The sequence below is a fragment of the Pelecanus crispus genome, chromosome 7 (genome assembly GCF_030463565.1).
Source record: "Pelecanus crispus isolate bPelCri1 chromosome 7, bPelCri1.pri, whole genome shotgun sequence".
In the NCBI taxonomy this organism is placed as follows: Eukaryota; Metazoa; Chordata; class Aves; order Pelecaniformes; family Pelecanidae; genus Pelecanus; species Pelecanus crispus.
The window spans coordinates 4,836,292-4,908,380 of NC_134649.1; the positions used below are offsets into that span (position 1 = coordinate 4,836,292).

Below are 72,089 nucleotides of genomic sequence, written 5' to 3' on the forward strand. Positions count from 1 at the left end.
GCAAGCCCCTCGGGCCAGACCAGCACCCCACTGCTGGGCAGTCGCTGTGACACTGGAGCCCAAGAGTCTGGGCTCCGAGGAGCACGTTCAACCTCTGGCATATAACCCTGCAACACGATCTCCACCATTTCCACGTGGGACATCCCTTTCCGCCTCCTACGCTGCCTAGGCTGGGCACCAGCTTAACCCACCTGCTGTGAGCTGTTAGTTGGTGAAGTGTACTCCGCTAACGTGAACTTTATATGCAGTTTCTGGGATGCTAAGAGGCCGTCACAACCCTGCCTGCCCAGGGTAGACAGGATTTGTGGGAAGAAAGCCTTCTGAAGCTGCTGCAAGGACAAGCTACGGCCTCGTCAAGCATTAACCCCCAGGACCACTCCCCGAAACGGCAGTAACAATCCAGTTAGGAATTTGAAAGCCAGCGAGGATCTTCCCACAAACAGGCCAGCCCTTTGGCAGATGGGGGCAGGAGGGCCAGGGCGGCACACAAACGCAAGCTCTCATAACACCATAAAGAGCTTCTGTTTCCCGACACACTGCAACAGAGGGAAGGCGGAGGCAGAGAGAAAAGCAGCAGTCTCGGGCCACGTGGCAGGTCAAACCACCGCCCAGTTTGTTGGCATCCTCTAAAGTTTAAATATTCTTTGAGCCAGCAGTGAATCATCCCTGGCAGGTAAGAATGATGTTAATTTATGACATGCCAAGTGCAAGCAGATCTTTTGGTGTCCGTCCAACGGTTTTAGTCTTATTAACACACGGCGACGGCTCAGGTTGCAGCTGTGCACATTAAACTCTGGCAAGTGGCATTTTAAACAATGACAAACTTCAGAACAATCACTCCACACATGGAGCCAGGCCAGGCAAAACTGAAGGGTGGCAGAATAAAGGTCAGGAGGGTAACCTGTTTGTCTGGGAGAGGAGCAGGTGGCCCGCTTGGGTTGCTGCAGGGTCTTTAAACCGTCTGAAGGACACAGTCATGGATCATTTTAACCCATTAAGCTGCTTAAGCCTTCCCTTACACTGGTTTGAACTTCAAGAGAGTATTAAATCTTAAAGAGCTTAGTAACACATCTTCAGCTCTCCCCTGTGCTTGCGCATTCGCAGCGCGCACGCTGCGCTGTGGAAGCGCACATCCTTCCTTCGACAGCAAGACCCCTCTGGCAGCCGAACCCGATCCAGGCAGCTAAAAAGCAGCGAGCTTTCCACTAAAGCATCGCACCAGAGCGGCAAGTGACGTTGGGAAACGGACAACAAGGGGGAACACATGACTGTCACCGCCATGCTACTCCATGGGCCCGAGGACACCGTGGCTTTCAGAGCCAGAGGAGGAAGATGGGTCGGAGAGGAAACCATCTCATCAGTTCCTCCCTTGCCAACCTCACAAGGGACACGGAGCGAACAGCGGTTACCGAGACCCCGCGGCAGCCCTGGCTTGTGTCCAGGGAACTCAATCCACATCCAGCAAAGAGGGCCGCGTAAGAGAGTGACTTCTGAGTGCAGCTTCTTACCTTGGGCAGAGCAAAGTCAGGCCAAACCATTCCTGCCAGTTGTGTTTTCATCAGAAAATGTGATGGTGGAGACATAAAAGACATTCTCACGGCAGAAAACGTAAATATTCCAAGCCATGTTTCAAAGCTGTATTTCTCAATTTGAAATATATCAAAATAAAATTTTTTGAGTGTCAAAAAACAGATGTTTTGGAATAAAACAGTAGAATGAAATCTGACATGTAACAATGTTTTCCAATGCAGTGCTTCCAAACCGATTGTTTTCAGAATTTTTATATTCCACCCCCCCCATCTTATCCTTGCAAGCAGAATTTTTTTTTTTCAAACCAGGTACTTCCCAAAAGAAAGAATTTTAAACAATAAATCAGGTCTCGTTAAATGAATACAAGGATTTAGCTACACATGAGATCTGATCCCGAACATAACAGGATGTAAATTCATAAAGAAATAGTTATCTCTGATTTAAACACCAGGTGTGTGGATGTACTTATTCCCAAATGAAATTAAAGGAATTAAATTCTTTAATAACAAGGCACTTTTATTCTGGAATAGGAGCATCCACATATGCAATTAATCAAGAATAGCTAAAGCCACAGTAAGGTCTCAGGCTACTGACTGTAAATGAAAACAGTAAATTCATTCTCCCTCTTGCAGCTTCTTGCCACATAACACACTCGATCCCCCTGGATGAGTGTTCCTGTAAGTAAAGGGCGAGTCCCAGCACGCCTGTGAACACCTCATGATAATACTTCAACGAGATGGACTGGAATCAATATTTTTCATCTTTGCAGCTTGGGGCCAGAGAGCAGCGAGTTGGGCAGGGATGTCAGACAGCGTTGCCACCCAGCGCGGCGGGGAGGGGAACGGGCTCGGCACTGACCTGGAAAGAAATTTCTAGCTAGTAGGTATCAGTTCCTGCAGCATTTGAGCTTCCGTGAAGGAGGAGGGAAAAAGGAGATAATTAAATAGAGGTTTTCAGTTCTAACCTTCTCCCAAGTATCCTTACAGGAATCAGACATCAGTTTGGCTACATTTTAGCTAGAGCTCCTAGAGAAACTTGAGCCCCCATGTTTCATAATGGAGGCTTTACAGCCAGCATTAGATACCGCTAGATCTAAAAATCTGATACGAAGTACTGATTTAATATAAATGAATCCATTAATTTAAGTTAGATACCGTCTATTCATCTGCAGCCAGAACAGAATGCATATTTGTGATCTAGATCATTTTACAGAAATGTGATCAGGTGCTTTTGCCTGATGAAGAACAAACCTGTGGCACTGTGCAGGTAACACACTGCTTTAATATTAGCGAAAATGGGACCAGAGCAGGAGTTTGTGTACTGACTAGAGAGTGGAGCATCATTTTCTCGTCAGGAGTGAGGACAGAGAGGAAAGAAGGGCTGTTATTTGAAACTACACAGGAAAAGAAACAGAAGAGGTATTACACTGTGAGAGTAATGAGTGTAGCAGTAGAAGTATAAAATCAATCTTAATTCTACAAAGGTGTAAGATACAAACTAACTCCCTATCGTGGCAGTTACTCAGTTTTTATGGAAACCAAGATATATATATAACAGTAAGGTGTGAATACACAGAATAATTACTCGCGGTACTTTTAGACATGGGGTTCTCTACTGCCTGGACAACTCACTGTTTTTCACCCTACTTTAAAAAGAGCACTTACCTAGAATTCATATGGGAGATCTTGCCAGCCCTATTCCAAGCTTGGCTTTCTGAAGAAAGTTAAAGCTGTTTATCTTGGTAATTCTTCTCTTCATGTATCATCTACATTGATTTGGCTTTTTGCAAAATGAAATTAGAGAGCCAACAGAGACAAGGCAAAAGCAAAGGCAGCCAAATTCAAGTCCATGCTCAGACTGTTTCAAAACTTCAGTGCCAGCAAAGCAATCACAGTTATCACAAACTGACCCAAGAATATCCAGCTTGATTCTTCTAATTGCTTTAACAATAAAAATCAATGGTTAGAACTCTAAAGTATAAAGGAAACCTAATCAGATTGATATAATAGCTACAACAGCAGAATGATAGGAGTCAGAAGGTGAATCGACAAAAGCAGATTGGGCCATATTTGACACCACCATTAGTCAATACTTGACCCAGAAAGAACATTGGTTGTCTTTTTAAACATATTTTTTTCATGAGATCTAGGCAATGTCATCAGCATCTTCAGACCACTTCTCTATTTTATCATGAATTATTACGTGCCCTAGCCGTTCCTCATTCTTCAACAAAACGTTAGCTTTCCAGTGGACCTTACCTGCACCTGCACCAGAATGGAATTTAACAATGCGTTTTTCTTTTCTTACTAGAATAGCTTGATCTGCTGTTATAAGACAATATTCATAGTACCAATGAATAAACAAACTCAGTATTGCATTTTTCATTACAAGAAAGCTTTCTCAATTGATCTGAAGAAAAAAATTTAAGCCTCCTAACTTCATGAGGTTCACAGAAAATGACGGCAGAACACCTTCAAGGCACTGGTCCTCATACCGTGGTTGTAATCATATTTAGCAACAGAACAGGCAGCCATGACTGACAGCTTTCTTTGACAGAAAGAGACAGTCAATATTTACATTCCTCATGAACATACAAAAGAGCATCAGGGTACTTGAGAAATTAGCCCTTGATTGCCACTTGGAAGGCATCATCAGAAAGTCAAATCACTTCAGCACCTCCAACAACAGAACTGCTTTCATTCTTGAGACTCAAGATCTCTCACAGATGTGTCAAGGTCTTTTGCCTGGGAGCGGGAGATGTCTGAAAGGCATAACGGGTGCTGAAAAAGCATGCTATGAGGGCTTTATTATTTAAAATGTCAAAAGATAAAGAAAGCATTCGGTCAACTCTTGCTCTCTTTCTTGCTGAAGTAGCAGACATAAAACCGGTAGTTACAAATAACCACTCCCAGGCTCCTAAGCCAGCTACAGGGAATACTGGTAGGATTCTTCAGTGCAAAATAGAACGAGCTCTACTGTAATATTAAGTGATCACTGAAGTTGGGGGACACCGATGCAGTGGTTCAATTTGGCTCTCAATTTCCCAAAATGTCACCACATAGAAGAGCCCTAAATCTTGGCTTAGAAGTCACAAAACATGCAGTGCCTTTCCAAGTGAGATCTCAGCTCCTCTCATTTCCTGCATACAATAGCATTATTCAGCCACTGAAGTTTCCACTTAGCTTGCATTTATGCCAAGTACTTTTAATTGCAAAGGAAAAGGATGTTAAGCTCTCCCATTTGTTTCTTTCTAATTCATAAAGGACACAGCAGTAGTTGGTAAAAGTTATAGGTTAAGGGTTGTTCTCCCCCGCCATCTCACTTAAGGGACTTGCATCCTCCTCCTGCTGCCTGGCAAACAGAGGTTACCTACATTGCAAGGGTAGGAAAATTTATGTTGTCAGTCAAAAATACTAAAAAGGCAAGTCATTGTAATCATACTAACAAACAGGCATCAGGGAAGTCTGAATCGTATCTAAACCCTTCAAGGCATCCATCATAACTGATGTTCAGAGTCACCTTGACCAACACAGGTCTCATTTAAGAATGGATATGCTAGTATTCTCCCAAGACACGTACAATAATTCAGACAGCATCCAACTGAAAGAACTCATCAGCACAGATACAGAGTAGCAGCTTTGACTGAAGCAAAATGCTGCACAGCAAGGAGTGAGACAACTGGAAAAACAGATGCTTAATTTCTACTTATTTTTGGCAACCTTGTTCCTATGGTATCTGTTAGATGAGGGGAAAAAATGCTGCTGAATGCTGCTTAGTAAATAATACATGAACCAGAGCCACATCTATGGACTATCAGGGTGGCACTCAATACAGCCCTACTGAAAGTTATTTTTCTTTTGATCAATCCATAGAAGGGTCTCAAGTAATGTTTCCATATGGGTTTTGTTCCTATTATGCAAGATCTGGTGAACTGCATTGTCTGAGACAAAGGGATTAAGTGAATTGAAGTGGTGTTTTGGGCTTGGCAGTGTTTTAAGAAGTGTCTTCACCCCACCTCTTCAGCCTTGGGACAAGAGACTTACTAGCTAATTACTATGCAAATGAACTGAAATGTAAATGAAATGCTACATCCTAACATAGCTTAATAGCCCCAGGAGCAAGAATTAGTTAATTTTAATGGACTGTAATTCTATCCAAAAATATAGTTTATTAACAAGCACGTACAATAAATTGCACCGCTAACTTTAAATAAAACATCTAGCAAGCTCACCTTCACACTAAGCGACATTTGGTTAATACAGAGCAAAAAAGCGATACACATATGCTTTCAACAGACATAGAACGAACTCAGTTGCAATCCAAGTTCAAGTTGTAATCCAAAGAAGGGCACATAAAAGCAAAAGCAATGAAGACTTCACATGAACCTTGCCATTTCTTTCCACCAGACCTCTGGTCTCTTACAAAATAGGTCTGTAATACAAAAAGTAATAAAAACTCTGGATTCAATTTACTCAGCCTCTTCCATCACAAGTTGTTAACTATAACATTTTGCAACAACGCGAGTAGTATTAAGAGGGCGGTAAGAGGCAAAGATAGTTACGTCTTGGAATTACATAAGTTCAGCTGCAGATCGAGAGGCTGCCTAGCAGCAGGCATGTGTCATTGTCCCAGTTTTTGCAAGAAATACAAAGATGGTAAAACACATTCTTCTCTCTCATAAATTAACACTTGATCCATCCTCCACTGACATCAAGGCAAAAGTTCTTCTGTTATCAGAGGTACTCTGATGAGGCCACAGTGGCCTTCAAAAAAAAAAAAAAACCCTCCTCTCTAGTGAAAGGTTTGTCACTCTCGGGTCCTCAACTTGGCTGGGATGTCAGTAAGACCTGACACGCTGTTACCACACGGGTGTTACAACAGTTTCATCCTCCCTTCATGCCAGAAAAAGGGATTCAGCAGAATTCGATATATAAGAATTGAAGCCAACTTGGCAATAAACAGCTCCGCTCCGGGTAAGATCTTAACCTCACCGCAACGGAGTAAATAGGTTTGTAATGAACTTCAATAAGAGCCCAAGAGAAGCATCAGGCCAAAATAGAAAAATATGCACTTCTTGATATGAGACCCTGTTCTTCACACAGGAAAGGACATTTGTATTTCTGATCCTGCAGGTGAGTAACAGGAAGGTTCCCAAGAACAGTGCTCCAGATGTTAAGTGTCCAGAGTAAAACCGCTCAAGTAGTATTTTTAAAGAAAGTCAGTGATTCCCGTTTCCTTTGTGGCAGAACAGAAAGTTATCTCTATAAGCAGTAGGATCCCAATTTTATTAACATGGTACCTGTTACCACAACGTAAAAATTGTGCCTGTGCTCCCTAATCACATTAGGAGTTAATCTTTACTCAGAAAAATTTTATAGCAGTATCAATGGGTTAAGGCTTATTTTCTCTCATTTCTGTCCTGCACCTTTCTCTTTATAATGCCTAGAAAAAAAGACCCTGAAACTTCTCCTGCTCCCACCTTAAGTGAAGAGTTAAGATGTACTTTTATGACAAAAAACCCTTTAAAAATGGCCATTTTTTCCCAACTGCTGGAACCAGATTTTTTACAGTACAAGGAAAAATTTATCTCAATGTGAACTAACCTGATGAACAAGAGCAAGCAAACAAAAATCACCTAGAAATAAACATGTTAAAGAGAAGTCCAAGCATTGTGACACCTTGTATTGAAAAACACGTGATGCACGGTTCAATCAGCAACAAGCTCCCTCTCCCCTCTGCAACTTGCATAGCTGGCTCTCATGTTAGCTGGTTATGAAATACTCTTACAGTAGAACAACTTTAGAAAAATTTGGACAAGTGAGAATGGAGTTATTTTAATCTAGAACAATATCACCCAAAGATACAGATGAATACAAACACTGTTTGTATCAAAAAACCATCAGAGAAACACGAATTTAAGCTGCATTTTCAGTCTATATATTGGCTTTCCTCTTCCTTGTTTTATAAAAATAGGGTATGACATTTCAGCTTCAATTGCGTGTTTAAGTCATTTATTCATTGAACATTCCATTCTTGAAATATCATCTATTAAAGTGTTAGTTAAGATTCATCCTGCTTATAGAACAGACTAAATTTCTTCTGAACTGCACTTGTAGAAAATAAGACTGATATGAACTCAATAAAAAAAATTATTAGATTATGGGAAGAAGAAAGAAAATAAAAAATAAATAAAAAACCCCCAAGTGCTGCCCTTACTATCTGACTCCTAATAAAACAAATGCCAATGCCTTTTAGTTGATCAAAAGATTTAACTCCAAAATAGTATTTACAGACTGAATTGAGAAATAAACTGTGCTTTGAAGTCTATAAAAGAGGACAAATAAACTTCCAACAAAACATCTCCTTCAAAGACAGAGGAAGCCACAGTAAAAATAATATTGAAAATGCCTGATCAGAGTATTGTATCAAAAATTAGTATTTGTAACACTACCGCAGCGCTCTCATCATCCAGTTAAAAAAATGGATTCTGTACTGCACTTGCACATTTCTGATATAGGTATAATTGTACATGGGTAATTTACAACTCAACTGTGTAGTCCTAAAGGAAAAGAAAAAACCTGAAGATTCATTTTGCTGCTTCAGCGGTAAACCCCGCTGGGTGGGAAGGCCTGTTGGGGATACCAACATTGAAACAAATTAGTGAAATGACAGAGTCTGAAATCCAATAGTACAAAGTCTGCTTGGACATGGCTCTTTCCCCTACTGCAAAGCAGATTTAATAAACGGGATTTATTTTAGAAAGTTTCACAATTCTTAAACAGTAGATGATACTTGCATTCCTGAAGGATTAAGTTCTACATTTCTTAATGCTAATTCAACTCTCTAAAACCAACCCAATAAAACCAGCAAAGCTTTTACAAGTAACATGCACAACCTAAAAATTCCACCCTCAAAAACTGCCTTTTTGGTACTCTTTTAAGCTCTTAAGATACTCTACTTATTGAAGAGATGCCAGGAATCCTGCAGTGGGAACAAATGCTTCTTTGGCAAAAGGAAAACATTTTAATGCCTCCTCCCTTCAAAGTATGCACACCTCACCACAACATATGCTAATATACTACCAAATAAGTCTCTTTATCTTGCCATTTTTATAACAAACTGTTTCATTCATATCTATTTCAGCTTGTAACTACCTATGGCACAGAGCGGCACACTGTGCTAAATCAACAAGTAGCTTACACCTAAGAAATAGAAAGCAAAAAAAAAAAAAACCACCCCACATTATAGTAAAAAAAAAAATTCCAAAACAAGTCAACAGGGGCTGATTTTATATAAACTGTTTCAGTGTAAAATTAAAATTTTAAGCCATGCAGGCATGTTGGGCCTTTTTTCCATCCTTTGTCCTTTATTTAAAATGAACAAGATCTAACAAAAAAGGATTCCCACAAATATGACAGTGAGTGGAAATTTGCGCTAAATCTGCCATTAATATATGAAAATAAATGTTACAGCCCTTCTGTGAAGATATCTATGTATGCATATATACCTATGCATGGAGATACACATACCTCGCCCCAGATTTCCAGCCTTCTCCGAGGTTAACACACTCCACTGACACACTTTCACAAATCAGCCCAATGCTGAATCTAGAAAGAGATGAAGACCAACCCTTTGCAGATCTACAGTCTGCAATTGTAAAAATATAATAAATATAGATAAATATTTACTATCGTATTACTTTTTTTTCAAGTGAAACTGATACCTGAAGTCATCTTCTTTCTGAAGAACTCAAAGAAGCAAAAGGGGAAATGTTTTTAAAAATAAAAAAAAGTGATGAAAATAAGGAAAACACACCCTCAAACATGCTAGAGCAAGACCAGTTATGCAGGCATCAGTACCAGCCTTCTTTTTATGAAACCAGATCTTTGGTCTCCAGACATATCCTAGTTACTCCAATTAAATCAGCATGGTGTCCAATGACACCAGATCTGATTTTAATATGTGGATTTAAATACCTCAGTTGACTGTCAAAGACTTGCTAGACAACTGGGATAACTCTGCTGCGGAAAATATTAAGATGAGAGGGAGAAAATAAAGCTAAATTCTATAGGATCCATCAAAGGTTTCTGTAGGCTTAGATCTGTACACCTGAATCCAGCTGTAGGGGTGAAGAGGATGGGGAGGAGTAAGTGAAAACTTGTTTGTCACAACTGAACCTTTTTCCCCCATTAGAGGAATGAAAACTGCCTCAACTGATGCAATGGGTCAACCTTAAGACAGCCACATTTGAAAAATACTGGAAATCCTGAAGTCAGAGCTTGTGAATTTGTTTGGTTTGTATGCTGTCTTGGAGGAGAGAGAAGTTAATACTTTTAAAAGCTTGGTATTTACACTTCCAAAAAGTTTCTGCAGTTCATCCAAATTTGATAGGGCAGGATTTAAGTGCCTCTTAGTGTTCCCAACTGGGCACTTCTGCTGCTTTGGCACACGCGCGCGCACACACGGTATTCCAGTACCAACGGGATACGACGTCTAATGCAGCTTTAAACTGGCAGCACTCCTGAGTAGTTTTAAATGTTTATCAACTCAGTAGGTCAAAAGTCTGCAGACACTGGGTGGAGCAGCAGTATGCCACAAAACTAACAGTTGTCCTCCTAGAAAAAAAAAAAAAAGGGGGGGGGGGGGAACAGTTGTCAGTAAAGATTAAAGCTCCTGACCCCATTCAACATCAGACAATATGCTGGTTTGTAAAATACAGGATTAGCTGATCTCAACACTTCAGAAAAAGAAGGTTCAGTTGCTCTATACGAGTGCCTGATACACTGCAGGGAAACACTGCAGGGGTTCTCAAAAGCCTTCCTGGTTTCTTACGTATTCAGTTTAAAGAAGCAGCATGTGTTTTTTCTTTCTGTGGAGGGTGTGGCTGGGTGTTATAACCCGTAGGTTTAACAGCTAAAAGGAAAACAGCTGGGTGATCCTTTCCTTCAGCTTTGCTCATGTGTTTCTTAAATTACTGCTTGTAGGCATGAAATAACTGAAGTCCAGTGTCCTCCTTTGTTTCAGCCAAGTGACCAAACCAGGCCCAGATCTTCAGAACGGATGGTCGGCAGGCAGTGCTGTCGCATTGTGCCAGGTACTACAGCAGGGGTGGCAACATGAAAGTGTGATGCTAGCCTCACCGTGACCCTCCTCCTGCCCCCATCCTGGCAGGGACCTAGATATCTGCTTTAAAAATGTTAAGATCTGTTTTTTGCTAACCCAGAAATCACACTTCACCCAGTGCTCATGTCGTGTGCTTTTTCAGATACAGAAATCCAGTTCAACACTTAACTATCCTTTCCTATAAGAGGATACAGAATGTGAGACAGAAATCCAGACAGAAGTTACTGGCATGGATGTGGTGTGTGCTAATCAGCGCCGTTCAAATGTTCAGGATCCCTACCCTGTGTGTTTTCATGGTCACTGTAAGCTCTTTAGAACAGAAACCCTGTCCTTCACATCTTTCTAAACGAGCTATCACACCTCTACAATTCCACATAATCTTGCCATGTCAAGTGCACGAGCTACAGAGATAAGGATGACAGGCTACCCTGGTTAGATCTCATTTTCTGTGGATTTGCGTCCCTGTCAGCTACTTAAGACTGTATTCATTAAGGCATTTTGCAGAACACAGTACATTCTCGTCTAAGGGAAGGAATGATAACCATTCATTAAGCAAGTGAAAACCATGCAGAAATATGTATTTTCAATTAATATATTTCAGAATGTTAATATGGTGTTCTTCCAAAATAGCCCTGAAGTATATTTTTGTTGAGACGTAACTTTAATAATTCCTAAAGGTGTCTACTGATATGTCTATCATCTCTTAAGTTTTACAATAAGCAACACTTAGCAATTAATTAGAAAGTAGAGCGCTCTACTCTAGTCCAAACTCTCCCATTGCTGGATTATTTCAGATAATGTAAGGATTGTGACCAGCAAGTAAGTAGTTTTCCATCATTTTCTTAGAAAATGATATTGTTCAATGCTTGAAAGAAATTATTTATATCATGATTATAACATCTTATGCCACTCTGAATATTCAAAGACTGTAACGTGGAAGCAATTTATTTTACTGAACATGAAACCCACTGAATTTCAACATACGACTGAAGTGTACCAGAATGGCAAGTTGAAGTATGCAATCTTTACAATCAGATCTTTCTAAGAAAGATCACTTTTCCAAAATAGCATTTATGCAGCCTTCTGGCTGCTGTCCAGATTTGGCATACCTAAGTTGTTTTCATTTCACAAAGTTAAATTGCTTACAAATCAGATACCTCTTATGCCACAAACAGCAAAATAACCTGTGATACAGCTGTGGAAAATAGGTACCATCAGCCTGAATCACCAATTAGCCTCTTCCTTTTTGTTAAAGATCTTCCTATTGAAAAGCAGTTTCTTATTTCAATGGAAGGTAACTATCAAATCAATGGATTTCAGCTTACAAGAACTAAGTGGCATTCTTGTCAATTATATATACCAACATTCCTTTTTAAAGCACCTTTCTTTACTGCTCCCCACCTTTAGGAATATGCTTTGTAACTAGTGGCTTGACTTGAATTCTCTAAAAAGAACCTGAACATCACATTTGCTTGTTGACTCCAAGTGACTTTTCTTTATTAGGTTTCAAACAGTACCGTACTTTTGTCCAAGTAGAACCAGTTGAAATTTCTCAGATGGTGCTTTTCCATTGCAGAAAGTGGATTCAGTTGGTATTATGGCTCATGGTAGGCTACAGTATCAACTCAGACTAATAGGGGTTAGGGAAAGAATCACTGCAAAGCAATCAGTGCTCACCTTAAAGATATTTTAAATCTTTATCTACATGAGGGCAATATTCCCTGAACCATATCCCAGTTTTGAGTCCCTTCTATGACTGCACTGTCCAGCAGGTCAGGAAGTCTGTGTAGGCTTGTCTACTTGACTTGTGAATCCTGCAGACCCATTCACAACTGCTACAACCATAAAAACTGAAATATTTTTAAAAAGATGTATTGCTACGAAATGTACATTACAATGGAGAATGCTTCCACAGCATATCTCAAGTTAATTAACGTGGAAAGAAAACCAAGAGTATTTTACTGCAGAACATTTTAATTAAGCTCTGGCTTTAGAGCTTTTTCCAATGTTTACTTCTACAGCACTGCTATTTGGTGGTGGCATTCTCCTGAAATCAGGGTTAAGACCATCAGGGGAGGTATTGGTCTTAGGTAGTATTTCCTTCCCAAGGCACAGAAGTACCACACATGTGCTGCACTACCACAAACAAGTCAATCCCATCATATCGAAGCCCTTCACTGTCTTACAGCAGTCTGAAACAGGCAAGTGTGGTAGCCTGCATTAAACAGTCTAACAGCAGCATTCTTGCTGTCTTGTAAATAAAAGATATGTCAACTTTTACGTGCAATCATAGGACAGAGGCTTTAGATCTGAAAGGCTGCTAAGTTAACAAAGAAAAAAAATCCTTAAGAACATGATTTGTTCCATAAGGTGTTTTTCTTCCTAAATGAAACCCCAGTGTAATTTCCTGTATAATTACCCTTGATGCAATCCTGCCATTGGAGTTTCCCTCAAGGGAAAGAGTTTTGGGTAGACAATGGTAAACATAGGCTGGCTGCAGCGGTGGCAGTGTCCCAAGGGACAGTGCAGCAATTCCAAGAGGCTTTTGGGTAGTGAGATTGGAGTCAGAAAGTTCAAATCTAGAGAAGAAAAGAAAGAAAAAAAGGCTTGTAACAAAACAATTGCATGATGAAGTCAAACACAACAAGCATGATCCACGAACAATTCAGAAAATCAGCTGTCTCGCATTCTTAAGACTTTGTCAAAAGAACAGCAAGGTAACACAAATTACCGCAATTAGGGTGAAGCGTGTGGTGCTTTCCAGGTATAAGTTCAAAAAGTTAAATGTATAAGTTTAGCATCTGTGGGCAAGATTAACTGGGCCCAAATACCCAGGTGCAAATATTATAGCTCAAGCAAATAATAAAAACCAGTACTGTATCATAAAGCATTTCTAGACACAAAGATGATCTAGACAGGTATTTAGTAATTAATAACAATACAAAATTCTGAGAAGGACATCAGTAGTTTCTTACTAAAATATTTCAGCAACGACTCCAGCAGGATAGCTAAGCTCACTAAAAAGCCCAGACTCAACCATCAGCAAAAAGGGATCTGGAGTATTTACAATTACTTGAAATACAATCCAGCCCAGCATAATTCTCACAGGTCCAACCAAAGAGACCACTCTAAAAAGATCAGCACATTCATCTCTTAAGTGTGCCCCCACAGTTTACCAGATGCCATCATTTTCACCAAAAGGGACTCCAGGGTCATTTCATGGGAAAGAGCAATCATTTTCTCAGGCTTGGCCCAAGCCACGCCGTGTTTTATAATTTAAAACCAACATGCGAATCTACATCTAGAAACTGAAAGACAGCCAAGACAGGTGAATGAGTTCAGGTGCTGAGCAATTAAGACAAGATGCAGTACCTGATAAATCAGTTTTGCGATATCACACTAGTTTCAGCTTTCAAACACTGTAAGGTTTAACCCCATACACAATGTGCCACAACATCCTCAACTGAGATGACAAGTATGACGAACATTAGATTTGCATCAGAAGGAAAAGGTCACATTCTGTAGCCAAGCAAAGATTGAGGAAAAGTAGTCCAGTTGCTTCTGTCATACTTACCTGGAAGCCGCCAAGTATTTAACAGCACCCTTGAAACTGCAAATTTAGGCAGTGATAGATCAAATCTGCTACTTCAATCATATGTGCCACCTGCTTCCCCAGCACACCATTATCTTATACCTGTCTGAACTATGCATTACTCCTGCTTCACTGAAATGTGAGTGTCACCAGTGGTAACGCATATAGTCTTTAATAAGGTCACTCAGAATAAGGGATAAGTGTCTGCGTGTGTATGTATATATAAACATATAAAAAGACTACATATTACAGTGTAGCAAACTAGAAGTAGGCAAGATAGTTAAATGTTTCACCACCTTTTTCAGGTTCTGCACCTTGGCTGCAACTAGAAACAGTCCTCACAGCCTTGTATAAACCATCTACAAACCATTTCTTAAACTGATTTTGCAATGCTATCTTGCCATTCCCGAACCAAGCTTCACCAGCATCTTCAGGAAACACATTCACAGTCATATTCCAGAAATTACTGTGCAAGTCACAACTGGGTGAGAAAAGTAGTTACTGATGATTTAAAAGATCTTGCATCTGATGTTCTCAAACTCCTTTTCAAAGACTAGAATTTTGCAAATCAAAATGAAACAGCATTCGTCATTGTGTAATTTTGGTCCAGCTGATATCCTGATACTGAACAACTAAAAACCTTCCCTCTCCCTTCCATATGCAGAAATATAAAAAAATACACCCCCCCAAACCGGTCAATGTTCTCCATGTCAGTAAATACATTCTCCACAAAGCAGTGCCGTTTCCTATGAACACAGGCTTGCATGGCTATCCCACTCCTCAGCATGAAGCTTCTTCCCTACAGCGTATTTGCTGCAGACCTCCTTGTACACTTTTGCTGGCAAAGCAATAGTTTAGCAGTTCTGATTACTCCGGTGTCCATAGCACAAGTGACCCCTTATCATACACCCTCTAATTTTTCCATTCCCAAGATGCTGTGAATAGGGGGGGAGTCACAATACATCCAAATCTGATAAAATCTGAATCTGCAGGTTATCATCAGATATTGCTAACTCATGTGATTGCATGATGCATAACCAGATGAGCCAAGGGCCACTGTACAGCAAAGAGTCTGAATTGGGGCAGAACTAAAACAGCTCAGCTGTCACGCTGTACGGAAATGGCCAAGGGCTGCTAGCATTTCTTCTGCCGTATAACAAGTCTGCCAGTTTAGGAGTGTGCTGCCTGGCAAGAAGTTGCATTGTTGGCTGATGCATCTAATCTTGCCTTAGGAACTGTATTTCTCATCTCCTATTTCCATTAAAGAGTTTCTCCTGCAAAAAGCGTCCTCCTTCATGCAGTCCTCAAGAAAGAAACCATTTGTAAGCACCACTCAACCTTAGAAATAGTCTTTGCATCTCTGTTTTTTCATATTGGACATTTTTGTTCTAATACAGCATTTCAAACATAATTTGATTAAATACATCTTTTAAAAATATTAATCCTTGCACAGCTCTTTGAAGAGCTGTTTGAAATGTTCCTATCACTGCCAGAAAAGCACTTCCTCTTTCTGTAATCTGAAGAATGCAGAAATTTCATACCTTTTAAAAACCTGTAGTAGGTGTTATAGAGGGTCCTCATGGCCAGTTCTTGCAAAGGCAGCACATGATCTGTTTCTGTCCCTATAGATTTCACCTCTGCTGGCAGAAACACAGTTAACTGGCCTGATGAAAAAGAGAGCAGTTTCACCTCTGAAACTTGAATTGGAGAACCACAACTAGAAGGACAGAAGACATTTAGAAAGTGGTTAGAAAAACAATAATAAAAGTAACTTTATGGGGAAATGCAGATGACCAACCCAAAGTACGCCTGATACTGTTCTTCAGTGCAGCACCCTTCAAGGATTCCTTGCAGAGTGCAATAGGTGTTGACACACATTTTCTATAGATCCCCACCTTCTGTGATGTGCTAGTCACGGGACATCTGGAGGTCTTTACTTATCAAATAACATTCAAAAGCTGGAGAAATGAGAACACAGTCCCAAGGAGGTGAACCAAATGCACTACGCGTCCCTTCCTTTGCCAACGTGCTAATCCCTGAGTCTCCGAATGCCACTATTACTAAATATTTTACATAGGGAAGTAGTTTCATACCTAACAGTTGGCTTCCTATGTCTTGGATCAACCAGTTGAGAATGGTAATGCGTTTCTCAACTATAATATGTGAGGCAAACTACAACCACCAAAAAATGTAATTTCAGTGCCACTGGGTGATTCTGTACTATACCTTTCCCCATCCAGAGAGCTCCCTTGAGGGTGCAGAGGGGGAGATGAGTGAAGGAAAAATAAAAAGAACAGCCTAAGCTGCAGTGGGAAGATACCCTAGTAAGTCTACTAGCCTTGTCCTTCCCAAATCAGGTAAGAAAAAAGGAAGGTTGTTTGGATCCAAAGAGAAACTTAGCTTGTAGTGAAAATAATAACTCTTTACATGATCCCTGTTGCAAGCTATCATACCAAAGAGACACGCAGAGGAAAATTCTGCTAAGAGGTTGGGGAAGTCAAGAGGGGAATCGGAATTGTTTATGACAACTTAAATTTGAAGCCAAGAGCAACTTGTTCGGGCCAGTCCTAACTAATGGAACAGAAACACAAATTTGTCAGCCTTCCCAGATATTGGACCTAAAACTGAGGTAACTACACTTGACCTTATCAGATGTGAAAGTACTTCTCTGATAAAAAAGAATCTCATCTCCTCTGATTAAAGGAAAAACAGCCCAAAGAAACAAGCAAAAAAGAGGAGCAACAAACAGCAAGTCAATAAGCCTCTTGTTAAATATTTAATACTTTCCCACAAACCATTAATCGGGTTAAAACATAATTGGGAATTCAGAGATCCAGTATTCCAACAATCCACTCCCCAGCAATCCATGCCCAATGAGTTAGCTGTCACAACAAATAAATGTATACTGTTGTATTTTCAAGCTGATTAACCCCTTACCAACCTAGCTAGAAGACACACCCATAAACTCACTACAGTTTCTGCAGTTCAGAGCTGGGCCATCTGGTCTACTTTATGTAAAGGGTCAGGCTATCAATGCCTGACCACAACACTGAAAAACAAAGTAAACAAGCAAAACAGACCATCAAGAGGAATAATCTAAGATATATACACCCTTAAATCAGGATGGATTAGGGAATGAATCTCAACCTATGAGTACTACTGTGTGCAAGAACAAAGAACTGAAAAAAACCCACACAAAATCCATGGAGATTAAAAAGTGGAATAGAGGATGGTCTCACTAGCTGGAAAAAATGGAGCTGCAGAAGAACCCTGGTGAATAAGTAACTGGGGAAAAAAAGCTGTGATTGCCTATTGGCTGCCTTCAACAAGACTGACAGATACCTAGCTGGAGACTATGAAATCCAATCTGCAAAAAATAAGATCAAAATTTATTTTGAGTGCTGAGATCATCACCCCTTACATAAAAGACTTTCTCAGCCAGTCTGACTGCAGGATTCCCAGACAGAGATTCATTACTTACACAATGCAATTTACATTCTATTTTCAGAAATCTAGCTTTATATTAGTAACAGCAGCATGTCAGATTTTATTCTCCAGTGGATGACCAGACAGAGAACTAAAGCCTGGATCTTCGACTCTCGCCTGACCCATGAAAAACCTGCATTGGTTACTAATGCTTTCTTGGAAAGAACACAGAAATTCTTCACATGACCATTATTACACAATTTTAATGTCACTCAGCACACTATCAAATAAAACCTTTGGTTTCCTAATAATATATATAAGTGCTCTTAAAATTTTCCTTAAAAATAATCTATTATGTTTCAAGATGGTTTCACAACATAAAGACAAATATCTGTTTGGTAAACAAATATTATTTTGCTTACTAAAAATATATTTTTAATTCTTTATTATTAAGGAAAATAATTATTATTATCATTTCTTTATTCCACAGAAGCATTACAAGAATTAATTTCATTGGAACACTTGCAACTTTTTTGGTCTCTTCTATACTAGATTTATAATACACTCCATCAGAGATACTAGCAGCTAGCCTCACTAGCAGTGTACACGTAATGACAGCAAAAAGAACTGGTAATACCTTCACAAAAGGTCAGTGAAAAGATAAAGTTATTTTGACTGAGTATAAAATAAGGACTTAAAATGGTAGAAAAAAGTAGATAGACGGTTGTTTAAAATCACCTGAAATAGGCAGGACAGTTGGACCAAAGTTGTTGGAACATTTCCTGCATTGTCACTAGCGTTTTTGGTCACGATCAATATAATTCTATTACCTTTAGGGTCAATTTAATGTCTGTCTTACAATTTACAATCAGTTCTGAAAGAGCAAAGGCTAGAAATTTTTTCCTGAAAAACAAAATTAGTAGAAACTTGAGACTGCACACAGTTCAGCAGAATTATAATCCAACTGCAAGTATTTAAATATCACACAACCAGCTGACACGGGAATATTAGAAAAACCTTAAAATGCCAAGACTCAGCATATTGCATATTGCAGTAGAGTGCAGGCTGTAGAGAGGGAATTTATATTTAATGCAAGATTTGCTGAGAGCAAGCATACCAGAATTTTAAAATTAGATGGTAATGGGGACAATCCTCTTCTGATCAGTTTTACACCAGTAAGGCTCCATTCATCAGTGGTGCTGATCCTAATTTATGCTAGTGTCAGTGCAGAAAGAATTAAGCTAGTGTCCTAGACAGACCACTTTTTTCTCACATCCTAACCACAAACATGAGACAGCCTAGGATATTTTTAAAATGCACATGTAAAAATATACCTGTCAATCCGTAATTCCTAAAAAAAGCTACTTATTTTATTTAGTAGGTACCAAGACCTACAAGAAGCTGATACTGGGATGTAAAATGAGTGAAGGAGCTGCATGTAACACTCCAAGATATAGCCCATAACTAACAGAAATGTGAGAACTTAAGAACTAGATAGATGCTGTAACACATTAAAAAACATTTTGTTCATTCTTTAGTTCTGGAAATTCTGTGAAGCCTACATTTTTGGCCAACCTTTAAAGGCAGCTAGGCTTCAGCTTGAGGCCTTACATTATCATTAAAAATTCCTTCAGAATAACTACACTGTCTGTATGGCTTAATACTAAAATATTGAAAGTCAGCAATTAACACAGAAGATTTATTACAAAAATGAAACGGAACTGGGAGCTGCAGTAATCCCCTCAAAGTAACACCAGTTCTGAATCAATCACACACACAAAAAAAAATCACTTGTATCATACAGGCAGATATTTTGATAAATTTTACAAGGAACAGGTATGCAAGACATCTGAATTAGTTCATACCTACCCACTGCAACCAATGACTTTATTATACAGATAAGATGGGAGGCCTTTTAGATGAATATTGTTATCCACATAAACATACTGTAGCTCCCGAGAGCGACCTAAATCTGGGTTTAGAAAACAAGAAAAGAGTCAGAGGGCGAAGGGATGACATAGTGACAATTATAAGCAAAGCAATTCTCTTTAATTATAAGCAAGCTAATTGGACTCAATGTAAGCAAACATAAATTAGTACTTCTCAGTTGTAAAATTTCAGGTAATGATTTTATTATGGATGAACGGAAAAGCTGTTTAGAAAATAGCATTTAAAATTACTAAAACAAGACAAAACCTGTTTTCAGTAGCCCTGAAAATCCCATTATAAATAATTAAATTTTAACATTGACAAACTCTGAAATCAGTGCGAAGAAGCAAAGGGACAATTGATTTCAGATCAACAGTCCATACTTCAAGTTCATAATTTCAAACCTGCTTCCATTAACTGGCCTTATATCACTGTAATCATAGCTTCACTATGTTTGGTAAAGTGGTAAGGACATAAACAAGAATGCAATCTGTTCCACCCTTTCTTTTCTCCAAGAAGAGATACCTGTTTGATTACATCAGCCGTAACTAAATACAACTAGTAATCATTTAGAAACATGTCTGTGTGATGCAGTAAAAGAAAATATGCAAGCATTAAACTGCAGAATATTATACAACAACAGTTGTGGCTACAAGTAAGTGATCAATACATCTGAAGGTGTGCTGCTTACATTATTTCTGTTAAAATATTCATGGCTGGCAGTCAAAAGAAGCAAGTACAGCATGTTTAAGCAATACCTTCACGGACTAAAAATATATGAACATACCTCCAGATAGGAGCATATAGGTATAGAATAATTTTATTTTGTTTAGAAAATTAAAGTGGGAAAATGGAGCAAAATTAAAAGGGAAAATTTAGGCTTCTAGGAAGAATTCTCAGAAACAAGAATTTTGCGTATCAGCAAGATCTAGTCAGTGGTAAAACTGTCTGCTATCAAAGGAAATGAAAAACATGCTGATGTGAGACATTTAAAAAGACAAACCAAACGGTGAACTAAAAAGAATAGTCTAAAAGTGTTTTGAACTAGCAAAAAAAGCCAACATGTAGGATCATCCAGGCAGCCAATTTCATCTGTAGCTCCTGTGCTGTTTGAGCTACTTGGTTAGGAAAAGACATACGCATTTAATACAAAGCACAAACCAAGTTTGAAAGCCTCTCTGCCTCGAAGGGGATAGCTGCAACCCAGATGAGCTGCATTATGAAGAAATTAAAAAAAAACCCAAAAAACCCAACCAAACCACACCCAAACCTGTATGCCTCTCAACTTAAACTTTTATGAGTATGTTATAGAAACTAAGCAAGATAAACAAGCATTTGGCTGAATCAGCCTCATTGCAAGACGATACTAATATTGACTAATTCTGACTTCCCATCTTTATCAACTGTCAATTACCTTGGGTTGGCATAAAGATAAGAATAACCAAAGAAATTAGCATAGCTTCCGTCCCTTTTGTAATCATGGCCAAGAACAGAATAAAAATTAAAACAATTTCCATGATATTTCTATTCAGAAATTCTATTTCGAATAATGATCTTTTATCATTCCCTACTGTGACGATAGGTAATACAATCCCTTCTTTACTGTTGAATAGTTTTATTGTACACACAAGCTCTGGACACCACTTAGTGCAGAAAAAGCAAACGATTTTTTGAGTGATCCCCCCCCCCAACATTTGGCCATCTTAAAATACATTGAATGTCTTCAGCTTCACCCACTTGAATGGCAGCTGTAAGCACCAGAAACCTTAAAAGCTCACACTGAGGAGGAGCTTCAGAGGGTGTCACATTATCAAATCTCCGATATAAAGAACAAGTGATGATACCAACAGAAAACAGATTCCTCTTCCGAAATAAAAATGCTAACAGAAAAACTGAGAGTTTGGGGCTTTTTTCTTTAACCCAGGCCCTTGCCCTGCAACAGTCTGTGGAGCTTTCAGGGACCATAATCTGGCCTTTGTTCAAACCAGAGTCACTGGACGTCAGGGGACATGTTCAACCACCACGTGCTTCTTTGACCCTGTCCCAGACACATTCTAGTTCACAGAGCGATCTGCTGCATCCATCAACTGTCCTGCCCCAAGAAGCAAGTACAGATCTCTCTGCTGACTGATAGGCACTGCTGTGAGATGCTGCTGTGCATCATTATGAGTTAACACCTCAAAAAGATGATTTATTTTGGCTCAGTATTGCAGGGCTGAAAATAGTTTAGTAAAGTTCTGGGATATTTTTAGATTAAACAAAAACATTGTTATCCTACAGTGAATAAAAATATTGCAATACCGAGGCACTATAACACTATAAAATATCGTAAGGCTGGAAAAGAATCAGCCAATAAAATTTAAAGCAGATAGCATGTGCACAGCACACCTAATGCTGAGAGAGTATCGCCTCATGTTGCAGAAGCCAATTGTACTAAGAAGAGCAGAAAACTATGGGTTGCTGGGGTAGCTTGAATGTGCTACTGTTTAACTTACTAATTTAGAGAATGGAAGAAAATTTTTAAAAGAGGCTCATCTTGCTCATTTCTACACAGATGTATGCAAATGGGCTGAAAATCAGGCAAGTCAAAAAAAGCCCTAAAGCTGTTCTTTTCATATGCGTTGAGGGGGGAGTTAGGCTGCATCTCATCTCTTCCCTCTGTCTTTATCTTATGCTATGTTTAGATTCTAAGTTCTGAGTTGACTGCATTTCCTAGGTAATTAAAGCAAATTTTTGGATGTTAGACAAAATATCTCAGTAGGAAAAATTCAATTCCCAAAGCCAAATAGCCTGTAACTATAAATGTTCCTTTGATATAGTTTCTTTGCATTAAATAACCAAGCATCTTGTGGTCCCCAAAAGATTTTTTTTTCCAGTTTCAAACACTATCCATAAAGTTTAAATTTAAATAAATCATCACTTTAAAAAGCTCTTTGTATCCCATCCACATTAATTTTTATGTCTTATATCAGTCAACAAATATTGTTAAAAGTTCTCTAAAAACCACGCTTCTGAAGAACTTTGTAAAATAAGGAAGCTGTCCATCTATGAAAAGGCTAAAGCTACAAAGAAGGTTTTCATGTGGCTTTTGCAAGCACTGTACTGTGTCTAAAACATTTCCACTTTCCTCCTTCCAGGCTCCCAGATCAAAGACCTTTCTCCCAGAAATGACCAAATGCCATGAGTCCTGAACAAACCCCAATTCTAATTTTTTTCTTTTTCCTTTTTTTCTTTTTCTCTCTTTTTCTTTTTAATTTAACCTCAGGGCCTTGGCATATGCATTCCACATGGTGGAAGATGGAACAAAAGCTCTTGTGTGTCTGCACTGATGCTCTTTTAACCATACTGTGAGGGCAAGGACACAAAAGCTTCATATACTGAGGTAGAATAAGACCTTTGTTTACTGTGCACTGATAATTACTAGACCCATTTTCTAAACAAAAAGTGCACATAAACCCTCAATAAAGAGATATAACACTGAATATTTGCTGTCATAACATCCACTGTGTACTGCCAGTACACTTGAGAATTTATGGCCTATTTTATTTGTACTTTATTACATAAATCATTTTTATTTTTGCAGTGTCATCAGATTCAAATTTCTGCTTGCAATGGAATTTGTTTTCAGGCATTGGAGCATTTGCTAACAGTAAAAATTTAAAGTTAGATTTCTATCAGGGGATAATTTATATTGTAAGTAGATTGATATAAAATGATCAGTAGTTCCATCCGCCATTCAAGAACAGAATTCCTAAAGGCTCTTTATTAGGGCAGCATGAAAGGTACCCTGACAGTAACAGGGCTGTCCAGAATGGAGATTCCAGTTCAACTGCCACACACAATTTGTTTGGTTTTTTTTTTTTTTAAATATTTATTAGGAAGGCCCAAAGGCTCAGATCCACACAGTTTTGGTTTTTTGAATATAAACTGGAACAGTCAACAGCTGAAAAATAATAATTTTTTAAAAATACTGGCATAGCCAAGAATTAAGTGTATTCTGCAGAACAAATGACTAATTCACTATTGTTTACCCATCTGCTTGTTTATGTACCAGTTCTGAAAGTCAGAGAGTGGCATCAGGTATTTTTATTGTATTTTGTAGAATTGATTAATAGTGTCACACTTTTTTTTCTTAAGACGCATGTGCCCACAAACTTAAAAGAATGTACAGGACAAAAAACTACATACTACCTATCCAACAGTGCTGTGAAAGTACTGTGCTACTGCTGGAATAAATCTTCTACCCATCAATCTAGGAACAGGAAAATGAAGATTTCCATTACACTTAACAAGAGGCTCTACTGGCAGCTACAAGGGACATACTTAGATGAGGAAGAATGGATTCCTTGGCATAGTAGATGTCAATGACCATATGAAATAAATAAAGTAAATCACACTTTAAAAAGCATTAAGCAATATGTTCCAAACATATTTCTTCTACCATGGACGTGTCTAATAAAAAAGAGGAAAAAAAATTCTGTGAGATGAATAAAATGTCTGCTTTTCAACTCAACTCCCTAATTGAAAAAAACTGCTTGACAATTCTTGCTTGAGTATCACTTGTAGATATTTCTACAGTATCTTTTGTTGTTATTTAATGCCCTTAACTCAGTCATTAACTAGTAAAGTGAAGGTGGATGTAAGGATACACACAAAAAAAAACATTAGCCAACACGTGCAGCTAGCAGAAATAATGCTACAATTATGCCTTAACTTTAGTAATACTCCAAGAAAAAAATTTTCCCATACAACAGACGATAGATTTAATCTTTTTGCTTTTCAATGCACTAACTCTCTCTTCTACTTTATTTCATCACATCTTGACCACTCTGAAGCCTGATTCCTCAGAGGAAGGATTAAACATTTACATTTATACTGTGCTGCTTTTCCTCTGAACTCTAGGATTTATGATTCAGTTTCATATCCACAGATAGCAAATTATCTCCAAATGTTCACCAGTGAGTTACTATTAAGAACTACTGAACAAGGTCAATTGACAGTCTTTGATGTTTCCCGTTATTTTAAAAGTTCCTTTTGAACGTTTTGAATTTGAGTCTAAAAATAAAGAAAAAAGAAGGTGTGTCATTATATTAGAGATTTATTTCCTCCTTTTGAACTTAAAACGCTTCAGCAGATCTATGGCTCATCCAGGTCACAGCTCACTCACAGATAAGCTACTAGCGCAGAAGTAGTAAAAACTTTTACCCTTTCTCATCTTACTGAACAGCATCTTAATTTTGCAAAATTAAAAAGATTCGACTTCCTGTCTCATGAAATAGAGTTAGAAATATTTGCCAAAATAGGGGAAGTTACTTTGCTTGTTTTAGTTAGTACTGTGGAATCTGGATGATGCATCCTGGAACTCGTTTTCTCATTTATATAATGACATATGTTGGGACATAACTAAAACACTATGTCTGGAGACATTATTTGCACTTACTTTCCAGTAATATAAACTACGGTGCTAAGAAAATCAGAAAGATCATAAACTTCTTTAAAGACTAAATTGCTGGTACTGAAAAAATTAAGTTAAACCTACACAAGGTAATTAATTTAAAAATTATTTCCTCATTTTTAGCCACCTCAATTTTCAGCTTCTTTTCAATGCAATTATCTTAACTTCATCTGCACCTAATTAACACCGAACTCTGATTGTATTCTAGAAAAACTATTAATGGCCATTCAAACGACACAACAGATCTGCATCTGTGTCTGTATTTCAGCAGAGATTAGCCCGTGGCAAGGCTAAAGAGTAACGCACATGTGGAAGCAGACTTGCTGTTCACAAACAGAATATACAGTCCATGCTTACCGACAACACAACTACTTCCCACAACAAACCACCACACACTGACTACACCTCCTACTCCTGAAGACCTGCTTCAACACTTCCAAACTTCGAAAGGGTTGAGTGAAAGGCAGATAAATTCTTTCCTGTGCTACTACCGTGGAAGTTTTGATGGATGCTTAGACACAGCATGAACTAAACCTTCGCTAGATTATGCAGTACTGACATTCCTAATGATGAAAAATAATTTCTGTGGAGTTACTGGGGTTCCACAGCAAGTTTTAAATCCTAGATGAAGAATCTTAGTTAAATCATCAGATCCAGCAAACAGAAACAGATCATTACCCAAAATGGTGGAACTCAGATTACATAGTACTATATTTAAACATAACATCATTTAAACTTTTTTCCCCCCTCAGTTAGCTAAAAATAAAGCAAATTTGATAGCTGACCTATTGCTTTAAAACAGACATGAAACCTTAACCTGCATTTGTTTTAATTAACATTATTTTCCAACAATATGATCACTCTGACAACTCCATAAACAGAATTTGTAGGGACCACCAAAGAAAATAACTTGTTGCCTTCCCCCCCCCCCCCCCCCTTTCTCTCTTCTTGGGACAGAAAGGTTGTTTTCCTGTCTCTTCTCTACCCACCCCCCAGCCCAGTGAGGGTGGTGACTCACCAAGTGGCAAAAATGCAAGGCGGTTTCCAGCCATGGAGAGCTCATTGAGGCTTGGTAGCTGGCACAGGTGGCGGGGAACATACCACAGGTGGTTTCGGTCTGCAGTCAAGTACTGCAGCGACAGGCACATATGAAGCCTTTCTGGTAATGTTATCAAACGATTGGTTGAAATGTCCAGCGTTTGCAGCTCCCTCAGGTCTCCAACCTCTACAATCCAAACAGCACGCATTAAGAATTATTAATATAACTATTTTCATAAAAGACCACAAAAAACCCTCACATAAATCAAAACCAGAGGTCATCAGTTAGCTGTGCTGTTTTTCTCTTAAGAAACTGTTCTATCAATCCATGTTCAGAACTGATACTAATAATCTCTATCATTTTCATATTTTAAGTCTTTTTGATGAGGAACAGTTATCAGTTAGGCAGGATGTTTAAATACGACATCTCTCAAGATAGAGCATTCCTGAATTGTGACAATTACTACTGTCAAGCATATCAAGCATTTTCCTGGTCCTAAATCAGAATTAGGAAAAAAAACCAACCCAAAACCCAAATGAAAACACATTACATAGCTTGCTGTTATTGAGGGTGTTTTGCATGACCCCAAATTCATGCAAATTCAATTTTTTTTTTTTTTAAACATTTGAGGATGCAACGCTTGTATCCACCTTACTTAAGATTCACTTGCAATGAGACTTACAAATACATGCACAGCACTTCTTGCTTAGTGACAGTCTTTCACCAAGCATGCTTAGGAACAAGAGCTCTGTCTTCATAATACAATTCAAAAGACCTAGTTTAAATTAGAAAAGAAATTTCTTAATAACCTGTAAGTTATGTTATATTGAATGAAGATATTGCAGTGAGTTCTAACCTATAGTTGCAATAATTACAGCTTCTAGAGATTTTCTTTTTTAACATATTAAGAATTTTAAAAGTACACTTTGTGTTTTAAAAAGCATTATATAATTTTTTTTTAATGTAGGTAACACATGAAGTTCTTAGAAGTCTGCAAGATGTGATCACACAAGTAGCCTCACTTGTGCAACAGAGTGATTTTCCACGTGTCTGGCCTGTGGGACCACGATGCACTTCTCTAAGGACTGACTGACAAATACATGAAGCAGCTCTACAGGTTATCTCATTGTTTATTTAGTTATTCTTTTACAGTTACTCTAAAAATCGGATAATTCTATAAGTTATTTTCCCCAAACATGGAGAAACTGTACACAGTTTTACTTTGTTTTTAAATACTTTACAGCAAAGGAACCAACTCACGAAGTGCTTGGTGCCCCTAATTCTTACTGCAGTTCTCAGCATCTTGCAGAACCAAATGTACTTTGCTCTCAGCTGAATGAAACCAGCTCTTACATCTGATAGCTGCTAAAACAAGATTCACTAGAATTTTCTACACTGAAAACACCAGACAATCTACACAATCCACAATCTGCACAATTTACAGCTCTATCACCCAGGGTTTTTTTTTGAAGATATAAATAGGGTAACACTGTTTAAGTTAAAGCTAAACAGAACCTGTTGTGCCCTTAAGCTCTCTCTCTGCAGCAGGAGCTAGAAAATTTGCCATTCCTTGAGCTCTGAGGTAGCACTTGCGTACCACACCCAAAGAAGAAAACAAAATGCTAGGGTTAATTTCAAGCTGTCTTCTACACAATGGGAAAAAGAAATGGCAAATCTGAAGCTGACCTTGGGAAAACCTGCTATAAATGTTCCTTTCAAGACTAAAAACATGAAAAGGAAAAAAAGGGAAGATATAATTCAGTATTAGAGATTTTCACAAAAGTACTAATTAAACAAAATGTGTGTACACATTTAAACGAGTTTCTGCCCACTGCAAACAATCCCAGCATTAACTACAATAAAGAATCAAAAACATAGTATATGCATCCTTTTATAAAATATTACTGACAAAAGCAGCTGCTATACACAGATGACCACATTCTTCAAACCTCTTAGTTTTGATGTCAACAGGAATCACAAGCTTTATTTAAAAAGGGTGGTTTTTTTTTTACTACAAGATTGAAAATGAATGGCAAAGAAAAAATAATCACTACTAAATAGCAAAAGACTACTGTGCAAAAAGAACGGCAGTAGAACTCATTTTTAAAGAGTTTTATATTCATCACAAACAAAGCCATATGCTTGAAAACAGTGACAGGAAAAGAGCCACCTACATTCAGCCAAACCACTGACCACATGCAGTCAATAATAGGCCTAGCTATTTTCATGCACTAACCTTTTTCTCTGCCACTAAAAACAGTTTTCTAATTCAGTTTAGGTCCAAAATCCCATAAATGTTATGGTTGGCAAAGCTGGCAGAGTTTCAAAGGCATTGCTAGAATGATATGTTTCAAATCTAAGAGGAAATAAAAGTATTCTCACTTTATCCTTCATCCAAAAAAACACATACTTGCCCAAAACTTCATCCTCTCTACCTTAATCTTCCAATGCATACCAGATGTAAACATCCACTTTCAACATACAGTACCATATGTTACAGAAACACCCACCGACCCATGATGAAGTCAAAAAGTAAACCAAAGAACTTAAAGTGCCATCAGATTAAAGATACAACCCCAGAATCCTCACCATAGTGTTGAAAGCTCATTTTGAAGAACATGCTCAGACATTTACTAATGACACTAAATTGGTTTCAATCTCATTAAAGCAAAGGAAAACAATAAAGAGGAGTAACACGAAATACAAACAGTCCATGAATAAGTTTTTCAAGCTTTTAGTTACTAAATACTATTATCCATGCTTTAAAAATCTTGCAACATAAATACTGAAGAATGCCTTGGCTAAGAAACACAGTGGAAAGACTTACAAAATCTCTCTCTTGCTATCACCTGATCAAGCACTAAGACACGTATGAGGGGTGCACTTTGGAAATTTCAGACAGACACAGAAAAGAAAAAAGCTATTCCCAAATAAAAAGAACTGCCAAAGAAGGGACTTTTATTCAGACATTCGCCCCCCCCCTCACCCCCAAGGATAAGAAAGAGACAAGCATCGTACATCACCATTAAACCACATTGAGGAGTTCCAATTACATTTAAATGAAATTCATAAATGTATAATTAAAAATTTATATTAGCTCGAGGATTAACACTATCAAAATCAACATGGCAGAGCACTGAGCCCCGTTTTGATATCAGAAGCCAGAAAAAAATCCTCAGTAGCTTTGCTAAACCTCTAACACAGAAAGACCCGAGTCCAAACAGGAAGTTCCTGTGCCAGTTCTTGGACCCAAGTGTTTCAGCCATGTCCATCTGCATAGATTACTGCCTTCACATATAGCTGGGCAATTCTGTGGCTTGACCATATGGTACAAACGTGTTCATGGCGTAGTACACACGAAGTGGCTGACAGACTGTAAATCCACACACTACCTTACTTCACAGAAACTTAAACGCAGGCTTATACCCAGAGTCCTGCCTACAGCCTTCTGAAGGATGTTTCAGTGACACAGGCGCACCCATAAATACTTCAGACTGTATTCTAAAACTGACAGCAATTGAGTAATTAATTAATCTTTTTCATCCTTGACAATATGAAGATTCAGAAGTGATTACCATGGCTCCAAAAAGCAGCCTTTGCATTCCTGGTAGTAACTTTCCCAACCACTTGGAGAAAGGGACAAGTGAACTGTCATCGTATGCGTTTGGGTTTTCAAAAGCAAAACTGCCAAATAGGTTTGTCTCTCAACACAAAGAGAAAACAAACATCAGCATACCTTTTTTTTTTTTTTTAAAAAAAAAAAAGAAAGTGAAACCTTGAAAGAATTTCAGGAAATTTCCAAAATTATTGACCTTCTAACAAAACTGACTGCATTTGTATAAACATACCTAGCATCAGGAAGAAAAGAAAAAAAAAATCTATTTCTGATTCAGGTGGTTTAAATGCCAGTTTTTAAAATTAATTCCCATGGTTTTACATGAAGGAAGAAAACCCATCTGGAAGTAAGCAGCCTCTACAACATATAATAATTGCCAAAGGCAATTCAAACTTCCTTAACCTTCTGGGGGTACAGGCCCCACCAGCTGCATAACTCAAAAATAACTACAGTTTTCTTTACATTTCAAGAGCAATCCCACCTTTCCCTGTTGGGCCATAACCCAAAGTTTCATCCAGAGATATATGAAACACATACACAATTGGATTTGAGTGTATGGAAGGCATAGATTTACTTTAAATCAAACACTATCTGAGTCTTTCCATCCAAGCAAAGGAAAAAAGGGGACAGGAAAGGGCTACAGACCTACCTGCATGAGAATGCACCTCAAAGCAGGATATTAAGAGAAAGCAGAAAACCTACAAGGAATGGAAAAAGGGACTGATCAGCAAAGAGAGCTGGCACTTAGAGGTCAGGCCACAGAAGTTAAATGCAAACTGCCAGGAGGCCAGGAAAATGGGAACTCACAGACAAACAAAAAGTTTCCCAACAAGAAATAAAGAGCAAGAAATTAAGAACTGGTGTCAACAAGGGGTAGAAATTAGGAGGAAAGACCAAATATTAAATTAGCTTTTTGCATCATTTTTTCCTATAAGAATAATGCTGTGTATGAGGACAGAGACAGACTACCTCATGGGAACAAGGACAAAGCACTGAAAATTACCACATCCATTACTAAAATGAAATGAGGCTGCTTAAAAAATTTCCATCCCAGAATACTGAAAAAATGGGTTATATATCAAAATTGCAAGCTCTGGCACAAGGATTCTCAATGAATAAGACATTTTCTGGGATAGCAGCCTAGGGCTGGAGAAGAAATGTAGAACCTGTGTTGAAAAAAGCCCTGTTAAAGTGAACTCAGCACCCTTCAGTATCTTATAACAACTGTTCTAAGGGGAAAGAGCAACCAAGAGTAACCTATGACTGGAACATAAATAGAAAGCAGAATGAAAACGCAAGCCAGATCTTTCCAAGTGTAGATCATGTTATACTGGCACTGGCTTATCTTTCTTTGATGAAATTTCTTGGTTAATGGTAACACATGAGTATCACATCTCATGGCAAATTATTGGGATGGAGAAGACATTACTAGTGGCAGTGTTCCTCAAGGGTCTACTTTCTTTAGAATTTCCATTTTCTACCTTGGTAAAAAAAACTGCTAGGTTTTGGTTTGCTGTTGACACAAGCATTTAAAGTACCGCTAATATGATAGAGAACCAAATTATCATACAGGAAGAAGAGCAAGAACTTTTAGACTTAAGTGACTGAAATGGAATGAAAAATAACAGAAAATAAGCATGATAAGAAGGTGCTGCGAGTCAGGTGTCTGCTTGAAACAATGAAGGAAGAGAACGACTGGCTATACTGGTTCACCACCTAAGGATAACGATAATAAGCCACCAGTGAAAATAACTAATGCAACTTCTGCATATAGCCAGCACCGTATTAGGAGCAAGAAAGTACATTAATATATCGTTATTGCTTATAATACAAAGGTGATCTTGCTATTGTCATACAAACATTGACATCTACCACCTTGCTACCAAAGGGTTCTAACACAGAGGCGATCCTCCCTCTTGCTTGCCATCCACTCCGCAATGCTAGCAGCATGTCTCTGTTCCAAGGCTGCAGCACTCTGTACTAAAAATCTTATGCTATATGCCATGGAGTAATGTTTTGCAGCTTGTGGTACCGAGGGGGACATATTCTTACGAATCCTTGCAGAATCAAGCGCTGTGATGACTGGCTGCGATTGTGAAGCACTGGACTTCATGCACCCAGTGATCCCTCTCTGTCCTGGGGTCTAAAAAGAAAGTTGATTGCTTCAGGAAAAGAATAGAAGGTGCTAAAAGTGGCTACCATACTTCACCCTCAAAATAATGTTTTAATCAACTTCCATGAACCCGAGTACAAGATGCATTTTCCTATTAGACCTATAAAACCATGCAACAGTGAGTAAAAGGTGTTTGAAGCCTTTAATACCTACAAAGCTTATTACCTGTTCCATTAGAAAAAAATGCACGTCTCTATACATGCCTGTGAATTTGAATTGTGATACTATATCAGTTTAAAACTGTAATGGACAGGAAATATAAGTTTAAATCACTAAGAGCTTGATGGAAAAGATCTCCTTTAGATCTGCTCTGGGATGTCTCAGGAGGACTTAAATAGATTTTAAGATGGTTAAAACAAATTAAATAGCCTATTATATATTACATTACATTTACTGTCCTACCATGCAGCTCACATTTCATAGACTATAAAAATTAAATTTTCTAGCACAAATTGGCACTTATGATAGACCTGTGCCATCTTCAAACAAGGAAGTTTGACCATAACTGAAAATTGGCATCATTAGATTTAAGGACAAAGAAAGGGGGAGGCAAATTGAATCACATTTACATTTTGACACTACTGTATGCAGATCTGTTACTGTATTGTTAGTGAGAGAGCTTGAAAAATGTTCTGTTTTTCAAGCCTAACAGACCTGAAGATTATTTTTTCCTTGTATTTTTCCCCATGTAGGCTAACATTTGCTCAATGTTTTAAAGAGCAGGGAAGAAAAAAGAAAAAAACAAAAAGAAATAGAAGAGGGACTGGAAGAGACATTGTGATACCAGAGCAACTATTTTACAGTAGCCTGTTTTTAAATAAGGTGCTGAATATGAGTTCGAACCCATAAAAATTCTATGAAAAAAAGCCTCTATCCCAGCTGATCAAACTCGAATCTGTTACTTTTAAAGCAGTACTTATGGTTGCATTTCACACGCATATCCTGGCTGGAAAGAACAGGGAAAAAGATTTTCTGGGGCAGGGTTGTCTTTGTGAATGAACATAGTCATGTAAGTAATACCTCAAAGACGTTCAAATTCTCAGTTTCACCTACTTCAGCCATAAACTATATTGACTCTTGTCCAAAGCATTTAAGCACCAGAAAAAACCCCAAACCAAGTGAAAAATACATACTTCTACTGAACATACCTAAATAGAATCTTTTTTTCTCAACTTTGCTAAATGTCACACACAAATTTAGTTCCAAACCTTATTTATTTTGTACCATCATTCACAAGCAGAGGTGAGAGAAGTGGCTTTCCAAAGTCCAGTCTTGCTAAACAGTAATTTTAGTTCAGCTAAAAGTGGTTGAAAACAGACATCAGGCATGAGGGTCTCATTAAGTCAAACTCCTCTAAAGGTCAGTGGTTCCCCATCTTTTACCATAATTAAGCTTCAATTAACAAACTGGCAGCCTTCTGTATTTCATGAGTGCAGCACACTGTGCTTTCCTCAGCATCAGCACCGAAGCACAAGATGGAGAGCACAGATCCAGAGCGGTTATTAGGTTGTGCTCTGTATTTCCCCTCAATGCAGGTTTGGAATTCCACTTTCTTCCATAATTTGATGGTCTCAGTGAGAACAGTTAGAACAAATCACATGATAAAAATACCGGAAATTAACATACATGAGAAAAGTGGAAAAGGTGGGTGAAAGGGCAATAGGGATAGGGAAGGAAAAAACTGTTTATGCACAAAGGTAACACAAGGCCATGAAATGATCAGGTTGGTGTTTTTTTGGCTTGGGTTGGGTTTTTTGGCTTTTTTTTTTTTTTAAGACGACAACCTATCCTTTCATTTTGCTCTAGTGTACTCTGCCTAGTACTTTGCTGCCCCACAGCAAGGTACTATTGCTACACAAATAAGTAATAGATGTGAAATAATACATTACTATTATTCTGTAGTTTTATTAAATGATATCCCAAATGTTGGATAGAGGAGCCAAAGTGAAGTGTGAAGAGACAGGATGGTACTTTGTCAAGTATACTGCATGAAAAATTCTGTTAGCACCTTACAGAGAAGTCTCTTATTTAGGAAGTGATGTATTTTTGCTGTTGTCTTCCCTTTGAGGAGCAGCTGTTTTCCTTTTTTCTGGGTGTTCCTGGGTGCTATGAACATAAACAAATGTGCATGAATAAAGCATGAGACCTGTTATGTTTCTCTTGTTTTGTTTATGTCTTACCATCTTTACTGCTGCACATAATCTACAATTTACTGTGCACTAATATCACTACATGGAAGCAGGGGGGAAAAAGCCTTCCAGAAAAACTTTGTGCATAAAATAAAGAGCTAATAATTTGAACTCAAGATGCCAGCCAGCTACAGATGGCTACTTAGGTAGCCTGCTTTGATTAAGTACAACAAACCAGCAACTGCCTAAAATTAAGGCAAACAAAATGAGCATCCTAAGGAGAGATTAAGGATAGCTCAGGAAGCCACAGAGACAGGGCCAGTCCTGGCTATAAATTCTAGGACAACTTTTCCCTTTCTTCTTTTTCAAAGGGAAAACTTCAGATCAACACAACAGACTGGTGTCTCTCACAAACATAGTTTCATAGCTCCCAACCCGCTACCACACCAGTGTCTAAATAATCCAAGCAGAGACCTATCTGTTGTGACTGTTGCTACCAACTGTTTCCAACCAACTGGAAACAGACACATCTTCCTTCCTTTTCTTGAGGTTAGTGGGGTTCTTTTTTCCTTCCTCTCCAAGATGTAACTAAATGCATAATAAAAGCAATAGGTCCAGGTTAGATTTTCATCTTTCAGTGGAAAATATTACGCTGTATCAAGCCAAGTTATGCTCACTTATCTTACTATCGGGAGATACCAAAGAATCCCCTTCCCTGAGGGTGAACTCTGGCTGTGTAACAAAAAAAGTGCAACTACAAATTTGAGTGGGATGAGGGAAAGGAAAAGAATCAAAGGAAGATCTTTAGCTTGGCACTATGTTCACGGCCATATTTGTTTTTCAAAGGAATGCAAAGGGATGGCATTGTCTTAACTGAAGTCCTATGAAAACAAGAGTTCTTCCAGGCCACTGGAAGTGACTACATATTGCAACAGTAATTAGGGGAGGGATTAGCTAAACGTTCACAGGAAATATTCCCACTATAACAGAGGTGCATCTTTCTCAAATGTAAACTCTGGATTCAGATGCCCTTTCCTAGCAGCAGTAACAGGAGCTTTTCTTGCTCCTCCTCACTTGCCCAGCGGGTGTCTGTGTGGCCACCCAGCAGAATGGCTAATTCACCAATTGAAGGGTAGGCAGGAGCTACTATACCAATGTGACTACTACTGAGAAAATGGTATGAACCAACTACTAACAGTTTCTAACTAAGATTATCACCAAAAAAGATGACATCTGCCTTCATACAACACGAACAATGTCCTGATTTTCAAAACACTGAGAGCAACTGCAAGCCTTATCTTAATCAGTGGAAGATAGTGCTGTTTAGTGCTTCAAATCAGCACAAATTAGACAAGTAAGGCTTGCAATTATACTCTAACCCCCCCCCCTCCCCCAGTCATTCCGAATTGCATTCCTTTAGCTACACAAATAAGTAGTCTTAGTCCATAAAGCTCTCAAACATTAAATAATTACCAACTGGAGTATACTTGCAGTTGCTCTGTATCAAAGCCTTCCATAAAGAATGACAATTTCATGCAGATTTGGACAATGCTAAGTTAAACATGGGTCGTTATTTTAAATACCACTGCAATAAAACTAAGGTAACTGAAATACAGGTATCAAACTCTGCACGTGTGACATGAACCACAGGAAAGTTAATCTCACATAATGCCTCCAGTTCTACACATTCTCTTTAAAGGCTTTTTCCATTTAGATTTAGTGTCAGTAAATGATGCATTTTATTTTGCCTCAATTTATTTAATAGACTAGCTGAGTAAAAACAAAGATGTCAATAACAAGTAATATTTTAACTCTCTCACAACGGTATGTATAAAAGAAAATTTTATTTGGCCAGCAAGGTCAAAATGGAAATCGATAGATTCTAAAATTCTTCTGTTGCACAGCACTAACAATTTGTGTTTGTTCACTTTCAAAGACTGAATAACTTAGTTCTCCAAGCTTCCTTGAGCACTCAAATCCTACTAGTAAATTGCATTTGCTTAATGCACAAGTAAAATCAACTACCCGTTAATATAGCTAATCACTGTACATAAGTTACAGAGAGCTTAGGGAAAGGAAAAAAAAAAACACAACCCCAAGAGAACCAGAGACAAAAGTACATAACTTTATAAATAAAGACTTAAGAGTTTAAGGGGAACACAAGTTAACTTTTAACACCCAACCCTAAAAGTTACAAAAACTAAGCTTCAAGAGCTAGTTTTTTCTTGTCACAAATGTTAATTCGGTGCAACAAAAAAGAATCTCAAAAATTTCAAACTAGAAAGAGGTTTTTCATGAAAAATTAGTAGCAAATTATTTTAGTTTAGTTAACAGGTAATTTTCTTTTGAAAACTAAATAGCTGAATAGGCTCTATGAACTAACAACTACTGAATTTCACGAACAAGTTTGCAGCCATGTGCTGTCGTAGCAGATACACGCTGTTTAACTTTTACCAACCTCGTTATGGTGGTCAAGGATACAATGAACTGCAGTTTTCAGCATTTATTTATTCAATGTTGGCAAAGGCAGTAAGCATAGACATAACCCTCCTGAAAAGCTGATTTTGCTTGTATGGCTTACTTCGTCTTTGCTTAGGACCCTCCTGAATTAAGTCAGTGCAGCAAAATAAAGTTAGAGCCCTTTGGCAGTACAGCATACTGAAATCAGCAAGGCCTTTCTAATGTAAACCTGGAACTTGCAAAGCAGTTACTACCATTTCCTTTTTCACACGTTTACAAACCGATGAAAAATTTCAGAGAAAAAAAGACCCACAGTTTAATATCTGTTCAAAGTGAGGTTCTTTGAATCCCTGACTAAATGCCATTGAACAGATTGTCTGTATTAAAGAAGTTTTCATGCTACAGAAACACAAACACCATTTGTATATGAAACACAACTTTCTCAGCGTACATCCAACTCTCCATCTCAGAGGTTTAGTCTCAGCCTTGTCAATACACATCTGTCTTCACCCATGTGAACAGCTGTTGGCAAATGTTTATGAGAGAGGCCCTGAGCATCTTAAAACCCCCTTTAAGTTCAGTTTTGCTTTTGGGTAATAGTTCTAAAAAGACTGACTTTTACAAGTATTTTAAAGAGCATCTGTTCTGAAGTTTCAGAAGCAAACTTCATAAATATCACATGTGCTTTGAACCATGCAATCAGTAAAGTCAGATCTTTACTATCAGAATCATCAGCAGAAGAATTCAGTGCTGACAGATGAGTTACAAACCAACTTTTTCTCAAATTCCTTTACTTATGAAGCTAGGCTGATACTAGGCACTATAATTACTCAAGTTCAGTTTAATTTCTCATAATATGTTAACTCTCAATAATAAGTGATGATTTTTATAAGAACAGACAGTCAAAGGGAAGAGGCTTACTACAGTTCCCATATTCTTCCTCTCCTAAAGACAGGCTAATACACGCATTGCGCAAGAAGGAGAATCCGCCTCATGACAGCCCCAAGCTATGTTGCTCAGAACGTGACTGTTGCCAGCCATAACATGGAAAAAACCCTTGTATCCAAAGCCAAAGAAGAGGCTTTGCTGTACTCTCAGTAGAGGATTCAGCATGTTGAGGGAAGAAGTTCCAAAAAGAGGGGAGTGACACCCTGAAAAAAGTTATAGTAACTTACGTGAATTTTATTTCAATGTAGTTTTTTCTTTTGTAAGAATAAAATTGAAAAATCCTAAAGATTCCTTTTTTGTTTAGTTTTTTTAAAAAAGTACAAAAACAAACCACCCCCCCATATCTTAATGTAGATCTGAGCATTCTATTGTAATAAACACAACAGTGATTACATTCGTTTTCAACAGTACTGAAGACAGTTGTACAGCAAATCAGCCAGACAAGCAATGAAGCATCACACCTTCTCAGTTATGAAGATCAACAGAGATGCCACCAAGAATTTGGAGGGTGGGAAGGGATTTGCCAGAGCTATGAATGGAGTAGTGATCTGTAGAGCTTTAGAGCCCACACAGATAATACATAAGATTAAAGCAACTAGGAATGTTAGTTTTTATACTCTTTATGGCTTTTCGGATACATTTGTATAACTAACACCTTCAAATACTCAGAGCAAGACTACAACACAGCATTACATACGTACGAAATTAAATTCCTGGTAGTCTGCTTTTCTACACCTTAGATTCAACTCCACAGGAATAAGACTGACCAAAAGCAACCAAAGACCCTCCACTTCTCCTTCCTCTCCTCTGCAATACAGTCAATAAACTCACATAAAACAAACACCACAAATGGAGTAATTACTGAATTCAAACACAACTGTGGCCACTTCCAGAGTTATTTTTTTCTGTGGTATGTAACTGTGTCACAATGAGTCCTCTCCATAAATCTCAAACCCAAGTTTTCAACCAATAAAAACATAAAGCCCAAATAATTCTATTTGACCTTCATTATTTAGGTCTGTGTGCCAGGTCTAATCAGTTCTCAGAAGCACATTCCACTTTTTAAAAACAGACTGTAGAAATACATTTTTCAAACTAAAAGGAACGGAATGCATTGTTTTGATGCTACAGCCTGAAGCCCTTTATCTGAGTTTTATCAAAGTATACTCTATCACTGATCAAAGCAGCAATGACAACTTAATGTTCTTTAAAGTTATATATTGCTGCATAAACTTCCCACTTTTGTCTTGTGGCCTCTGGCTCCGCATGTCATTGGGAGTATATTCAAAGGTCAAGAGACCTTCCTTCAGAAGCCCTCTGTTCCCAAGTGGCAGCTCTAATGATTGCAGGAGTGGAAAGTAGAGTGGGGTAGATTAATTCCATCAGGGCTCCGTTCTTACATACCCTAGAAAATTCAGGTTGTCATTTCTTCAGTCAGATATTTGAAAGACTACTTTGTATATTACTGTATGAACTATCTGTATGGGGTAGTAGCACTTCCATGCTGCCCTATTACTGATTTCATTATCATCTAAAGACCTCTTCTCACTCTACTATTGAAATCAGTATTTAATTTTAAATTTCTTTCCATTTAATACTTCGCATATGCCATGTAACTGGCTGACTTTAAGCAAAGTTTGGAAGTTACCTGGACATGCGAGACAAAAAAAAAATTAATCTGTATTTTAACAATTTACTGAAAAATCTCAAATTGAGTTTACTAGAAAAATATTATGCAATTTTATGTTTAATGAGATGTGAAGCAAGTTGTACTGAAAATTTCTTATTTAATAAAAAGGTCTAAGAACATGCAACATATCTACCATGCTTCTATAGTTGTATTTAAGATCACCAACATATCCATAAAGTTTTAAACTTCAGATGAATGCCTGTCATGATTACTTAAAGCAGTCTCAACATCTTCAAAATTCTGTCCACCCCCCACAGACAAGAGGAAAACCCCTGGAGAAACAAGGCTCACAGTGACTTGAGAAATCAAAGACTGCCAAACAGAAGCACGAGCCAGGATTCAAGAGGCAGTACCAAATCTCTTAACAATAGAGAAACCAGTTAAATCTGCTCCCATTCTCTCTGGAATGCACAAATCGTCCAAGTACCTCAGTATTAGATGCAGCATTCAAACTGCTTTATCTTGGCACAACTCCTTTATTTCCTACCTAAAAGCCCTTGACGGGGACGCCTACCAGGGGAAAGCCCATGGCCCAGAGCTTAGAAGACATACGTGTTCCTGCAAAGATTTTGATTTTCACAAGTGGAGTACTGCAAAGCCAGAAGCACAACAGGCTTGAGAGCACCACTCGTAATAATTACGTTGGCTCTTCTCTCCTCCATCCTGATTTCACCTACACCTCACCAGGTTTCTTACTAACGCCTTTTCAGAAGGAAAGGAACAGTGCGGGGGGGAAGTATGAGGCTGGTGGGGCCAGATTCTGCAAGTTTGATGAACGATAACTTTCACAATGATCTGACATGGAATAATAGGGAACAAATGGCAACACTGGCCCACTCTCAGAAACTAGTTTCAAAGCACTAAAAATATAGATATCTGGGATTTTGATGCTTCAGAGGAAGTAAAAAAAGAAAATAAAAAATTGGGCAACAGTAGGTTACAGGCAGCCTTACACTGACATATTCTCACCCTCTAAAATCATGTTCGTTCTACCAGGAATACAATGCAATAAAAAAGTATTTTAGTGATTAGAACTCATGTGGTGTCATTCTGAGAGATGTCTCTTTCCAGACATGTGATGCCACCATAACCTTCACTAAGATTCTGTGGTCAGTAAGAATTATCACATAAAAAGGGAACCTTTACAGGCCAATCTCTGCCCAGATCATATGAAGAATTCAAATTAAATTAACATGGTGTGAAACACTGATGTACAGCACACTACTCTCAGACAGTCTTGGATCTATTCGTGAACTCAGTAATTACATGAGCACACTGTTCAAGTTTTAAACACAGTCAAACCTCAACCAGTCAGAGATTTTTCAAATTAAAGCATCACCAAAACCAAAGTAGGGACCTAAGAAAAAGTGTGATCGATCCAAAGTCATTATCATCTTGCTAAAATATGTAAGAAAGAAGAAAAAAATTCAATCAGTAAAGTTACAATTTTGAGCAACTTTTAAATATTGTAAAACTAGTATTAGAAAACTCAAACACTTGGTCATTAGGCTTTTGCTGAATAGGATTTTAGCCTTCAATTTATTGACATGAAACCTCAATGCCAGTTTCAGTTTGTCCCTGATTGCTTTTCCAGATACGTAATGACCACAGACGTTGTTTTAAGATCTGTATTTTACAGAATTGCAGGTACTTGGAAATATGATGCACTGAGCCATATTATGATTTCTCTTTTTAACTAAAACCATGCTCATTAAAATAGCTTAATTTCCAAATACTTTTTCCAGTGATTGTGCTAAATTACAATGGCAAATTTTAAGATGGAATTTTCTAGTCCAATAAGCCTTGTACACAAAGCAATATTTGAATATGTAATTTAAATGTTACAATGAAAGACACTGATGGCTTCTTCCAACTGTTTCCTATTAGTTTTCAGATTAATGAATTACAACACATACATACTTAGCACATGCATTTTTGAGAACCTGCTGTGCAACACCATGAGGAATACCACAGGCCATTGTTGAAAGAGATAGTTTTGCTGGGTTTTTTGTTTCTTAACGTCATTTCTGCTACAGTTACGGGAAATATTTCAGTTCCAGTACGCCCAATAGAAGCCTATCTGGAAGAAGCGTTGGAACAAAAGCATACATTAGAACAACATTTTAAGCTTAAAATATAGCTCTAGAATTTTTCTCACTATATGTTTATATTATTTTTTGCTACCGGCATCCAGTGAAATTACGAACCTTCCGTGGTATACTAAAAACTGTTGTATGATACTAACAAAGAGGCTTTTAAAAGCCCTTCAACAAGGGGGGTAAGTGGGAAAAAAATAACTGTAAGAAGAGGCAAGCAGACAAATAGAAAATAGTGAGCAGCTCTGTATGTACAGATGACTCACTCCGACACAGTATACAGGTGAGGGTATAAAGGAAAAACTTCAGTTAATGAAAATTTCTAGGAATTTAATGGAATTTTTTTATTATCTGTCTTCACTTCCCTCCCCATAAATTTATCGCACTCAGAACTACTAGTAGTCCTCCTGAGAATTTAACCCAAGCCAAATGTTTGAGTAAGGTAGACTCTGTTATAAAATCTGACACAACAAACATCCTTTAAATAGGTACCACTGTGGTGTAGACATGCATGAAAGCTAATCCGTAAGGAATACCACTTGTACAATATACAACCCAGTGCTTTGGTCACCTCTATTTAGGTCACAAAGTCCAATGACAGTCAGTAACCATCCACATTGCCGTTTTGTTCCTAACTCTTCAGAGATGACCCTCTGCTATAATTTCCTAGGGGAAATTTTTCTTACAAAACATTTCAGTCCTTACAGGCTGTCAGAACAGGGCTGTACTGGAGTTTATGCAAGACCAAAACATGTAAAAATCTTTTCCTCCTAGAAATCCAAAGAATGTCTTAAAGATACTATCAGCTATTTTTATTGTGCTTCTACATTAATAAAGCATAACTGCTGAAGCCTTACTAATCACGATGTGAAAAAAACAATACAGTAACAGGCAAGTGTGGGTAAGTTTTGCATTGATTTAGGTGGCAAAAAATATTGTTGTTGTTGAACTTAAGAGCTAATGTAAACCTTAGTATGCTGACTCTTGGTTTTATACAGTAAACTGAATCTAGAAATGAATTATTAAACAGAGCATATATTTTAGAGATCCGTGCAAAGAAAAACTTATTTTTAATAAGTAGGCATCAAACTACTTCAAAGAAAACAATGTATTATGATAAGAATTAAAAGAGATTTTTATTTAGGAGTCCATGCTCCTTTAAATAGTCACATACTTACAGAGTGCAAAGCTCATGTAACCTAATCTATGTTTTCCTCAAATCCCCACAAGTCCATTTACTTAAAAACACCACACTCCTGGATGGGTGCCTGGCGTACCAAACCTGTCCCGTCGTGCATATTTTTATACATGTTACTAAATTAGGAAAGCAGAGTGGACTAAGGTTATGCCAACTCTGAAAAAAGAACAGGGTCTGCATCAGTTTGAGCCTTTGCTTTTAAAGTCACAATCATTATAAAAAAATTTTGAACTTTTTAAAGTATCAAAGTACTCTACCCTAATCAGAGACAGTAATAAAAGCAGAAGGGAAATGTAGGAGGGGAAAAACACGCCAAATTTATTCCCCCCCATTTTGAAGGCTCTGAATCAAAATATGGAAAACAAGTTTAAAAAAATTAGTTAGGACCACATATTTTAATGCTAGGGTCTAGAATAAGAATACAATTATTGGCATGCTGTACCCACGATCTGTGGAAATCTACTGTGAAAAGGAGGAAAGGAAGAAGTTGTTTTTATATGCCTTTAAGATTTACTGAAATACCTTATATTGAGCTCTATTCAGAATTACTAAGTTGGGTATTAAAAAAGTCTTTACCAGTGAAATACTGGTATGAATAGTAAATACAGATATTGTACTTTACAGCAACTTTAAAAAAAAGTGGGAGAAATGAATATGCAGTTCTTATGTCTCAAAGTTTCTCTTGCCTCCAATTAGCAAAGCAAATTCCTAAGCAAAACAGACTTTGCAATAATCAGTTAACATTCCAAGGGTTACTTTATAAATAGACAAAGCAGTAATCAACAATTATGGTTTGATTTATAATTTTAATAACGATTGAACTGTTCTTGTCATTACCACTGAGGTTACGTATGCAAGAGAAAATGATCTAGTATCCGTCTATAAGTTACAAAGTTACATTTTTGAGAATTCATCTTCATGAACTCTTCCAGCCTTCTGGAAGTGCCAGCTGTTTCTGTTACAAAAACTAACTGATCTTACCGCTATTAATTTCCTATTAACTTAGAGGATTATTAATTATGGAGAGATAATTATTAATTTCCTAATAACGGGTGGAAGGACTCAATCCTCCCCAATATTACATGTGCTCAACCTCAAAAAGGTGTGGTCTTAACAAATGGAATGGGAACACCCAAGTTCTATTTCTGGCTAACACTGACTCCTGCTGTGGCCTGGAGCAAATCACTTCTGTTAAAAACACTTTTTTCCATTCTGTAAAATGAGGATAACACTCCCTTATCAGCTTCACAGGATCTTTCTCAAATGCTTTGAAGATGAAGTTTTATAAGCCCACAAATGTATTTTAATGAGGCTTAAACTGACTATATTTCTAAAACAATTTGCCTTAAAAAGGAAAAGGATTTGAACAGAAAAGAAATGAAGAGTATATATGCTATTAACTTCCCCCAAATATTGTTGTAGTTTGCACCTTAAAAATACCAAAGGCAGGTGAATAAATTTTCTTTCAGATTGTACCTAAATGAAGCAAAATGGCAACAAGTGGATGCAATACGCAGAAGTCTCCAGAGACAACACGGAAATATCAATTTGAAATGGAAGCCGCACATGTCCTTATATGGGGAAGAAAGGGCATTTGCTAAACCTGCCTTTGACTCTTGCAGAGATCTGTACCCCCCTTCAGCAACAGCAGCTGCTGGTGCTCCCCAGTCACCTGCACTTTCACTTTACAGATTGAAGAAACAGCATCACAAAGTTTACATGAAGTTTGGTATTATTTGACTGCATTCTTTCTTTTTTTTTTTGCCTGATCAATGCGCTCAACTCTTGGTTTTTAAAGTTCCCTGACAACAAACACAAAGGGAAATTTGGTCTAACCCATGTAAAGACAAGTGCTGATATATATTTTTTTCCCCTTCTTGAAGGGAACTTTGCCAAAAGATGGGCTGGGATCATAAGCCATACCCTGTTCTTTGTTTAATTACTTAGCTTTTGCTCTTGACTTGGCAAAACATTAAGCTTTTCATTTTAGTAAATCTATAATTAACTCCAACATGTGCTGAGTAAACATAACCTCATTTTTAATTAAATCTTAGAACAAGATGCTACAACTTGCCATTTCTAAGGAGAAGTATTTCTCAAGTAATGTGCAATAAAAAAAAAATCTAATCTTTGTCAAATACAAAACTTAAGTCCAACTTTGAGTATAACCCACCCTCTTTTAAGTCATTTGTGGTCCAAACGTGCATTCACTAACGACAAGACCAATATGTAAACCTGAAGATCCACCACTTCACATCAAACGTTTCCAAGGCTACAGTCAAATCAAATCTAAGTGGTAACACAGCAAAACTGAGAGATGGCCTTGGCTTTGGGACTCCTGAAGAATAGTTTTTCCAGTACATCTCACTGGAAATTCCCCCCCCCCAAACAATGCAATAATTCTTACACAAAGACAAAATAAATACAATTTCTCAAGGAATGAAAGGAGTTGAAATATCATATGCATTACAAACATCAAATGGGAACTTTCTAATTAGTCATTCATAAGTGAGAAGATTCAGGAAAGTTACTTCTGAGAGCACATTCATATAGGACTAACTCTACAATTCTAAATTAAAATGAGATATCAATTCTGTGAATAAAGAGAAATCTCTAAAAAAAATAAAGCTAAGCTACTATGAAAACGTAATGTCAACTCTGCAAGTCAAGCTTATACATGAACTAATGTAATAATATGAAATAACCATCTTGTTTATGCTGCAACTCTTAAGATTTTTTTCAATAAGATCTCTGGTGTTACATATTTCCAAATGGCCCTCAAGAATTTAGATTATTTAAGTGCTACAGTGAAACAGTAGAAAGCTTCACAAAGCTTTACTTCACATTCAAGAATTACATGTACCAGAGCCAAATAAAAGAACCAAGAAGTTGTTAAAGACAGAAGCTGCGAGATTTAAATCTTGCAGAACAAAAAAATGCTGTGCATTTCAATGAAAAAAAGCACTCGAGAACTTTAGAATATTAAATCTCCTCTTCTTACTTATCTGCAACTCTTTTAATCAGCTCTCCTCTCAAAGCCAGAGTCTCTCAGTCAGTGATTCCGATTACCACAGAATCTAGATACTGATGACTCTGTGTTAGGCAGAAACCGGTCCGCTTATTAACCTTATCCAAAGAATATTCAAAACATGACTTCAAGAGAATTTTACAAAGCATTTTCTTCCAGCCACTTTATATTACATTTCGATTTCAACATGCTTATTCTAGACAAATTTTTCCCTTTGCTTCTCATCAAGTTTAGCTTAGTCATCTTTTAACAATTCTCACAACAATTTAATGATGGGTGATGGAAGTCCCATTGTTTCAGTGGGAGTGCACAATTAAACAAAGCGCCTTGAGGCCAAAGAACATGACCTTATCCCTGGGTGACACTGATGTGGTACTGTTTGCTAAGCACAAAGGTAGGATTATCACTTACACTACAAGAGTGCCACAGCATAGAAAGCACTTTCTAATCTCCATGGAACACAATTTCCATGCTTCACCTAATGCCCTTTTTCCCCTCATAGTCCAGTATTGCCTGATCTCTTCAGGAAACTAAGGCTTATGTATTCATGCTGTCTGCATGTATTTTCATCATTCTCCCGCACCTCCTGCCTTAAAGTAACTTTTTAAAACTAGTTGAACAATCACAACCAAACCGGAGAAAAGAAGAGAGGTCTTCATTATTAAATTCTCACCAGCTTTATGAAAACAGGTACTTAGAGACTAAAATCTTGCCCATCACATTGAAGATAACTGCAGCACAGGCTCAACCTTTATTAGAGTCTGAAGAATGTCTACAGACTGAAGACATAAATCTTTATAGGGCTTCATTACGCATACTATTTCAATTGTTTTAATATTAAAGTTATGCTAGATTTCTATAAGGCAAATCTTAAATACTAAAAGTGAACATTAAGAGCACAACTGTGGAACAAAAACATTAAAAATGGATAATGAATCAACATATGCTATTAATTGCATTGTTTCTTTCAGTTCTTAATCACAATTAAGGAAGACACAACAGAGAATCATTCGTAGAATATAAAATGCAATAGAAAAGCGTGGGTGTTCAGACACTTAATGGCAAACATTTACCATCCAACTGTTCTGCACTTGTAAAGAAGCAATTTTTTTAGCAATCGATTGAGGATATTACTAAGAATATCCTTCTAGATATCCGTGTAGTTTCAACAAAAACCCAGGGTACTTATAACACCAGACACTGAGAAGGGAGAAACGAGAGGAATGACAGGGCAGCAACCCTAATGTAAGCTTTTTATGTGATGACATCATCATGTTACAAGTTGGCCTGTCCGGTTACACAAGGTGAATACTGATCAGCCTTTCTTAACTGGCTCCTCTGCTGTGATAAACAGTTCACTGCCATTTGTGTGGTATGTGCAGTACGAACTCTGGAAGGAAATGATGGTCATGAGTTTTGAAAAGTTACTTCCATAAATGACCATCACATATACCTGAAAGCTATTTTTTAAATGCAGATCTTTAAATTCTACACAAACGACACTAGTAGAAGCTAAATTATATCTTAAATGGTTACTACTTATAAATTAAGAGCAATTAAGAGCTCTAACAATGCATTGCAATGCAGTATCTGCTGTAAAGAAAGCAGTTAACACACAGCAAAATGATGTACTGCAGTGAAATCACATCTCATCCTAGATCATTTTATTAACTTTGCCAGCTTTTCTGACAGAATGCTACTTAACACTATTATGAAGATTCATGCTACTGATATAATTAAGCATAAATCAATTAATCAAAACTTAACTATTTTGCTCCATTTTTTTCAATTGTTGAACATAAATGTTATTTTCAAGCTCAAAGATTTTGTTATAAATTCATCTTTGAAATCTTCACAATTTTGCAAAGAAAAACTATGAAATTGGAAGCCCTCTTCAGGAAGTGTTATGTTTAGGAAATAACGCGGAAGATTAACTCTCCAGTGGGCAAACTCTCCAGTGTAAGTGAAAGATTAATCTTGCTTGGACTGGTAATGCTCAAGTTGTATGACATCCAGTCATGTTGATAGTGACAGTGTCTGAACAAACAGGATTAGTAATGATACCAGTAATGGCATATGTATAAACTGATGGTATGCTATCAGCAAAACCGGAAAGACCAGAAACCACAGGATTCTCCAATTCAAAAGCAGGCAACAGCAATATTGTTCTAAGCATACAAAAAATTTCATGCATACAACTTTGCACTTAGGGACAATGCTCAGTACCAAATTTTGTAAACTTCAGGAGAAATTAAATGCAGCGTGCCTATGCAGCTGATACCAGTTCCTAATCAAATGTGGTAGACTCGAAATCAACTCTTCAGTAATGTAAATGATCCTTTTGAAAGTCTTTTTTGGAACCTTTTTAAGTTAATGTGTGAAGTTTTGCAGAAAATGTGTCACTTTTTCTTTGAACAAGTCTTTCTTTCATGGTACAGCACCATAAGGTAAATTATCTTTGAGGAACATAAAGCACACTTAAGTCACTCCTTTCTTTTGAATATAGGACATCTGAAAATTGATGGAAATTTTATTGGCCTTGGGTCATAATGTTTAACAGGTTTATCTAATTTCATTCCAGAGCATTTACATAGTCATATAAATTTTTTTCTTTCTAACCATAATCATCCTTTGACTTATTCTTATTAAGCTTATTATGCCTAGAAAAGTACAAGGAAAGGACAGGCAGATTTCTGCACCCAAAACTTCAAGGAGCAACTGCAATATATTTCTTGAGAATAAGCAATGTGAACTTACAAACACATGAAGGTCACATTGAGAAGTTAGTTAAAATTAAAATTAGTTAATAAATAGTTAATAAAAAAATTAGTTAATAAAATAAGTTAAAATAAGTTAGTTAAAATTAGAGCCAAAAGCTAATCCTGTTAGATTAAGTTAGACCAGTTTTCTGAAATGCTGGCCTTAGATTTTTATCATGTCTGCAGATCAGAAAATGCAAATATGCCATAGAAAGATTTAAAAAATAATAAAAAAAAACATTTACGAATCACCATCATCTTATCTGGAAAGATATAAGGGTGATGGAAGAAGAACAATCAGTTATGTCTGCTTACCAAAGTATTTAGAAGGAAAAAAAATATTCAAAATCTGCCTATGGCCAACTTTTTCTGACTTTGTGTCACATTCACTTTGAATAAATTTTGCTTTTTTATTATAAACTAGCAAGACAAACATTTGTTATTTACGGTCATAGGGAGGTAGAACTGCCATAGGCAAACCTACTAGACATATGTCTTTTTAGAAAATGTAAGAATGGGGCTGTTGGGGGGAAAAGAAAGAAAGGAAGGACTGGAATCCTTTATGTTCTGGAAAATTGGAAGAAACGTAATTTTAGCATCATGACAGTTGTCATTGGCATTTTGTGTCTTCTCAAGGAAGTTCAATTTTTTCTTGATACAATGGCAAAGACTGTTAAATAGACACATTTTTTTCCCCACTTCAGAAGCATTTTTCAGGGCTTTTCTTTACCTTAAGTATATACAGCATGGTTTTTTTCTAACTACAGAACACATTTAGTACAATACATACAATGGCAATCCCTGCCTAGTCTTTAAATGCAAATTGTACCATGCTTCAACTGTAAGATACAAATAAACCTAGAGCAGATCACTATGCAAATTAAGTTCAATTAGAATTTGTCATTGCTGTAATCCCTCACGCGTTTGTGCTTACCTGCAGGTAAATACTTCAGCTGGTTGTTAGCCAGGCGAAGATGACGTAAAGATCTCAGGCGGCCAATCTCTGGACACACAATTTCGAGGGCATTATCACTTAGGTCCAGAAACTGCAGTTTAACGAGGGAGCCAATGGCTTGTGAGAGAACAGATTAAAACATGAATGTGACCCAACAGTAATGTTAAAATCTTAATAGGACTATGAGAGGATAAAAAGCCACAGTACCTAACACCTATGTCTGAGCAGATTTTGACTTACTAAAGCCAGTCTCACAACTGTATGACATACTTTGCGGAAATGCCTATCTATCTAACAAACAGTACTGCTGGCAGCAAGACAGGGAGGAAAAAATAGCGATGTACAGAATATTCCCATTTCTAGATTCTCTTCAGATGATTCTGCTCCAAAATATTTTTTTCCGTTCCTTTGCTTTAATTCTATTAAATTTATATATTCAGAAAGAGTTTAAAGTACTTTCCTGAAGTTGGGCACATAACTCTACAATTAAGACAAGGAAGAGAAACTAGTACAAGTTCTTGATACTTTAGGTTTCAAATCTGTCATGATCTAAACCAACAGAGTATTCTGCGTGGTAACTGGCTGACAGCAGAAGACACTCTGGAGTTTTGTTTCTGTACATAAGTGCCATTTCGCCTTTTCACTTTCTGCAATTAGAGCTGAAGCAAACAGCATTTAGGTGCATTTGAGAATTCATTAAAAGAATTTAACATAGCATAAACAAGGATATTATTGACTAAGAGCTACACTGGTATATTTTGTATGAAAATCTTTAATGTTTTATGGGAAAATAAAGGAAAAATAGGCCTCTTCAAAGAAGAAAAATGAATATTTTATGATTCCTGCCACTTATTGTGAGCTGGTAGATTACTTACCTTCAGGTACAACAACTATGTTATTTGAATGAAGGTACCTAGGGGGAGGAGAAAAAAAGCAGAGGACACCACCTGTTACCCTCAAGGACTTCTGCTACATAATCAGTTTGCAAAATATCCAATTTCAGACTGAAAGAGCACCCTCAAAGCCATTCCGCTCTATGACCACAAAAGCTGTGGAAACTGTATAAACTGGCAATGGATAGGTACTTAAGTTTCACTTAGACTATTAAATGATTAACATAAAAATAAAAGAGAATGACATACAATTATTTAAAACAAAACATTCAACGTTACAATAATAATGGGCTTTGGTTTTGAGAGTCATAAGAGGAAAGCAAAAGGGAAAAAGAACAAAGCAGACAGAATAACCAGAATGAAGCATATTTGATCACCAAGTTATTCCACACGGCCAAATGCCGGGCAAGAAGAGAAAAAAGCCCAAACCCACACAAGTTATACAATTATAAACATTTTCCCCTGCGCATAAACTCTTACACCTTTACTGACCGAAGCAAGCAAGCACGTGATCTACTCACTGCAAGTGGGTTTTTTCAAACCTAGAGTACATTTTTCTAAAGAAAAACCCTCTCTCACACACCGTCATTTAGGTGGGTAGTGAGGGTGGCCAGGTCTCTCACTAAGAACATTCAGCACCCTCTGCTGGAGCACTCCCCGCACATGAGCAACATCAGAACTATTCTTAGATTAACACAATTTTCAAATATTGACATCTAATTGTAAAGGTATACTGAGTACTCAGTGTCCAATCACTTAGGCATCCACGGAAATTAAGTTACACAGCATATTTTTTCCCATTCTATTCAAACAGCATTTCCAAAAGTAAGAGCCTGTCTTTTTGGGGAGATAGAGGTAGAACAAGGAAAAAGACAGATGAACGTTTCAACTGGATGGAACACCTGACCTTCTCTTTTTCTTTAAAAGTTGCAGACATTTAAAGTTTACTAAAAATGTAACAAACATAAGGATAGCAGATATGTTTGTAGAAATCCTTATATATACACCTCAGGATGAGAATTCTCCTACCCATTTCAGCTGCAGCTCTTGAAAACACTTGTGAACTATTTCACTCAAGCTAAAAGAAGTGTACATTATGAGGATCTACACCTAGCATCCCAGCATGAGGGACACAATATACAAAGAAACAGACAATAGTGAAGTTTTTAAAAATATACAGTGAAATTGCTAAGGATGTAACTTTCAGGAAAATGAAAATCAGTTAAGTTTGTCTTTCAAAATTTAAAGTTACTGTTACAAATTATTCTCTAAATAAATCTTTATTTTGCCGTCTCTGTCAACAAAACATCTCTTACTGTCTGATCAAAAATTGACTTGTACTATTAGAGCTACACAAACCACAGGCCCACTACAGTTCTCTCTAGACCACCAGAATGTGTGGGATAACGGTGGTACAACTAAGCTTGCTGAACCCCAAAGAATTAGGTTTGACTCCTACAAACTCCTGTTTGTAAGAGATTAAGCTGTAATTTATAAAGGTTTTCTTAAAGGCACCGTCAGATAACATGGAGATTTCCTAATGCTCTGTGGCAAATCATTAAATACTAAGTATATCAAATACAAAAATATTTATTTTACTGCTTCAGAGCACAAACATACTCTCAAGACTCAGGCATGAGACAAGACTGTGTCTTAAACAAGTTGGAGACTGCAGTGACCTACAAAACAGTTCAATAACACTGTGGTCGTGTGTACCAGAAAGGTGTGGTTTCAAGGGCCAAATTAAGATGACAAGATCAGACAGCTGAATGCATTAGACTACCCAGATACACACCTCCTCCTGTTTGGAGCTTTCCATTAAATAAACAGAATCAATGGTCCATCAGTTACTCAACTGAAAGTGAGCCAAATGAGTTATAAAGGGAAAACAGGATGTCCCTTTTAACCCCCCTGCCACTAATCCTACCATACAAGGAAATCAACCTTACAAGAAGAAAAGGGGAGGGAAGAAGACATTGACTCAGGGGCTTACAGCTTAAAATTAATTGTCAAAATAACACAGTTCATGTGACATCCATTCTTTGGACAAGACTAGATAAACTACTCTGCGTACAGCAATTATCATTAAGTAGTTACTACCCCTATTTGCTCATTCCTGCTCCTATTTGACAATCTGTGACTTGGTTCCAAAAAAAGTATTACTACAATCAGCAAGACTGAGATCATAATATCCCAGTAGCTGGGGTGGAAATGAGCAACTAGGGATGGGCTGGAGGCAGTAACCTGTTACTCTGGCTCTGTCACAACCATCTGACCGTTGCATTTGGAGGTTTCAGTGCTTTATCAGGGTGACAACAGTCTATAGAGGAGGTGGGGGGTAAATATTTTTTCCCTTAGCAGTGTAGACATTTGTATAACAGTTCTTGTTATACAATAAACAAGAAATGATAAAAAATATTAACATGGGACTGAATACATCTGGATATACCTCCTTTAAAAAAGACAGACACCCCCCCCCCCCCCCAAAAAAAAACCCCGACCCTTTCTTGCCCTCCAAGAAAACCCTTCACACTTCAGAGGTAAGTTATGTGCAAGCAATACATTCTAGAATTATTTTAAGATAAGGTGGATCGGCATAATAAAAATATATTAGAACTCCTACACAAACTCACAATTCCACGAGGTTTGGAAGCTTCTGTGCAAGGTTTTCTGGCTGAAAAAGAGTTAGAGATTTTTTAGGTTTCAAAACAAGAAACAGACACACACATATTGTGTACCCAACTCATTTTAATAACCATACTAAAACATGTCAGCAACTAGTCACAGAAAAAATGGCAACAAGGAGCTTGTATGCAATACCCTATTTCCACATCCCCACACGTTCCCCATCAGTGCAATCTGGGATGTATCAATGGTGAGCAATTCACCACTGAAACAGAACTACAGCCTAGAAGTGACATTAATGTGTCCTCAATCAAATGGTAGTCAGACTTCTGAGGCTGAAAAGATGGATTACCAAAACCTTACTTTTGAAAATATATTCAAATAATTGAATTAGTTGAGGCCAAGAGACTCCTAAGAAGCTGCAGCCTTTACAGACTTAAAGCAGAACAAGAACTATACAAGATGTCTAACCACAATGTATTTTATTTCGTAATGCTGCTAAACTGGGAAATGACCTACAAACTTTGTGCAGCTTAATCAATTACCACCAAGGCAGAAGTGCTGAATCCAAACTAGATTACCATATTTACATATTAACATGCATATCATTTTCTAACTGCTAACTGATCCCTAGCTGCAATTCTGTTTCCTGATGGCATTTATAACCATGAACATATATCACAAAATCGGCTTCACAAGTTTCAGATGTCACGTTGGTAACCGTACTCGAAATGATTCAAGGTTAAGACAGTTTTATTGCTTAAGAAGTCTACTTTAAACATAGATATGTTTTATTGAAAAAAGTTTTTACAATACACATATATGCAGAAACAAATGAATTTTAAAAGCAGCTTGATCACACAATCTCCTGTTAAAAAAAAACCTAGCAATTTTAACTGTCATGTAAATTTAAGGTATATTATTATCTAAAATACTTAAATTTGTGTTTATAAAATTATTATGAAGGAATATGCTAACTTGAAAAAGTAATGCAATAATATTCTTATGTAGCAAATATGCCACATCCTAGATCAGAGTACAAAAAATAGGGTTTTTTTAAACTATGGAGCAGCAAATGATGGCTCAATAAAGGAATCCGTTGACGTCAAGACCCAAGAAACAGGCTATAACTAATCCGTTGTTGCCACCTACTGGAAGGTTTGCTACTGTACATTTATCTTCGCACAGAATTTTATTTGGTCAAAGAGAAAAGCTTAAGCTGGGAAAACATGCAAAGGCTGCAACATGCTCAAGCACAAAAGATTCAAGCTTTAATTTAGAAAATGAAGAGGGAATGTGAAAAAAAAAATCACTGCCATCCTACACCCTTTATTAGAATGAGGTTACTAACCTGAATCACAAACTATTTTCGCATTATACATGAAGGTCATACTTTTATTCTTGCTTTAACTGCTTCATATTTGTAAGAGAGCTAAACTCAGGAGAGAGACAACTTTACAGTTTAGCAAGTCTATAGCAGAAATTCTGCTTATCTTCTTGAGTACCACAAAACAATGGGTCCGAATCAAAGTTGTTCAATCCAACATCCTACAATGAAATTAAGATTTTAAAAAATCCTATTCATGATCCATCAATTGAGAGGTAAAACTAACTCTGGTCTCTGCTGGTGACACAACAATGATGATAAATGAATCATCAATTCTGCCACCAGTTTAGCAAAGCTTGCCTCACCCTCACACCCACTGGAGATTTTTCAAAAAGTGAAACTGCTGATCTGTCTGAATGGCCCAGGATTGCATATTCCGAGTTAGTAAATTACAAACAATTGTTCTTTGATATGGCTAGATCTTGCTTCTGACGGTGCCATCAAGACAAACACATATTTCCTTTTAATAGATGGGGAAATAGGACTACTGGAAGGCTAATGTTATCACTCAAACATTAAATGAGAAGGTAGAAGACTTGATGCTGGGATATAGGTGTGCTATATAGATTCTTGATCCATCCATTATGTCATAGCCTTCTATCATTTCCATCTTGCCAATAAAGACAAAAATGAAATTATTCTTAGGCAAGGCATATGTAAATTCTGTCAGCGTAACTATTCTAGACGTTTTCATAGGAGCCATCTGTCAGGACTAGAGTCATTTTAGAAGAGGAAAGAAGAACAAAAGCTGATGTAGTCAACATTTTTCAGAACTCTCAAGGAATGAACTGGTGTGACAAAAGTACCACCTAACTTAAAGAAATACGGTGCAGATTTAGTTTTGATGATTGCTAATAATCCACATGCAATTTAAACTACTTATGGATGAGCTAATGCTCATCAGCTTGCATAGAATCAAAGGAGCACAAGGCTGCGAGAGACATCTTCCTTCAGTAACATATTTGTTTTCAGCTATTCTCAGATAAGATTCCCTCCTGCCCCTGCAGTGTAACTGACTAACTACGTCTTCACTGAAATTGAGATTACTACTTGTCCTACCAACAGTGGACATAAAAGAAAAAATTCATTATGAAAATACTGCCTTGTAAAAATTTCTGCTGATTTCTGCTCTCCTCCATTCCTCCTCTTGTATTGTTTTTCCTCTCCGTCTTCTCTTTTTGCAAGAGGAATTAACCTAAATCTCTCAATCTTCTCTCACAGCGCATGTCCTCTAAAAATCCCTTGCTGCTGCTTTCTAGGTTCTTTCCAATTTACCTAGGTTGTTTCTAAGTATGAAACTCCAGGCTCAATCTTTGCTCCAGCTTATGCTTTAACAGTATCCAATAATTATTTCCTTCTGCTTTTAATGGAGATTGTGAGACTTTCTATGTTCCAAAAAGACATCTGCCTTTTTTTGTAACACACTGCTGACTTGATCTATTTTGGTCCACTACAACTTCCAACATCTATTCTGCTGAACAGATGCTCAGTGAATGAGACCCAATTTTGTTTGCCTAGTTCCTAGCTATAGTGCTATGCACTTGAATGAGATTCCACCAAGTCATATTATGAGCAAGTTATCCTCATCATTTTGAGTCCTAATGCTCTACTTCATGCTGTTTGCAGGTCATTTTGCCTAGGTATGATCTACATTTTAAGTATCATTTCAGTTCTTTTACCCCAGGTCTCAGTTACAATACCAAACAGTATTGAGCAAGAGCTGCCTCCCTCATTCGATACATCTTCTGTTGACGGTAGCCATGGGTAATTACTCTTATGCCATCTTACATACATATTGGCTAGTAGTATTAACAGATATTGAGAGGATTGGCTAGTAGTATTAACAGATATTGAGAGGAAAATATCACTAAGCTGTTACTTATGAGACTTTGGTTTGGTTCTATTTTATAATTGCTTTGAGAAAAACAAAACCAGGCTCTAACACATACATGCAGAAAAACAATATACAAAACTCTCATTATTGTTTTGTCTTTTGAGCTGTGCAAACTTCATGAACCTTACACCACTAAATAATCACTGAATTTCACAAAGTGTCAAAGCAGAACTGTCTACAGTCTACGGTTAATTTTTAAAGCAGCTTTAATTTGTAACCACGAATCCTATCCCATTAAGTTATTAAGCAAAGCACTTGCCCAAAAACTGAAAGTGGCAAAATAATTCCCTACAGTACATGCAAACTTAAGGGACTCATTCAGGACGAAGAAAAGGCATAAAATTTTCAGAATCCTTCCAGCTTTTGTCCCATGAAGTGAGACCTTTATTGAGGATTTCTATGCATCATTGACAAAGCTTTAACACTGTTTAAACTGGAGCACTGGACTTCTTCTAGGAAGCACTGAAATATAGTTTTGGTGACTTTTAAGTAGTCAGGCCCTCCAGCTCCTCTGCTTTGTCTATTATTTTATCTGTCATATGGCGGAAGAGCCCAAGGAAAAAACAAAACAAAACACCAACAACTGAATTACTTGGAGACTTGAGCCTATTGACAGTGGCAAGTTTTGACTGTCTATGGTCTTACCAGCTCAAAATGTCTCACACAGTTATTTAACTACCCCACACTGAATTCCGAGGTCACAACATTCATTCAGGGCAAGAATTTGTTCAGTTTGGGGAAAAAACAACAAAACAAGAAGAAAACACAACAGAAAATCCCACAACCCTGAAATTAACTGTTTGTTCTCCTATCAACAGCAGCCCATAGACACAAGTTTTCACTGGCACCTTAAAAGCAAGCTTTGAATTAGACCCTGGGATTGACAATGCCTTTAAAATAAGGCACACACCAAGGTAAAAGTTATTTAGCCTAACGAAGGACTGTAGACTAGACTGCATAGTATCACCTAACAGCAGAAACGCCTGACCACTGATGCGAGCAAAATTTATAGCAGTTAAAAAAAACAACAAACCTCACAAGAAAACTCCCAGCAGATCTTCACAGAGCTTCAAGAGGGTAACCATAAAATGTCATAAACTTTCATTTATTATACTCTACATTACCTATGCAAGTTCAAACATAATACAACCAAATACTCATATTTCACAATGGATGACATCTTCAGGATCAGATTTGCTATAAGTTGGGTTTTTTTGGTTTTTTTTTTGTTTTTTCTTTTTTTTTTTAAATTATCTTGGTTTTTTCTGTTCCAAAAAATCAGAATTCCTAAACATACAGACAGTAAATGTTACAATAAAGAGGTTGTCGTACCAATGTGGTCAGGGAATTTCTTTTCATATAAAGTCTCTCCAAGTACTGCAGCCCCTCATCTTTCAGTAACTCCAAAGGAAAGTGATGGAGATTTCGGTAATTTAAGAACAAGTTCTTGTGCCTTTCCAGCTTTGCCTCAGAGATTGTTTTACATAGTTCTGATGCCATGACTAATCCTGTTCCAAGTCCCACATCTAGTGCATTGCATCTTCTGAAAGCAGACCCATTTCTAGGAGACAAAAAGAAGAAAAAAAAAAAACAAAAAACCAACAACATTATCAAGGTGTATGCCTGGCATTCTTTTGCAGAAAGCATTAGTTATTACATCTTATCTGATAATTTATCTGAACACACTTGTTCCAGTTAATACATAAATGAAGTACCCAGAACATCCACACCATAAGATATGTTAGAAGTAAGTCTTTGACTATTTTCTGGATAAAGTTTTAGTGTGTTTTCAAACCAGCAATAACAAGATCTTAAGGTATACATAATGGTTTTTTTCAGTCCATTTTCCATGGACCTTTCAGATAATTTTGTCAAAGTTGCCACCACAAGAAAAAAAAAAGAAAGAAACCTCTTACTACTAACCTTTATTCATGTCCTACATCTACTCTGTGAAGTGTAAAGAAGAATCCACAGATAAGAAAAACGCACAATTTATTAGGACTTCTTATCTTCAGATGACTAAAACATCTTGTAGCTTTTAAGCCAGAATGACAAAATGCAATGAAAGTTTGTTAAGCTTTCCCATATAAAACTACTGGAAGAATTTATCAGTTGGAAGAGGTATTGGGGATGGACAGCCAGTAAGGCCATTTTAAAATAAACTAATATATGAGAGGCCTGAAACTTACAGCAAGAAAATGTATGAAGAGCTAGATGTGACAGCAGATTTTCAGCTCTCATTACTAAAAATAAAACCAGAAAGAACTAAATGTCAAGCTTTAACTGACAATTTCAAAATCAGAAAACAAAGGTATGAAGACAAATTAAAAATTAACACGTATCTGAAACCAGGCTTTATTTAGCTTGTTTTTCATGTATAACCAAAATTCTACTTATTATTATGTTGTCTAGATTTAGGTAGTACCAGCAATGCTATATCTTTCCAACTGTCTCAGAAGTCAAGAGAACATAATAAATCCAGACTATTTATTAATTTAAAGTTACCAGTTTGCTACAGACTGGCGTGTATAAATTAATTTCTATTAACAAAAGGCAAGGAATCGTAACTGCTTTCCACCAGTAACATTTTCTATTTTAGTTCATTCCTTCACTGAAGGAGACATTTCTAATCATAACAGATATTGGAAGTGAAGTTATGAACAAGAATCCCATGTGATTATATGGTAGTTGTTGTAAACAAAACTCCTTACCCAGCTGAAGACTGACAAGTGGACCATACATGTATATCAAACTACTTTTACCAGTTTCAGTAATTCCCTTGATTTGCAGATAAGCAGCTTTTACCAGTCATCAACGTCCTTCTGGAAGAATATAGTATTTATTGTCTTAGAGTCCCACAGGCACTACTAATCACAACTTCGATGTAATATCTTGCACACCTTTTGTAGTCTTGAGTTATCCCCAATTCAAGCCACGCTAAGAGCAGCTCTGTAAGCAAATGATTACCCTGCTGAGAATCCTATATAAGATTAGGAAGTATCAGTCCAACTTTGGTTAAACAGTATTCATACGAGAACCATCGCTGAAGTTCCCTTCATCAGCTATCTTAAGGAGACAGGGTACACACGCTGCTGGCCCTGGGCACCAACAACACGACAGCTCCCTTAGTTCAACAGATAAAGGAAATGAAGCCGCTACAATTCCAAACTCCACATCTATGATCAGCATTAAAATAATTCAAGGAGAAGCATCAGAATTTTTAATGTAAATAGTCTGAGAGTATTGAGCACTAACTGGTACAATGCAAGAAATGGTAAAGGAAAGATCACCTTTTGCTGAAATATGTTTTTTAAATGAAAAGCTGTGAAGTCACAAAACACATACGTAAATATCCAATAGCCTTCCAATTTCTCCAGAGATGCTTTTTAGGTGTTCTGCACTTCCGGACTTCAGGGTTGTGATTCCATATAGCAACTGGACCACACTTAGCCATGGCACCCATGAATACACAGACACGCAAGTCCATAAATGCAAAGTCCAGTCATAACCTACTCTACTTTGGCTCTTACTTCAAAGGAAAACCCTCCTACTCCCGTCCACCACCAGCCAAACTTTTCCTCTCTAAATAATCTTTTCCCAGAGATGAGACACAGCACTAACAAAAAGGAACAGACACAATCACGGCCTGTAAGGAAGGTGAAAAGGGAGGATGAGGACAGGTAATACCCACCGATGATGCGATGATGACCCTGTGAGGAGTCGGGTGATTCAGGGGAGAAACCCGCGGTTTCACAGAGGAAGGAGCAGACAGACAGACAGACACAAGCCCGCACTGGGCACGGCACAGGGCGCGGAGGCTCGGAGGCGGCGTGCGAAGGGGCGACCCCGGAGACCCCAGACCGGGGGCCGCTCCCAGCCCCCTTGGGACTGCTTAGGGGGCAAAGAGAGAGCGCCCACGGACGGGTGAAAACTCGGAGGAGCCGCAGGGCACAAAAGAACGAAGCTGCGAGGCGGGGCTGCACGGAGCCGCCCTGCTCGCTGCTCCCTGGGCCCCGGGGGAGGCCGGCCGGTCACGGCGGGGTGCGAGGGAACCGGCCCGGCTGCGCGGGTGCGTGTGGGGGCGGCGGCCTGCGAGGGCTGAGGAGGCGGCGGGAGGCCGCCCGGCCCCCCGGCTGAAGCGCGGCCCGAGGGGAGCAAGGTGGAAGGGGCCTCGGCCCGGGGAAGGCTCACACCCCCTCACGGAGAAGGCGCCGCGCCCGCGGGCTCCGCTGGGCAGGCAGCAGCGGAGGCACCCGCACACACCCCCAGAACCCGATCCGCCCTGTCCCGCTCGCCGCCCCTCCCGCCGCGGGGAGGGTCACTCACCGGCACCGGCGCCGCCGGAGCGGGGAGCGGGGAGCGGCGATCGGCTCGGCTCGGCTCGGCTCGGCTCGGCGCCGCCGCCGGCCCAAGCACCCGGGGGCGGAACGGGCCCCAGCCGCGCGAGACCGCTGCCGCCACACGACTCTCGCGAGACGCCGCCCTGCCTCCCGTCCCGCCACAACACCGCCCCCCCCCACCACCCGCACCCGCCTCTCGCCCAATCACAGGGCACTCCACCGCCCGCCGTCCAATCACAAGTTGCCCTCTCTCCCAGCCTTAGGGCTCCTCCCCTGCTGGCCAATGGGAGGGCGCCCCGCCTCAGCGCCTCGCCCGCCTCCCGCGGTGGCCTCGGGGCGGCTGTGAGGGGCTGGCGGGCGGTGGGGACGGGGACGGGGACGGGGGCGGTCTTCCCGCCCAGGGGTCGCCTGGGGGCAGCACGTAGGCCCGACCTGCTTTCCCAGGTGTTTACGCAGTTCCCGGTGCTAACAACAGTTATCCCTGCTTAACAGCTTTTGAAGGAGAACGTCATTTGCGGGTAAAAGTTGTGGCCAGAGACCATCTTCCCAGCCAAATTTTGGTGCAGCTAACGCTATCTTCTGTATCTTTGTGAACAGCAGGCTGGACACCCTGAGGCAACGCTGCCTACACCCTCAGCCTGCCCATCGCGACCATTTTGTTGAAACAGGCAAGGGAATTAGGGAAGCTCAATTTACCTACGTGCTGTTCCCCTGATTTTGATTTTACGTGTAGTCACGCATACTGAGATCACCCAATACATAAATCCTATCCTCAAGAAGGTCGTGTTTGTGTTACGTCAGTAATCTAATGACAGCAAATTCCCTCATACTCAGACTATTTAACATTACTGGGTATTAGAAGTTCTTGGTTGCTGAAGATTAGCCCTACCAGCTGCCTAAAAAAGGAATCCCGGCTGCAGAAATCCTCTTTCTAGTTCCCACAGACTAATTAACATAAACTTGCCTTAACAAGATTCACGCAGCAGGTCTGCAGGGGAACCAAGAAGCTCAATGTAGAAGATGAATACCTTGCAGAAGGCATTTCTTCTTTCCTGTATATTCACAGAACTTGCACTTGAAGCAAAGCAGCATTCGGAAAACGCTTTAAGATTTTTTCTTGCAGACTCATTTATCTCTTTTTCAGTTCTAAATAAAGACTAGCAGTCCTTAATTGCTCATTTGTCATTTTCCTGCACTTGAATGGCAATTTATTTTGACAAATATACTTGCTCAGTCTTACTTGCCACTTGCAGTCTTTTTGGAGTTGTTTTTTCAGATAAATAGATTGGATTTTGTTGAAATAATTTGAGATGAAATAATTTACCCTTCAAAATTCAACATCGTCCATATTTATCACATCATACTGCATACATTATTTCTTACTGTGGTTGATAGTTTTTAAAAACAGCAATTACATCACACTTCTTAATGTCACTTCGGTCCCATGTTATAAATATCTGAGAAATTAGAAGTTAAGCGTACTTCAGACCAAAGTACAAGCTGGATATGAGCACAGTTAGCAACACATTCCTCAGAGGGAATTCAATGATGTGTCAAACCAAATGTTCTCCAGGATATTAAGTCATTGATCAGGACAGAAACTGTGTTCCTGCCTTCTTCCACTAAAGTACAGACAGGAAAGATGAAGCTTTTTTTCTGGGAGACCTGCTCTTAACAGAGCCAGGATACTTAATGTGTTTCTTTACACATATGTTGTAATGTTTTTTGTTTTTTTGGTTGGGGATGGTTTTTTGAGGCAGTAACAGGGAGGAGATAAGATGACTTAACTCTGATATTTTTGAGAGCAAACTTTCGTCTGTTTCTTCTTTTCTGCTCACACCAACAAAGGGACTACAGAGATCAGAGCAATGCTAAAATGTCTTTGGTTCTGCTCTGTCACGGAAACAAATTCAGCTCTCAGGGTGTGCCTTCAGTGATTATAATACATCCTATGTATTCATGGAGTCAGTGTAAACTGCAGGAGCAGTTTAGGATCACTGAAACTATTAAAGATGTTAACTATATATATATATTTAGTACTGGGGCTGTCAATATTTCAGTGGGGAGTTTTAAAACTGAGGATTTGAAAGAATATTTTTTAAATCTCTCTTTTGTTTTCTGAGTGAGAGGGTTCCTACTAGCCGTATTTAAAAATGTCTTCTCCCTCCTGGTAATAGAGTAATGTATATGATTCCCTCCAGACTGCCTTTCAGTTGGCAGGAGAGTCTGTAGGGTGAGATGAGCTGTTCTTTGCCAAGACAAACAAACATCCTCACCCACCTCAACTATCTTACATTTTTCTTGCTTGTTCCAGAGCTGTATCAGGTTCGTACCAGCTATATAGAGGTAAGTTACCTCATAGCTTTATGAGATCCACAAGAATTTTGATTGTGTTGAGTGTTCACACATCACTTTATCTTGTGTCTTTCCTCCTGAAGCACTCACTCGGGCTTCTCTCTTTATTGTCTTGCGTAGCCTGCAATCGTCACACTCATTCATTCCGAGTTTGATTTTTTTTTTTCCTTGACCGATGCCATGACGATCTCCCAGGCTTGTGTCATCAAATTCTGTGTAGCACTTCTAAAAAGCGCTGCTCTCTCAGATCTGAAAGCTGATCTCTGAAGCTCTGATTCTGCACAGCACAGGTGTACAGTCTTGCCTGTGTAGTCACAAGGCTAAAAATGATGAGCAGAGCAGGGGGCATTGGAATCTGATCTTCCGACAGGGAGACTGCTTGCCTCATGGTTGCCAAGTCATTCCCATCTAACAAGTGAGACCAGTGGGATACCCTTTGCTAAGTAGATTTTTACTGTTTCTTTACCCCAGTTTAATTCTTAATTTTGTGCTTGTGAGAGCAAGGAACAGAGAGGCTGGAAATTTACATCTTGCTCAGAAGGGTGACTGATCTTACCTGTGCCTACATAAAGAAACTAAGAAAACTTGTTCTGAAGTGCAACTTCGAAGAAGTAGATCTGTTTAAGTAGTTAGCAGTTGCCTGTGTCTTGAAGACCTGCCTTCATCCGTTGGTTTGCTGGAACAAATCCAGTAACTGGAGCAAATGAGCACGGCTCCACCAGTGATCCCTTGTTTGTGCCAAACCTATACAAGCCAGATGAATGTAGTGTGAATAAAAGAGATGATGATATGTTATCAGATTTATTACACAAGGTAACTATTTGAGACTAACAACTTTGGGAAGATGCAATTGGAAATATCTTTGCATAGTAAAGCTTTATGCAACCATTTGCTTCTGTTTTGCCAAATGAAACATGAAGGAATTATTTTTCTTGAGGTTTTTGTGACAAGATTCCTAGCTCTCAATTTCACAGGAGATCCAAAATGTCTTGCTGAGCTTTTGAATTTGAGTTCTGAATACTCTGAGGTTCAACCTCCCTAATAACCCTGGGTGAGTCTTTTCCACCCAGTGCTGTGGGCACCGCTTATTGAATCACGTGCATTAAATTCGACTTTGTAAGTTTGGATTATGATCAAAATATTCACTGAGCAATTAAATGTCAGGTTTTAGCAGCAGGAAACTTTAGTGTGACTGATGCGTGACAGGAGAGGAGTGTTTCTCCTTTAAGGTCAGATAATTAGCAAGTATTTTTAACCTTCGCTCTTTAGCATGTTAACTAGCAGTACAAGATGGGCTTTCATGGAAATCACTGTATTCTGAGAATTACAGTGAGGCAAAAATCCATCAATAAACTCTAAGCTCATGCAGTTATACCTGGTACAGAGAGGTCGCGTGGGTTGGAGGAATCTTCTAGCCACAAGGAATTAACAGATCAATCCAGTGATCAACAGATGCAGTTTCAGCTTTCTTTAGGTTCTTTTTGCTGAAGGGTTGGTGCGTATTAGAGCGTTAGCATATGATGTGCACAAGTGTGGAAAGCAGTAGTAACCCAGTGGCCTGTCTGGTACATCTGCCAGGTCTCACAGCCAGTGAACCTCTTTGCCATGGTCAGACAGGAGAAGAAGCTGCTTTTCACATGCTTGGGATATTTGAAATGGTCTAGGAGAATGGCAGAGCTCTCCCGTACATGGCAGGATTCCAGTACAGGGGCTCAATGGTTTGTGCTGTCCTTTTGTCTTCTGCTTATCCCTAGAAAATGTCCATTGCCTAGAATTTTGAAAGTTCTCATGCAGTTGAGTACACAGTTTCGTTTTTCTGCTCTTGCAGGCACTGAGGGTGGCTTTTTCCCTCACCTATGAGGGCTACTGACTTACATTTTTCTTCTAACAAGAGCTGAGGGTCTTGTGTCATCACCAGATTCTGCAAACTGAGAGTTTAAGAAGCATATTTTCCTACTTTACTGGAGACACAATATATGCTATGTCACTTGTAAGAATTTTTTCAGTTTGCATTCTTTCTTCTAGAATTTCAAATCTATTAATTCTACTTACCCTTGTTTTCACTTTACAATGTCTTACATAACGCTTTTTCAGTATATACAGCTTTCATATACACAATGATACAAGATATCAGTTGGTATAAGTTTTGAGAATTTAGGATCTATTCTTTCCATAGGAGGGTTTTTTGCATTACACATACATTCATTGATTTGTCTTTCATATCAGGAAGAAATAAACTCACTAAAATATTCTGGTTTTACTGATGGAGAAAGAATTCATTGTCCAGAAAGTCCTGGCTCTTCTTAGGAGGTCTTTCCTAACTGCCAGTTAGTAATTTTGGTGTAGTGACAAAGCTGTCTTATTTGAGTGGAATAAAGTTACAGTGACTCATCACAGTACTGCTAACTTTGATTCGGTAAACCTTTTACTTAAAACTCTGGCTTCTGCAGCAGTACCGAAAACTGGAAGGCAGATGGAGCTCCTGCATGCCAAGTGCCAACAGACCAGTATTTAATGTTTAGACATCATCCACCTTTGGCTTAAGTCTTTTTATTTTCAGTTTCTTTGTTGTTGTATTTGTTAAACTTTAACTGACTCCTTTTTCAATGGCACAGTAATGCTAATGAAAAAACTAACTTGAAAGAAAGTTACTTGGGCCGCCTTGTATGGTTCAAATCAGCGTTACTCAAAATAGAAGCTTTTAAAACAGTCTGTCGCTAAATTGGGCTGAACTCGTTTTTGCAGGGAAATTTCCTGGTAATCACATTGATTATACTGTGGAGTAGATTTCCTAAGAAGTAGTGGAAAGTACTAGTAATTTGGACAAACTGCAATTTCAATGGAACAACCCTAACACAGAGTAAGCGAGCAGTGGATTTTGGCCCTGATCATGCAGTCTCTGCTCATTCTAAATTCCCACTGATCTAATTAATCTCAATTGGAAAAATAACAATGCCTCACTGACTGCCCCAGAAACCAAATTCTTCTGCTAATGCACTAAGCAAGTATAACAATAGGCAGAATCAACATTTCTGCCTCCGCTCCGTCGGGAAATCTCAATATGGGATCACCACAAAGGTAACGAATCAGCCAGCTCCCCATGGCTTATTCAGTTGTTAGTCCTTCTTTAATGACTGCTACAGGTGCATGTAGCTGATATGGAGATATTTTGTGTTACCTCTTGTTGACGAGATAATCAACGCTTTCAAATTAATTTCAGTTAACCAAGTATTATTTTTCAACTTACCAGCATTGCTGTATGTCACAAATGCATTAATGAATAAAATTTTGTTTCTCTTTTGAAATTCACTTTATGAAACTCTTTAAACTTGACTGATTTGGTTCAATTAAAGCCATTTAGAATATTATCTAGAGTTTTGCTTCACTTTAAACCAGAAAAGTAGTAAAACTTAAAGAGCAAATTTAGGCAGCACAGTTTATTAGTTTCAGGCAGCAAATGGCAGGAAATGTTCTTTGGTCTATTTTTATATGACCTCAATAATCCTATTTTTTTACTACCACCCTCTGCTGTCATTGAGGCTGTATGGTAGTTATTTCTCCGGCTTTCTGCCTGGCCCAAAGCCTGCTTTCTTTTCATCTTCACTGCACTTCCCTTGAGTTCAACCCACAGATTTTCTGAGTTTGTAATAATTGTCAAAAGATTCCTGAGTATTTCTAATGATTCATTGGATCTAATCAGAGCAAAAGTTGTTATTCATTCACTTGAAAACAGTGGTTTTAAGCTTATTCTGAAGCTGTTCCTACTTCTAGATACCAAGCTTACTCCAATTCTTTAATCTGTTGCGACTGTTGCTGCCTAATGTCATTTTCTTTCTCCTCTGTTAGCCATTTATTTTTCTGAGGGAGAAGTTCCATGCTCTTCTGTGTGTTGGAGCAAAGTCATATTGTGGAGAGAGACTCCATATGGTCAGTAAAGCTCCATTGTTCCTATAAATTTACTTAGGAACTTTGATAAAATATTAAATCCTTACACTCTTATCCACACGGTTCCATAATTCTAGTACATGTAAGCTTGAAATGGAAGTGTGCTGCATTTGTTTTTTAAGTTACGCATAATACACATACTTGAAATAACATATTGCCATATATTTATGAGATGTTTGTATTTCTTGTGGAAAAGTTCCAGGTGAGGTGCCAGATATGTTGGTTGTGTAAGAGTGACCGCTTTTGTCATTCATATCAGAAGGGTGTTAACTCTGTGGCCTGTTACATTGTGATAGAAATGAGGCAGGTGGTGAGCTATTTTTCATTCCAAGTGAATATAAATAGTGAAGGGGGGGAAGCGTGGTGTATACACAGCTCTTTGATTTATGCAAGTGTATTGTGGAACCTGTTACAGTGAAGTCAGATATAGAAATCTTCTGTTCCTGAGACCAGTGGGAGATTTGCTTTTAGAGAGCTTCCAGGGTTTCTCCTTCTCACGTAAAACATCCCTCTGGTTACAGTTGGGGTCTGAACTTTCTTTTTATTGAACACACTAGGAAGAGCTTAAATGTATGCCTGGATCTTCCACGTGTTGGAGAGAGATTCAATAGACTGCTTCCTGTTAAATGCAGAATTTTTAGTTCTCGAGCAAACCAGAAGAGTCAAAGATACTTGTTTTCTTGTTATGCACTGTGTATCCTCTCAGAAATTTTTCATGTGAATTCCTGAGCGCTTTGTTACTGAGAAGTCGTAACAGTCAAAATTTGAGCTGAAACAGGTAACAAAAGTCAAGACATAATTGGGTTTGAGGAGGCTTTTAGGTAGCGGTGAATTAACAGTCTTGCAGTAGCGACTGCTTAGTGTATGTAGTTTTTTTGAGTCCTTACCTCCTTCCTGGTTTTGTCACATTTGCAATACAGCATTGATAAAGACCTTTCCAGATTATAAAATTATGGCATAACACTAGCTACCAACTCTCATTTTCCTTGGTGCAAGGAATGTTTTGGACTATATGGCATTGTGTCTGGCACCAGCTCTGCTCCTAGGGAACTATTCCAGACCGTATGTCTCTAACAGGTTAACATGTTCAGTCTGACAAAAGGAGCTAATTTAGCCTCCATTCAAAATCAGAAATGGAGACTCAGAGTAACTGCAACTGACTGTAACTAGACCCTCACACTGCAACTATTTTTCATTTTTTACCAATGGCATAGGAAAAAGAGTCATGTGCCTTTTACTCTCTTCCAGGGATTAATACCCCATAATTCTGGGACAGTGAAGTAATTAGGTCTATTAAACCCTTTTAGTGACCTAGTGCTTTTAGCATTGAAGTCATGCTCAATGAGTTCAAGTTTCTTAAATACACATTGGTATGCTTAGAACAGCTATCCTCTAGTGAGTGATGGCACCTTTATAATGGTAATAAAGCTACAAATTAGCGATAGCCCTACCAGTACAGATTACCAAAGAAGCACAGCAGCAACTTTATTATATTCCTTAAATTAATATTTGTTTCTTTCCTAAAATAGAAGCCAGACAGCCAGCCACATACAAAACACAAAATTTGGCTGCTGGAGAATACATCCCTGTCAGTGTACCAATGCTGCAGTCCTGTTGTGCGACCGAAAAGGAATTTTCATAGATGGACTTTTGTTTCTGTCACATTGAATTGGTGTATCAGTAAGCCAGTGTCTCCTCAGTGAATTATTGATGATCTCTTAGAACAGTAGGAAAGAAAACTAATTTAAAATATGCTTTGACCCACCTATTCGTTATTTTGCTGCAAGAATATAATGTTTCTAATTTATTCAGGGCTACAATCTGTAATTTAAAGTCAAAAGCAATTTTTCCTTTTATTTCATTACAGAAAAAAACAGAAACTAAAGAAGGATCTGAGTTTACCAATACATTTATGATTGTAAATATTTTTAGAGCATATACTGGTTCTGTGTATGTTTCTGTTATCATTATCAAATGTGTGGTAAAAATCTCCAAAAGACTTTTAGTCCTTGCATTAATCAAATAATGTTTTTTGTACTCAGTACCTTAAACACACAAATATTCAATAATTTTGTTTTACGTGAGCAGGACTATGCCCTACATTAAAGACTAATCACAGTTGTAAATGCTTTGAAGAATCAAGACATAATTCAGACAGAATTCTAACTTGAGGAATTTGCTATTGGTAGACAAAGGAAAGACAGCTTCAGGACATATATGCACCACAGCAGGGAATATTTCCACCCAAAACTTGGCACAATACATAAAAATACTTCTGTTAATCTCTCCATAGAAAGTGCAATAAAAGACGTGCATCTCGGAATCTATTTCTGTATTGGTCACTTTCTGATAGCTCCTAGATGGATCAGATACCAGTGAACCTTGGAAGTGCTGCAGCTTCATTCATTCCTTCAGCACTGTTGAAGAGCTGGTCATTTCATGTTTCCCCCTCTAGTGTTCTTTTGGGATGCAAAACTTCCAATTCCTTCCATTACTTTTTTCTTTTTTTTTTTGCTTTTTAACTTCTTAAGTGCTGTTATTGCTATATGACTTCAACATTCTACCCAACAAACAAAGGGACTATTAATTTAATCATTTACTCTTTTGGCAGGTTCTAATTGCTTTATGGAAACAAGAATAAAAAATTACTTTTTTTTTTCCTTTGCCTATGTAAAGAACAGCTGACCAAGTTCTGCAGGCTAACATACTCTAGGAAAAGAAAATAAAAATCAGGAAAAGCAGAAGTATGTAGTTAAACATGGGCTTGCTCTAGATTTATCAGTTCTCTTACTGCTCTTTTATAGTTCCTGAACACTTTGATCAGGCTGCTAAATAGCCATCTGACAAGAACTCTATTTCTAAGCTGTAGACGCTGGACTTTGCAGAGATGTAGTTCATTAAAATAGACAATCTCCACACCTCTGCTTATATTTTAGAGAGAATTTATAAATAAGGGGAATTATGGTAGTAAGAAACCTGATCTAACATGGAAGTTAGTTCCGCTCTGGGCAGGGGGGTGGGCCAGTTGGCCTCCTGAGTTCTCTTGTGGGGATAGTGCTCTTGCTGCTATTATAACTGATGTGGTCATTGCTATAGCATTAATCAATTCTTGTTATAGACAGGGCAAAACAGCTTTGCACTGAGTAGATGTGGCATTTAAAAAAGCCTTTCCGGCTTTCCCTCTCTGGTCTCTCAGCTTGGGTGAGGTCCTTCCCTTGGCTGAAACATCAGATGGCACCCCTGACAAAATATTTTCTTCCAGCCCCATGATTGTATGGGTCTATGGGTAGACATCCTTAGCACACTACTATCAGGAAAAAAAAAAAAAAGAAAAAAAAGTTAATATTTTACATTTAATTTTATTTAGATTTTGAACAACATTGTACATCTAAGACCAAAGGAAAAATTTAGAGCAGAACTGTTTTGTGTGTTTTATATTTTTGAAAAATGGGCACTCTCTGTGTGTATCCTGTCCTTAGAGATGACTGATAAGTAATGTCACTCCTGACCTTCCCAGATTTTACTCTGGAATAAAACATGACAGATGTTTTAACATGTACATCTTTAACAATGTACAGTAAAATACAGCAAGGATGGAAGACCTAGAAAATGAAGAATACTAACATAGCCTCATACTGAATTAGCCATAACTGAGACTGGAAATCAGATAGAGTGAAAGTAATGTTTTTGCCCCATGTCATAATTTTGGCCTGAGTAACCAGTAGTGCCATTGTTCTTGTGAAGGATCTGCCTGTTGGGGTGTTACAGTGACTAAGGTAGCAGTTGTCACTACTTCACATGCTAAAGATAGCAACTCGGGTAGGATAGTGGTGATACCTAGTTCAGTATCAGCTCAGAGAGTGCTACCCATTTCGTGGAGGCAATTTGTTTGCTTCATCTTGTCCTGGGTGGACAGTTTAGTTTGAGAGAAAGCAATTGTAGGTGATCTCCTGCCTCTTCTGCAAGGTGTGCTACCACTAGCAATTTAAAGTGACTGTCTTTGGCTGGTGGAGCCTTCTTAGATAAAGCTCAGTACCTTTTTAAAACCAGGTTGCTAATGCATTGCTTACACTAACAGAAGTGCAAAGAATGCATATAGCTTAGACGAAACCTGTTTTGGTTTGGATTTTGATGTTGTTGTTTTATCCTATATCCAATAATATCCATTTTATGCAAACAGCTAGATTTTTTTTTTTTTTTTAATATGAAATAATTTCCTTATTCTAGCTTGAGATAGACAGTGTGATGAGAAATAGATCAGTGTGGATTGGGAAAACAGGTGGATAAATGCACCACAGTTTAGCTTCTACTTGATGTTTTAAAAAAAAAAAAATCAGTCTAGATAGTCTTAATATACCCTTCAATAAGTGGAGAAAGAGAGGAAACTGGTAATGTGTTGTGATATTACGAAACAGAGAAGCACACTTCCATGGAAGATTTATGTGGTACAGTATGCCAACATTTAACAGCGTATGTCAAATTTGTATGGGTTGATGACAGGATAAGTTTTATTTTGCTGAAGAGGGAGCTCAGCTCTCAGTGGCTTGGCCATCCCTGATGCAGAGAAAACTCTGTCAGTGAAGCAAAAAATTTTTTCCTACTTCCATTTGCAGGTGTTCCCTCCCTGACCTCTTCACCACACATACATGATTTTCAAAGCAATACAGGGTGAATGGCAAATCCTTTGTGTCTGAAAAATATCCAGTCCTTTTCCTTCAGTTCCTCAGGGGAAGGACTGTACTGAAACAACATGAAACAACTACTAAAGATACTTTTCCTTGCTGCAAGACAAAGTCAATGATCAATGCACAACAGCAATATTGAAAGATAAGAGCAAAAAGGGAAGGGAGCAAAGTTAAGTACAGAAAAGCATCACAACGTAAGTGCTTAGATGAGTCTCGGTGTTCTGACCTCTGCTGCTGTCATAAAGTGTTTGAGTTTGTTCAATACCTGATAAAGTCCAAAAACCACAGAAGGTGTAGCATGTAAAGGGGGATTTCCTTGTTCAGTAAGGATGGAAGTTATGCCATGATTGACAGCGCTGTTCAGACAGAAGTACCATCTTCCAGAGAACTAGGAATGAGCACTGTTGTTAAGGCACTCTTTTAAATTTAGCATTGTGGCTCCATGTTAAGATACACAGGTACCTTCCTTCTCCTTCTGCAAAGAGCTAGTTTTATTTTTCAGTCTTTGTTGTAAATTCTTGAGCACTGTTGAACAATATTGGAAGAAGAGTGTTTGCGCACAGTTTGTGTGCTAGTTTAAAGGTACTTTTGCACCTGGCGGATTCCGGTGGTGTACTGGGCCTGGCTGAGCTAGGCTTGTTTTTGTTCATAGCAGCTCAAAGTGTGCTGTGTTTTAGAATTGTGACCAAGACAATACTGATAACACACTAATATTTTAGCTATTGCTGAACAGTCTTTGCACAGCATCAAGGCCTCTCGTTTCTCACTCTGCCCGCCTAGTTGTTACTTCCACCATGCTAAGCAAATGACGCTTGCCTT

The 72,089-nt window shown here is 38.1% G+C and overlaps 1 protein-coding gene across 7 annotated transcripts; it reads right to left on the reverse strand.

Moving 5' to 3' along the window:
• Window positions 1-5,657: 5,657 nt before the first annotated feature.
• LRRC28 (leucine rich repeat containing 28) lies at window positions 5,658-60,294 on the reverse strand. 7 transcript variants are annotated; one of them, XR_012831191.1, is made up of 10 exons: window positions 57,278-57,489; window positions 52,673-52,713; window positions 50,022-50,059; window positions 49,126-49,263; window positions 26,074-26,280; window positions 19,541-19,643; window positions 15,787-15,962; window positions 13,073-13,232; window positions 10,008-10,145; window positions 5,658-9,137 (listed from the first exon to the last, which is right to left on the reverse strand). XR_012831191.1 is itself a non-coding variant. In XM_075713776.1 (10 exons), the coding sequence occupies exons 2-10, from the start codon at window positions 57,443-57,445 to the stop codon at window positions 10,073-10,075; spliced, it is 1,104 nt and encodes a 367-aa protein (XP_075569891.1). In that variant the 5' UTR covers window positions 57,446-57,506; window positions 60,272-60,294; the 3' UTR covers window positions 5,658-10,072. The 7 variants fall into 7 exon arrangements, 5 of the variants coding, with proteins under 5 accessions (XP_075569891.1, XP_075569890.1, XP_075569888.1 ...); XR_012831190.1 differs by having other exon boundaries at window positions 9,254-10,145; XM_075713776.1 differs by adding an exon at window positions 60,272-60,294 and having other exon boundaries at window positions 5,658-10,145; window positions 57,278-57,506.
• Between the last annotated feature and the right edge of the window lie 11,795 nt (window positions 60,295-72,089).

Coding starts and splice junctions, on each gene's coding strand:
- LRRC28 (XM_075713776.1), bottom strand. CDS start 57,445: ATGGCATCAGAACTATGTAAAACAATCTCTGAGGCAAAGCTGGAAAGG. Junction 52,714..57,277: donor GAAATTCCCTGACCACATTG/GTACGACAACCT, acceptor ACTCTTTTTCAG/CCAGAAAACCTTGCACAGAA. Junction 13,233..15,786: donor CTACTACAGGTTTTTAAAAG/GTATGAAATTTC, acceptor TTTCTTCTCTAG/ATTTGAACTTTCTGACTCCA.